This window comes from Spermophilus citellus (assembly GCF_964194105.1).
Source record: "Spermophilus citellus genome assembly, contig: SCAFFOLD_193, whole genome shotgun sequence".
In the NCBI taxonomy this organism is placed as follows: Eukaryota; Metazoa; Chordata; class Mammalia; order Rodentia; family Sciuridae; genus Spermophilus; species Spermophilus citellus.
The window spans coordinates 479,135-551,223 of NW_027672747.1; the positions used below are offsets into that span (position 1 = coordinate 479,135).

The window sequence follows — 72,089 nt, forward strand, 5'->3', positions numbered from 1 at the left end:
CACTCTGAAATATTCAGAAAGAAAAGGAAATGTAATTAACTTACTTCTGAGTATTCAAGGATAATAGAAATCATACAGATAATGCTAAGTTTGACTGCCATTAACTGCTTTGTTTTCACCATTTTCTAAAGGAAAAAAAAACTGAATCTGCACGCTTTGTTCAAATATGCAACTAAGACATTTGTTAAAATTATGGTCACCACTTTACTGAAATTTGAATTTATTATGTATATGTATGTGTGTGTGATCTTATATAAATGTATACTTAAATGTAAGTATATTACATGGTTTTTATAATAATAATACATAATAAATATGGCCTTTTTTACATGCAGGTCTCTGGTTACAATTCTACTTTTAGCAATATATATCTCATAAGCCAAGAAAGACTTCTGAAGGTAAACATAATACAATATCTGGTTGATCCATTGTAAAAGCAACTTTGTTTGAGAGACTATCTTAATTTATGACTTATGACATGCCAGATTTTTCAAATATAAGGAGAATGTTCACTATTGAATGTTTGTCAACACATTGTAATAATGTGAGGAAGGTGAACATTTTTGTACAACGACAAAAAAAGTTTAAAAATGTATCTCAGCATCAAATAATCTAATAAAATAACATTTGAGCAAATTCTCTAGACATAGATCAAAAAAGAACAATGATGTGAACAATAATTAATCTGAATAAAAGTCACTATTTATTAAGTTAATAAAAGCCTACCATAGATATGAAGTTTCTTTGGACCAGAGGAAATTAAATTATATTCTTATCACTATGTCTCATAAAAAGAAATCTGAAAAGCATGCTAGTGTACATGAATATATTTTAGAAGGCTCAATACTTTATCACATATATTGTTAAGGCTGAAACATGGAAGTTAAAATGGTACATAAATATGAAGTGTACATATTTAAATCACTAGAGGATGATAATAACTAACTTTTGGACAATGCATTTTTCGAAAAAAAATCATTTGAGTCTAAATATAAGAAAAGATGAAAGATGTTTTACTAAGCTTAGAAAGTAATCAAAAAATGTTTCAATATAAGGACCAGATATTAAAATGTTAATATAATAGCTTATCAAAATAGAATTGCTCTTCCACAAAGAATTAAAAAATTAAAAATATATAAAAATCAGGCATAAGCAAACAGAAATGCATATGTACACAGGTCAAGTGAATTATAAGAACTTACAAAAAATCTCCAATATAAACCATAATCTGAGATTCTATATCAAAAGAAGTAATTACATTTTCTACTTATTTTGAAGATATAATCTACATTTAAATTTTGACTTATTTCCATTATCAACTTGTACTCATTTATACTTTTTACAAAGTTTCTGGATTAAAGTAACATATTGCTTTTAATGCAAAATTCATTACTTCTGCTAGGCAAATGATGTAATTGAGAGCTGTTGGAATTCTGTAAAATCTTCAACTTGTTATGCAATCATCCCTCACTATCTATGGTGATGGATTCTGGGACCAGTGCAGATACCACAAGCCATGGTTGCCCATGTCTGTAAAATGACATAATATTTACAAATTACCATTTGCATTTTCTAGTATACTCCAAATTATATCTAGATTATTTAAAATATCTAATAAGATGTAAATAGTATGCAAACAGTTGTATGCTGTATTGTTTAAAAAATATTGAGGAAAAATAAATGTGTTTATGTCCAGTACAGATACAAATATTTTACATATAACAGCATAGTGTATGATCCATGGTTGTTTCAGTCCATGGATAGAGTGCCCCACAGAAATGGAAAATCAACTGCATATGTATATTTCTAAAATGCAAAGGGGAAATGGCAACTTTATTTTTTAATAAATAAAAGCAACAACATGAGGCTGCATTGTTGATTGTTTGGAACTTGCATACTCAAACAGTGTTTATTGCATTTGATCCTATCTTGAAACGGAAATCTTTTTAGCACTAACAATGTTAAGGTGTTGGAATTAATTTATTGTCATAAAATTACCAAATGGAAATTGGAAACAAAATAAATTGCCTGTTTCAGAGTTATAGGAAATTAACAACAAAAATAAAGTGTTTCCAATCTTCATATTCTCAAGAAAAGAGAAGTACAAATAAAATTATGAGAACACTTTCCAAAAATAACATCACTTCGTATTAATGAATGTTATTGAAGATAACATAATATTACATGAAAATTGGTTTTAACATATTTTTAGTTTGATTGTTATATTTGATTGTTATATGGAGAAGTTTAGTTTAGATAATAGGTAATTTAAACAAATCATTCTTATGAGCCCAGAGAGAAAAATTTATCAAAATATTTTTAATAGTATTTTTAGGTTCCAGAGAGCTCTTGAGTCTTTGAAGAATTGGGATTTCAAACCTTTGAAAAAGTGCTCTGGAGAAAACCAATTGAACCTGGGATATGAAGCCTGATAAGAGCATGAAAAATGAATAAGCAGATCTTTGACCATTCCCAGGAATGTAAATAATAATATTAATTTTAAAAACCTGTGGCCCATTATCTCTCAGGGATGAAGATACCTAATAAGTACTGTATTCACAGGTACTATAGCTCAGCCTGAAATAATTTCAATCATTGATTAGATCAAGATGACCTGGACCCAATAGTGCAATCAGTCCATCCAGAGTATGATAAATTATCTTTGAAAGAAGATAACATCACCCTCAGACTGAGTTAGCTTTCAAAGTTTTTCACATAATATTTTTGTACTTGTCAAAAGTATGTGGGTATACCATGACGGGGGATATTGTGACCCAAATTAAGGGGAACAGCAGACATTTGAAATAAATGCATTGAAGATTCACATGACAAGAATAACACAGAGAGAGAGAGAGAGAGAGTTAAAAAAGCCTATTGTCTATGTGTTCAAAGACATGGTTGAGAATTCCAGATACCTGAAAACCTATAAAGACAGTATTCTTAAATTAAATCATTTTCAAACTGAAAACTTTTTGCACAGTGAAAATTCTTGTTAGAAGATAAAAAGAAAAGTTAAAGATGAAGAGAAATTATTTGCAAATCACACATTAAACAAAGGACTTTTTTTAAGAATATATAAAGAACTCTCAAAACTCACTGTTATCACAGATAATTAAAAAAAAATATGTGCATAGAGAAATGTACACAGATGTTCTTGCAGTATAATTTATAGTAGCAGATTATTGAAAATCATGCAACTGGATTTCAGAAGGTGAATATTCAAATAAACTACATTTCCAGTGTATAGCCAAATACTATTCATCAATAAAAAAGAACCAAGTATTGACACATATAATAACTATCATGAAGGCATCCTACTTAGGGAAAACTCAATGTCATTCGCCCAAAAAACTGTTTATTACATCATTCTTCACAAGACAAAAATATTGAGATGATTGTCCCACGATAGAGAAAAGGGTATGTGAACATACAGGAGTAACATGAAAGAGTTCCTTAGAGGAGATAAAATAATTCTGAAGTTGATCTTGGTTGTAGAGGCATGAATTTAGGCAGGGAATAAATTGTCTATAGACATACACATTAATGTAAAAAATGTTGAAAACTAAGATCTCAATTTAATAGTATTTAGTAATGATGATTATGATATTTTCATATTAAGATTTTATCCTCAATCTTTTATTGAGGTAGGAGGTTTTTCAATAATGTGTAGCACACTTACTTTGTGCAAAACATTAAAATCTAAATTTTTACTTTGCTAAATTAAATAGATTATTTCAAAAAAAAAAACCCACAAAATGCTTAGGAGCACATTTTAATATTTTATAAATGCATATGAATGTTGTATGTTGTAAGCCATTGCTTTTGTTGTATAATTTATTTGATATAAAGTGAGTGTGATTGCAATGTAATGTGTATATTTTTAGCATTTAATAGGACTGGCTCAGTTGGTGAAAACTGATGTGTGAACCAGAGGACTGATTTAAAAATATCCAGCCTATTTCCAGAGTTCTCTTTGTCATTTAGATAACTTTCTCCTCAAATAAGATATAATTTTCTAGTACAGTTGTCATAGAATTCCTCGTTAGTGCTTTTACTATGCAGAGCTTATCCAAACGTTGCAGCTGGAAATTTTTAATGAACTCATGGTTAATGCTGCTCACCCTGACACAATTTCTGTAAACAGAATTCCCTTTTCATCATAAATGTGGGAAAAGAATCCTCGAATATTTTAACTTCAGTAGATCAAATCATCCTGTCCAGAATCCCTTTAAACCGGCTATGGAGGTGTCCTGTTTAAGTTTTAAAAACTTTGTGTACACAATGCATGCATGAATAGTTTTTTATTTTTTCCAAATATTATAATATAACTTTCAAGAATTTGGAACAATCTAAATTCAGTTTTTAGTGCAACAAATTATCATTCAAAAGCTCCACAGATTTTGTAAACTGTAACAACTATTTACAACAATAACATCAGACCTTTAAAATAGAACTGAAAAAAAAACATACAGAAAGAAAATACACCTCAAAAGCAAAGATTTTTAGAAAACTGACAGATATGATGATATTTTAATTAATAAATGTAAACTTGAATTTCTGTTTTAGAGAAATAAATAATAATGTGTGAATTAAGCTGCATTTGTAATAATTTTTAAAATTGGTTCTTTAAAGGAAAAGCTCAAAGCACTATGAATGACAATGCTGATTTTTAATGTTATCAAAAGGAAAGCCACTTTGAAAGAAAAATATAAATAATAGTGATTTTATGGCAAACACGAAATGTAATTCGAAACAAAAAGGTCCAAATTTAAAAAGTACATGTAAAAGAATGCCCTTTGTGAAAAAAATTAATTGAAAAAAATAGAATGCACTATTCTTTGTTCACGATTGTCAGATTAACATTACCTGCCTCTGTTACTAAAAATCTTATGGTATTTTCTCTTGCTGCTGAAACTTTTTCCTCAACTCATTCCATCACTTAAGAGTAGCTCAATGACTGTGAATGACCATTGAGTATTTTTACTTTTTTAGCACTTCATATTCTTTATTGTAGTCCTCATTCTTCTAATGCTATTGAAATCAACTGTGGCCATTTTGAGAGCTCCTATTGTGCCCAAAGAGAGCCAAAATAACCTTTCAAAAGCTGAAAGAAATCTTGCTTCTTCATTCTCAGAGTTTCCTAAAAGTCTTCCCTCTGCTCTCTTTTTACTGAATATTCTATCCCTCCCCTTTCCATAGTCAAAAGACAAAAGATTCTTTGATGTCCTTAGGCTCCTAGAAGGGAAAAGTAAAGAGATACCTTTCACCTGACAAAGCAGAGAAGCACAGTTGGTGCGCCAGGTCAGAAGGTGGATTGTGTGTGTGTGTGTGTGTGTGTGTGTGTGTGTGTATAAATCCATATTTCCTTTATTAAACCAGGGATTCCTTTCTCCCTCTCTTCCTTCCTTCTTTCTTTCTTTTTCCAATGGATTGAGCCGAAGGGCACTCTTTTGACACTGGGTCTCCATAAATTCCAATGACAGGCCTCCAACCTGGAATCCTCCCAGCTGAGCCACTGGGATTATGGGTGTATGCTGTAGCACCTGGCCATTAATTTCTGTTGCTCGAATTTTTCAATAGAACTTTGACTACCAATTATATTAAGAATGTAGAAATAAAAATACCATCCATCCAGCCCAATACTTGTTTCACTGTCAATTTATTTGATAGAAATAATCTGTCAATATGTGAATTAGAACAAAATATGGGACATGTATATTGCATTTCAAGTTGACACTTACTGTGGTCCAGCTGACTTGCTGACCTAGGTCTGTAAAATACAGTGTTATAATAGAGGAAGCTGCAACACTTTGAATAGTGATGTGGTCCCTCAAAAAAGGTCCACCTAAGATAAAAAGAATAAGAAAATACTATTTAAATACAATTTGAAAATAAAGATAAATATTTTCTTAATTTGAAACCAATGACTGCAAAGAAATTTGTATAGAAAGTAAAATGCATAATAATCTTTCAAACTGAAAATAATGAACAATACATTTTATAAAATAAATGTATAGCTACTTTTAAAAATCTAGAATTAGAACCTAGTCAAATAAGATACAAGATTTTTTTATACAGTTTAATTTTAGACATTAATAAACCTAAATCTCAACTACTCTCTAAATGATTTTTTTTAATAAGGAAAATTAGATGCGGGTAGATGAATTCCAATGATCACTAAAAAGCATGAAAAGAGTGGTGTGATTTATCTTTTTAAAGATCACTCAGGATCTGTGTGGAAAATGAGAAGGGGAACAAAGAAGATTATTCGAGAGTCACTGAAAACTGATCAAGCAACAGATGATGTTCATTTGGATTAAGGTGGTAACTGATGGAAATATTGATGAATTATTAATTCCTGATATATTTTGATCACAGATCATGTTAAACTTGTTGATGAAATGGTTGAGAGGAGAGGATTCAGTGAGATAAAACAGTTCTTATATTTTTGGTTGAGTACTTAAGTGTATTATTATCTTATTAACTTACATGAAGAAGACTGAGAACAGAGCAGGATTTGGGAGTGCAAATTGAGAGTTCTATAAGCATATGTTATATTTGTGATATTTGTTATTCAAGAAATAGTTGTCATGTAAGCAGCTCAATGGATATCTCAGAAGATACTTGAAAGTCATTAACATTTAAAGCCACAGAGCTTGACTGGATGGTTTAAAAATTTAGTTTGAGGGCTGGGGATGTGGCTCAAGCTGTAATAACCCACTCAACTGGCAAGCTCGAGGAGGCGCTGGGTTCGATCCTCAGCACCACATTAAAAATAAATAAATAAATAAATAATGAATAAATAAATAAATAAATATGTTGTGTCCACTGAAAACTGAAAAATAAATATTAAAAAATTCTCTCTGTCTCTTCTCTCTCTTTAAAAAAAAGACTTAAAAATTTAGTTTGAAAATAATAGAGTAAAAACAGACTGAGCTCTCCGGCTCTGCAGGTTTCAGACACAGAGAGAGGAAGATACCCTAAAAGTTACTGAGGACACTCACAAAATAGGATAGAAACCATGTCTTAGAAGAAGTAAACATTCTATTCATAAAAATTAACACCAGACAAGTCTGAAATACGTGTAATAAAGATATGTATGTAATTTTTTTAGCATTGTTTATAATAACAAAAATTGAAAAAAAAGCTTAAATATTCCTTAAAGAGGTGAGATTAATGTGTTTGTAATTCATAACAATGTATATTATGGGGGAAGAAAAAATAGTGGAGTCACATGTACTAAATGGATAAATCTTGTGGGTATAATGCTGATATTTTTGTTATTATAATTGCTATTATTTATATCATGCTTTATAGTGCAACTTGATTTGTAATATCCCTCTTATGAAAAGCTGTCATTCCATTTTTTTTTTGAAAGAAGCAGAAAAATGTTAATTTGAGTTTACCATGAGGTGATTTTCAGAATTTCAAATGCTTATTTATATTCATAATCAGGGTTATTTAAAATAAGTTAAAATATATAGTTCTTGTGTATTACACTTAAAGATGGTAATATGATACATCCAATTTTATTAGCCAGAAAAATTATTTATTTTTATTTGTTGTTTTCTATTTTTATATTTGTGAGTTATAAAATTTGTATTGATAATTTTGAACTATGACAACTTGACATATGGAGAAAAATAATATTAGTCTCAAAAATGACAATCTATTTTGAAATGATAGAGTTTTTACTTGAAAATATACTATTCCAATTTTATTAAATTTTTTATTAATATAGTTCTAAATATATTGGGGTTCCTTTTGATATAATGACACAAGCATGTTATATTAATTCAGTACCTAGTACTTCTCCTTTCTGTTTCCTCCTCCCTCCCGCTGTTCCCTTCATTCTACTCTACTGGTCTTTTTTTCTGATTTATTTATAGTTTGTTTTTTTAAATAATGCATTATAAACATACATAGAAATGGAATTCACTGTGATATGTTCATATATGTACATAAGATAGTTTGGGCAGTTTCATTCCACTGTTCTTCCCTTTCCCATGCTTCCTCCCTCTCCCTCAATCCCCTTCTTCTACTCCACTGTGTTCTCATCTATTTTTATGTGATTCTCCCTCCTCTTATTTCCCCCCTTGTTTTGCTCTAGCTTCTACATATGAAATTACACATTCCACCCTTACTTATTTCACATAGCATGACGTTCTCCAGTTCCATCCATTTACTGGCAATTTTACTCTTCTTCATGGTTGAGTAAAACTCCACCATGTTATGGACCACATTTTCTTTATCCATTCATCAATTGACAGGCACCTGGGCTTGATTCATAACTTGAATAACCCGAGAATTTAAATGGAAATAGTAATAATACTCTGGGTACTTTAATGAGAACCATTTTACAGTTACATTTCAAAAATCTGCTTTAAATGTATACACACATACACACATGCATATATACATAAAATTGGTATTACCTTGAAAATGTGAATGTAGCTCAGATTTATACTAAGAAGATATATGTGTTAGGCAGGTTTTTAATACATAACTATAAGATTCTTGTCCTCTTTCTTATCCCTGGGATTGTGACTGTGATAATGATTGCTTTTTTACTAAATTGTGTTACTTGGCTTTTAGCAAAGGCAATTATCCAGGTGGACCTGATCTAATTGTGTGAATTTTAAAATCTATATTTAGAGATCAGAAACAAGAATTCAGAGATTGAATATGTTAGAAAGATTTGTGCCACTCTTAGCTGGAAGGCAGAGATGGGCAAATGTCAAGACTACGGGTGGCCTCACAGAACAGATAAAAGCCTTACCACCTGACATCCAGTAATTAAACAGAAGCCTCAGTCACATTATTGCAAAAACAAACAAATACAAGCACAATTTAAAAACATACGAACTCTTCCAACAACATGAATGAAGATGGAAGGGTGTTTTACTGAAGGGTCTTCAGATGAGAATTCATCTCCACCAACACTTTGATTACAGGTTTAACCTATGCTGAGCAGAGACTCCGGATATAATGTAATAAAAGGGAATAGCTCTGGAATGTTAAATTTGTGGTAATTTGTAACATAAAAAGCTAACAAAATATGAATCAAGATAAATAATTTGATTACTATATGGTCAATAATACTTTGAAATTGTATTATAGGAATGAGAAAATGTTAATAGGGAAAAAATTCTGATGCTTTGTATCACTTGAAAGTGTACTGAAAATACCTTTCCAACACACATTTATTGGCACTCCTAAAAGAAGGATTAGTTTTTATTCCTCTTTCATCCTTGTTAATTTTAAGGGAGCACTGACCTTTTATTTTTAAAATGTTCCATCAATTTGACATTTTGAAAAACAACCTGACAAAATCCAGATATATCATAAATCACATCACTCTTAGATTTAGGAATCTGGACTCTGGTCCTTGGCCTTCCATGACTATGCTCCTATTCCAAGAGGGAGAAGCATGTGGAATCAAGAGAACATGTCTAGCAGGAGATACTGCTGCTCTTTCTAGATGATAATTCAGTCAGGTAAGGACTTCACATTTCCTGCACACATTAACTCAAGTATACGTTTGTCTTTGGATATTTTCTTAGGAATGGGCCAGGCTCTGGATTACATACCCCTAAACCTGGGGGTTTCTCAAGTCTGTTGTAGTTTATGCTTGTGGATATGTTTTATGTATTGGTTGCAGATAGTTATGAGAAGAGAATAAAAGCCAATTCTATCCATGTTTCAACTAATGTAGTGATCCAATAATAATAATAATTAGAAATTTAAACCAGTCTTTCCAGTTCATTATGAAGCATGTCATTAAGGTGGCAAAACAACATATTTTACTTATCAGTTTGCACGACAGATTTACTGTAATAATAACTATAATTTTAACCATCCCCATATTCATATTATTCCCAGTATAACTTTGTAGTTTCTTCATAGACAGTTGATATGTACTTCTCCACCCTCAAATATAAGCTAATGACTTGCTTTGACTAACAGAATGTGAGGCAAGAGATCGTTTACCACTTCCAAATCTGGGTCTCAAGAATTTTTGAGTTCATCTGCTTATTGTTACATTTCTGTTTCTACCATGTGAAAAAACGCAGAATTTCCTGCCAAAGGATGACAATCATATAGCACATGACCACATAATTGGAGCCATGCTACAACTGTCATTAACAGCTAAACACAGCTGCAAAAATTAATATAGTTAACTTCAGCCAAGTAGAGTCTGTTTCAGCGGAACCAGTGAGCTAAATAAATGTTTACCATTTTAACCATAAAAATCAAAGTTTGCCAATTTATAATAGCTAAGCTGTGGAACCAACCTAGGTGTCCTTCAATAGATGAATGGATAAACAAAATGTGGTACATATACACAATGGAATATTACTCAGCCATAAAGAAGAATAGACTCACAATAGGCTTTTGGGGTGGGGAGAGGGAGGAACACAGTTTCACCCAATTGGTCAAGGGGAATGTGGAAAGGGAAGGAGGATGAGAATAGTAAAGACAATAGAATATATATAACATAACTTCCCTATGTTCATATATGAATACATGACCAGTGCAACTCCACATCATGTACAACTACAAGAATGGGAAGTTATACTCCATATATATATATATATATATATAAATACATTCTCCTGTCATGTATAACCAAAAAAGAACAAACAAAATAACTGAAAAACAATCAAAGTCTGCTAAATCTTGTTGATGCTTCAGAGATGTCTCTTTATAAATATTTTGTATAAGTCTCTCATTTCATATGAAGTTATTGCCAATAAAGCAATTAATTCTGGTAAATATATTCTGTGAGCAAACATAATTAATTTTTCTGAGTCTGCTTTGTTTTATAGTAGTGTGTATTTTCTTTATAATATAATTATTTATTAATATGATTAGTGAAAAACTCATAGTATGCAAGAGTCATTGCATGCTTTATAAAGACAATTTTTAGAATACTTAAAATGATTTAAATATTTTATTAGTTTCACCTTACAAAAGAAGATCTATAGATAGGTAACTATAAAAGTCAAGGTTAAAATTCTAAAGTTACCTAAATAAACTTTTTATTTTGCAACAATACTCTAATCTTTCAGTTAATTAAGTGACTCTTTTATCAAATACATTAACATGTTCCTATCCAAGGACTTATCAAACACTTATACCATGCTCAGATCAAATCCCAGTACACTCAATCAGGTAAATAAATGTAAGAAAAAAGCAAAAAGTTGGATTAACAATTCTAATTCCCTTATACTATCCTTCACATTCAAGTTACATTTCACATTGACATCTTCAGCTGTCTTGGAAAACATTCTGTATATTAGAGTCAACTTCAGAAAACAGTATAACTGTTACATTTCATGTATTGTACTAGGATCTGTGGAGGAAGATATAAAGCAGATGATGATGTTGTTTTCATAAACTCTAGGAAGTGAGAATTTTCTTGAATATCTAAACAAGAATAATTCAGAGATTATCAAGAGTGTCACTTTTAAGAATGTCATGGATTCCTGTGTGTTTAATATACAGGTCTCATATAAAGAGATCATATTTAAAAAAATATCAATGAGAAAAAACATCTTTGAGACATACAAGGAAATCTGCATTTGTCTTTATATGACAGTAATAGCTGAGAGTAGAGAACCTGAGTGTCAGCGAAAGCCTTAGAAAAAATTCAATATATTATTTAATGGAAATATTAAAAATGTAATTACTCAAATGTCTCTTGTAGATTTAATATTTTGGACTTTGTCTCCCTTACAATGTTTCCCATAAAATAAATAAATAAATAAATAAATAAATAAATAAATAAATTAAATCTTACCCCAGCTTTCATTAAAATTCAAAATTCTTAATTTAAAAACAAGTTGATTCAAAGTCAATAATGATGATCCTTAAGTAGGACCCATTTTTAAATGTATTTATTGAAAAATCTCCTGAGAAAAACAGTTTAAAATTCTGAGAAATTTTAATACTGAATATAATATTTCTCCTCCTAGTTCACTAATTTTGCCTCTCATTACTTTGCTTTTCCTACTTTATGATTCCAAAAAGAAAAACAAACAAACAAAAATATTCAAGGAGTTAAGCATTATCTCCAAGAATACTTCAAAGAACAATAAAATGAGAGCGTAGAGCTGTTAACACTTTGGAGACAGAAAATAATTTAATTTAGATCCTGTTTCTAATACTCAGAAACGGTGAATATGTGAGAAACATCTTTTCGAGACTAATATTCCTCATCTATAAAAGTGAAGCACTTGGTGAAAATATGTAATATTTCCATATACACACTAAGTAATAAATATGAGACACTGATGGTAGAAAACTGATTCTAAATTAAATAAATGGATCAGTGAAAATTCTTACCACATTCTAGCTGTAGTCCAACTTGAGAAGGGCACCACTTGGGACCTATAAAATGAAAATTAACAAGTAATTATCAAAAAAATAAATAAAGAAAACAAAACATAGATTAAAAATCTAACAGCTTCCATTGAAGCACAGATTCATCTTGGAAGTTGAATAAAATGGTTACACTATGTGAAAAATGAAAATAGTAGCTACCTTTGACAGAGCGCTGACCAGCAGTGGTGGTGAGTGAGTAGAAAAAATTATGAGGAGAGCTTTCAGTTGGCAATTTTCTACTTTTTAATCTTGGTACTGGTTACATAGGTGTGCTTAGGCTACAGACATGTGCCAATATGTGTGGCCTAAGATTGATGCACTTTATGTAATAACAGAAGCCATCTAGAGCCACGCTAAGGGGGTCCTTCTTCCTGCCACAGAACATGTAACCCACTGTACAAAAATTAAAGTCTAGAATGATTAGTGAGGAACAAAAGACAAAAAGTCAGAAAAGATAGTTTTAAAGGGAACTTGAGCTTCTGACAGGTCCAGCCCATATAGATGCAGGAGCTGAACAACTAGAAAATAGCTCCCATGTTTTATCTAAGGGGTACAACAAAGGCAGCCGTAAGGTTTCAGGGATGGAGTCTTGCTTCATTGTGTCTTGCAGTCAGCAGTTTTATTGGCATCTTGGCAGGTCACAGCCATCTCTGAGAGGCTGTGTGGCTATAGCAGGTCACCCCGTCTCCTATGCTGTGGGACCAGGAAGAACTTGAATAGGGTCATATGTGTTTGGGTGGTCTTAGCCAGAGGAAATTTCCAGTGGAAGTTCCCAGACACGAGATTCTCCTATTCACTAGGCTGTGATGCCAATGTAATCCACACACAGCCCAAGGATGGCTCTTGACAATGTAAATTGTTATTCAATAAAGAACTTAAACATGTTTATTTAAACTTGGAGACCTTTAGTCTCATTTAAAATTTGTCTAATTTAGTACTTGAAAATGGGTTATTTTCTCTATAGGACTAGGACTCTCTATCAGAATATGTATTAACAACTTCTAATATCATGATTGTATTGATCACAAAAGAAATATCATTTTAATATGCTATCTTTATTCCAACATAAAGAATAAATACAATAATGCTATCTGTACAGAATCATCAAAACAACTTTCTTATACACAGCCATATTGAAAAGTTGATTCACAATTAGTATTTGATTTTCTTAACATAAATTCTATAACATTATTTTAAAATCTCTATTGAAAATTCACTTGACTTTGAGATCCAATGTTAAACAAATTTTTCCATTGTATAATAAATTAAAAAGAAGTATTTCTTCAAAGGAATGTTCCACAATTATAATATTTATTTTCAAAACATTACCTTTTAAGTGTCAGCAAGAGTGATGATAATAGATTATAAGAATCAATTCTCCCTGAATTTACAACTTATACATGGAAGTTGTCATGAAAAAGTAACCCATATGGCAAAAATTAAACCACAAGTTTTATGCTACTTAGAATTATTTCTAAAAAAATTTTGGAATAACATGACAAATAGTAAGGCATATTTAACTTTGTCATTTTATTGTTTAGAAAATATTTAGAAAAAGACACTTTGTTTTTGCTTTCTGTGTGTGTTTACTAATATAATGCTAATATTTGTTGTTTTGTAATATATATTAGTATCATTGGATCAAAAATAATTAAAAATAAATTTGTTATAGTGCAAATCTGCTGTTAAAGAAAATATGATACCTATTAATGCAACAAATAACAGTTTTAATTGAGTTTGTTAGCAAACTATGGGTATTGAACAAAAAGTAAACTTTTGATATTTCATTTATATTTGACGATCACTAATTGAATACTTATAATGGGTATATACAAGTTGTCAAGTTTTATCTATTTTAATAATATCCATTTAAGACATCATTTTCCATAGCATTATAAGACACATTTTATGGTGAAAATACCAAACAAAACTATCATTGTAGACAAATAAAACTGTCTATGAACTAGATGAATGGCTACTTGGGTTTCTTGTTGGGATGAGATGTATTAGACTGAAGAAAGTGAAGGAGAAAAGATAAATTTATAAAACATAAAAGACATATATTACATAAGGGTTCTGGTATGACTGAATAGTTTAAAAGGTTATTGTAGTGCTGTTTACATTGAAGTTGGACAACTGGCTCACAGATAAATGATAACTATACCAAGTACTTCCAATGATATGGCAGGTTCTTATATCATTGTAGGTATTAAACTTGATTTGTATAATTTCTACCATATTGTAACTTTAGAGTTCTTTTAATGATAATTGGAAGATAATTGATCTTTAGTTATTAAATTAACTAAGTAATGAAATAAGTAATGTCTTGCTATAATTCACATATATTTATTTTAATAAGGTTGTTATATCCAATAAGCCATTCATAGGCAATTAATATTTGTAAAAGGAAATATAGTACCTATAGCATTGTATGTTTTTTAAAAGATAAAGAATGTGAAAAAATACATGTAGATGGATATATAATTAGAAATTTACACAAAAGAAATATTTATATTTTAGTATCATATCAGGAATAAAATAGAAAGTAAAAACAAGTATGTACAGAAAGACTTAGAATCTGTGTCAGTGTCTTAATGACATTCACTGTATAAAAATGAACAAAGGATAATAGTTGATGAGCAAGTGCTGATGATAAATACTGGAGCCACCATAGTGCATCTCAATTTTAATGAATCCTTTATCTCACAAAAAGAAATGTCATTAATAACATTTTAAATAAAAATAGATAGGAGACTTTTAAAATTATACAAGAGATATTTTTAAAAAATATCTTTAGTTATTAAATGAACTTCATTTAACCTAACTTCAAAAATTGACCCAAAGTAAGTGGATGTGTAACTGAAAACCAGATATGAGCCTGATAGCTGTCAAGGGCATTTCAAATGATACCCTGATTCATAATCATCTTGCAAGGTAAAGAAATTAGTGCAAAGGATGAGCAAATTAAAGGAACTATGACCATGAGGTGAAACAAATAAATTGATTTTCCAGAAAATAAATGGTAACAGCCTTCTTTTACTTAAATATAATGAATGGAGCTCCAATTTTACACCTACTTTTTGACTCAATATTTTAAAGGAAAGATAGCAGGCAAGAAAACATCAATAGAAAATGCCAAACATGATGACTGGGCTTGAAATGTGCCTTTTCATGTGATGATTCTGAAGTATTCCATATGGTGTATCTAAAGAAGAAGAGATTTGCAAGAAAATCAAGATAATTTTTTAAAAGCAAAAAATTGTTAAATGAAATGAAGATAGTCTTATTCAAAAGAATAGCATTAGGGTTATCTGGAAGAAAGAAAGTTTTTGTGTAAGGTAAGAATTTCCTAAAAGATACAAATAGTTAACATTGGTTTTCTCTCACAGATATGTGTAATATATGTATTTAAAGGATAGCATAGCATATATTCCTACATTTGGTGGGAAATGAAATGAAGAACTTTTAAAATGGATATCACTTTTAAAAAAATCTTATTACATATTATTTAAAAATAATACTGTGAGTTTTTTTTTTCATTTTTTAGTCAGTAGGACATTAATATGTTAGTGATAGAGTCTGTGTTTCTGAAAAAAGGATCTGTTTTCTCTCTCATCTTCAAAAAAAAAACTAAAAAAGTTAAATGCAAACCAGCACCAATAAAACATGTATTATTTTGCTGACCTTAGAAAGAAAAAAGCATCTGCTAGAAAGTTTGCTATTACAAACTGCTCAACTAAGAAAGACAAGGTGCTATAACACTGTATAATCAGCAATTGCAGAACAGGATTTCTGTGGAAGTATAAAGAAATTGGCTTTAAAAAACGCAAAATTTTAAAGCGACATAAACAAATACTCATAATTATGAAATTACAAGGTGATGAAAAGAGATATAAAACAAATTCATATCTCAGAACAATTCAAGGCACTAAATAAGAATTGTGTGGGAGGAAAAGAAGAACATAGAGTGAAACTGAACCATTTATCTTCACTAAAGTTTATAGCCAATTTATTCATCTAATTACTCACTATCATCTAAAGAAATATCAAGACTGATTGCTATGCCTATATGTCGTTTCCTTTGGACATCATCAGCTATTCAAGTCTCCCAGAGAATGCATTAGCACAATGGCACTTTTCCTAATTTTTTTTTTTTTTTGCACAACCGCACTGATCAGACCTGATTGTCCACTTCTCCAGGCCTTTTCAGACTTTTTCAATGCACTTTAAAGCACTCCTGGTCCAACATCTGTTATAAACTTCTAAATATCAAATTAGACTCAATATTTTTTTCTGTAATATAAAAGTTCTTTTAATATTCTTCAACCAGTTTTTATTACTCATGAAAAACCCACTCAATTGTGTATTAGAACGTGTTTTAGGACTCTTCTTGCTATCAAATCTTGCCCCAAATATCTGCTTTCCATTCTCCCTGTGGAATGCACATCATTAGAACTTGATGTCTAATATCATTCTTGTTGCTATCTCTTATGTTCTTTTACATCAAATGGTTGATGACTTAAATTCAGAACATCCTTTTTGCCACTACTTATATATCAATGTTTGTAATTTCAGCATCTTTTTCAATTTCTGTCCTTTAGATCTAGATACTCAAATCCAGTCTTTGGTCTGCCATTCTTTCCCAGAGTCTTACACTAACAAGTCCAACCACTCCAAATACACATTTTGAACATCTTTCTCCTCATTATTATCATCCTTCCTTCCTATTTACTTATGCTGATATTTTTGTCTCAAATATTCTTCAATTATTCAAGGAATGTGCAGAAATTATTACACTATGACAAACTCTTCAGTTCTTTAAAGTTTCACACTATTCAAGGTTAAATTCTAGAATTGTTACCTAAAATCACACCCTGACAAAAAGGGTTTTCTATTTTGCCTTACTTTCCTTCTGTCTTACTAACTGGCAACCCTGACTCTGGTTAAGCTCAACTGTTCCATCTCTGAATTAATGAACAACTTCCACATGGAAGGCATTTCCCTGACACTACAAGACAGCAAATCCCAGGTTATCATGCAGTTATATTTCCTCTCCTGTAATTTTTTATCTTTCTCTCTGAAATTATTTTATATTCCATTAAGATATTTAAAGTCCATTTCTCATTATTGTGCAAGCTCTGTGAGAACAGGCACTGTTGAACATTTTGATCACCAGCATATGGTGGTTAGAAGATTGACATAGAAATGGGTGATTTTATGAGATTTCAATAAACATCCAGGCTTCTTTTAAAGAACTGGAAAAAGTTATATACATACCATAATTTTACTTTAATTTGATATTAGTTATTTGTAGTAAATAATTTCCCTATCTCTTCAGAAAATGATTTGCCAGTTGTCATATATATATCATAGGGAAATAACTTTTGTGATTCTTACTTTAGTCACCTATTTACCAAAGTAAAAGTAAATATGATGGATAGCAGAGTTATCTCACTATTTGGGATATTGTGAGATTAAATGAGATAAAGTGCAAATTATCAATACATAGTAGGAGCTCATTAAAGTATATCAACAACAGTAAAAATTTATTATTTGTACTTTTTATATTTTTGTTTGCATTTCTACTAAGACATTATACATATAATTTGAAATTTCTTTTTGAAAAATCATACTGTGAAAATAACAGGGGTAATAAATAGAATTAAGAGAAAATAACTTAAAATCTTCACAACTCTGAATTATGATCACTAAAAATAATAGTAATAGTCATAATAAAAATACCAGCACCATTTAAAAGATTCAAAATAAAATAATACTTCAAAAACATAAATATTTATCTTTAAAAAAAGAGTGAATAGGTAAAGGAAATATATGTAAAAGTAGTTTCCACTGCTAAAATTAACAAACAAGTGTAAAATAGATAAAAAACATTTTAAAGCCAGAGGAAATGTTGGAATGAAATCTGGTAAGAAACATATTGCATAATACAGCGTTTGTTATTAGTTTATATCTTCATCTGTTTGTGTTGCTTAGTTGGTGTTCAGTTACTGTTAGTTCATGTAAAAAAAATGATACCATGCTAGAAAATATGGGTATCAACATTATAAATTCCACATTATATTGGTTCTGTAATCCTATTTATCAATTAAATGCAAGCTACTTACTGTTATAGGAAATAAAAATAAACACTATAAACAGTCCCAATCAGGTGTACATCAGGAAATAAATCAAAGAACCATCTCTTACCCAACTCTAAATTATCTGTTAAGTGTTTTTTTTTTTTTGGACTGCCACCAATATATGTATGTGTGGACATGTGCTCAGGGACACACACACACACACACACACACACACACACACACACACACAAAGTTTACTTAACATATACTTTCCAAGCAAAGTCAGCGTTTTACTGAGGGCCCACACAGAACAAAAAAGCTTAGAAATTTTATTCAGGTAATTAGCTAAATGTTGTTAAATGGAAAATAATTAAAATAATTCCATGTCACAAATTATTTAATAGCTGTTTCAGGTCACAAAAGTATGTTTTGTTTACAGAATGTTCCGGAAGATTTTTGATAAAAAAATATTTCAGGATATTACTATCAAATATGAATTATCAATTATCCTTAACAGCCATAGATTTTAAAAAGTAAGGAGTAAACAAAATGTCATGGTTTGTGGAGAGAAAATTATCCTTCCCAGCTGCAGAAAAATATCTTTCCCAAAGCCTGGGAATATAAATCTTGGAAGAAAATACATCTCCCTTAATTCTAGTAGATAAAAAGACATACTCTATCCCTAAATACAATGCTCCATGCATAAGTATTTCTGGAATGTATGAGTGAATGCATTGTAAACCAATTACCATTAACAACTGGTATGGAAAAAATGTAGCAAAATCATAGGGAAACATCCAGGTGTATAACATTATAACAACAATATCACCAATATATGTGTATGTATATATATAACCCATATATGTGTATATATACACATATATTTATATATAATCTGTACTACACTTTTATTTAAGTTTCTCTATCTCTATATACCTATAACAGTACAGTTTGGGAGATTATATATATATATATATATATATATATATATATATATATATATATACTTTTTAAACAATTTTTGATATAATAATTTGAAATTTGAGATTGTAAGTGTGGTATGAGACATTGTGTCCTAATAGAAGAGAATCAAATGTAGAGCATTTTATATAAATAATGTGAAAAAGGAAGTATCTTTAGTTCAATTGATTCAGATTGGAAATTAGACTGAGGTGAAAGACTTGATAATTGTCTACTATTTAATTTGCAAACATTTGTGGTGTATTTTGGAAATGGTGCATGCAGTTTCAGGTGTAATTTAAAACATAACTCTTAGTTAAAAAGTTATGGATTTAAGGTTTTGAATAAAACTACAAAGCAAACGCACAAGAACAATCATGGTGTTCAATAACAAGTAACTGGTGGGCTGGGGATATACCTCAGCTGGTAAAGTGCTTGCCTTGCATGCAAAAGGCCCTGGGTTTGATTCCCAGCACCATAAAAAAAAGAATAACTGGTAAAAGAAAATAGGGATTACAATCTCAAAATACCCAAGAAGTTCTATTTTCCACATCGTTTGTTTTTATTGTCCTAAAATAATGACATTTATTATTTTACACACCAAGACTGAGATAGTTCTTAAAGAAGACAAAGATTTTCTAAGTCACAAACAGATTCCAGTTAAAGTCCTCTTGAGGGGGCCTCAGTCAGTGTCCTAACAGCCAGTGAGAAGGAGTGAGGCCCACCGATGAATTCAGAATCCTCATGATGCCAACAGGCACTAGAACAAACATCGAAAACTGTCTCCCCAGCTTCTTGGGGGAGCAGGGGCTGAGGTTTACAGTAATGGTTAATTTGATGTGTATGTGTTAAGAACTGCCCAGTTCACTCCTAAATATCACTACAGGGTATGTCTTTGAAAATGACATACACTCATCTCTGTTTAATGTTAATCTTTTCCTCATGCTCTTCTTCCCTGTTCTGTTCTTAGTTGCTCTCTGTATATCAAAGAAGACATTTGGCATTTGTTTTTTAAGGATTGGCTAGCTTCACTTAGCATAATCTGCTCTAATGCCATCCATTTCCCTGCAAAATCCATGATTTTGTCCTTTTTTAGTGCTTCGTAATACTCCATTGTGTATAAATGCCATTCATCTAGACCAGTGGAGGGAGAGAAAGGGAGAGAGAAGGGAAACTGTACGGAAATGGAAGGAGACCCTCATTTTTACACAAAATTACATATAAGAGTTTGTGAGGGGAAAGGGGAAAAAAACAAGGGAGAGAATTGAATAACAGCAGATGGGGTAGAGAGGGAAGATGAGAGGGAAGGGGAGGGGTGATAGTAGGGGATAGGAAAGGTAGCAGAATACAACAGTCACTAATATGGTATTATGTAAAAATGTGGTTGTGTAACCAATGTGATTCTGCAACTTGTATTTGGGGTAAAAATGGGAGTTCATAACCCACTTGAATCAAATGTATGAAAGATGATATGTCATGAGCTTTGTAATGTTTTGAACAACCAATTAAAAAAAAGAAAGAAAGGGCTGGGGATGTGGCTCAGCGGTAGCGCGCTCGCCTGGCATGCGTGCGGCCCGGGTTCGATCCTCAGCACCACATACCAAAAAAGATGTTGTGTCCGCCGAGAACTAAATAAATAAATAAATAAATAAATATTAAATATTCTCTCTCTCTCTCTCTCTCTCTCTCTCTCTCTTAAAAAAAAGAAAGAAAATGACATACAGAACAGACTATCATTTGAATCAGTAGACTGAGTAAAGAACAGATCATCACCAGCATGCTTAGGCATCATCCAATCTTCTAAGGGCCCACACAGAACAAAAAAGCTTTGAAAAGGCAAATTTGTTCTCAACTTGAGGAGGGCATACATCTCTCCTGCACTCAAACCCTGACACTTCTAGTTCTTGAACATTTATATTTGTAGCTGAATTACACCATTTTTTTGGCCCTACCAATTCTTAAGACAGGGTTTGTACTAGAACTAGTCTTCTTGCTTTCCTACATCTCCAGATCATTGATGGAAGACAGCAGATCACAGGACTTCTTCTAAAATCACATGAGCCAACCTTTCATGATAATGTCCCTCTACATTCATTTCTCTATATCTATATCCTAGTAGTGCTATTTCTATGGAAAAATCACAAATGATGTAGATGCTATATAGGGACCCTGTGAGCTAGTAGGTGTGAAATACCTTTTTCCATAGGCCCTGGCATTGACATAATTCTGACAAGGCCCTGGGACTATGATAAAGTATAACACAGCTCCTGAAATTTTCTCACACAGCTGACACTGATTGGGAAAACTGCCAGTGCAGATCAAGTTCAAATTCCAGCTGAGTGCCTCTCAAAGTCACTCTCAAGAGATCTCTAGTTTGAGCCCTTTTCTTGAATAATAAGACAGTACATTCCTGCCCTTCTAAAGCCTATACATCCTGTGTGAATTTTCTGATTTTTTGAGCTTAGCAATGTAGCACAGACATTTCCAACATGGGCTTTACACCTGATGACTTTCTCATATATAGACTTGTCATTGAAGAAAAATGTGCAGCTGCAGCTGATTGTTTTTATTTTCACTGCATTTTTAGTCCTTTTCCCCCAATATAAAAGTTATCCCTGCACACCCCTCTGCACTAGATGTTTCTATGTGGATTTCACATAATGAGGTGCATAGTGCTGAAGTACTGTCTGCAAGTTCCTCCCAGTCTCCTGCTCATGAAAGGCTTATCTCACATATAGTCTCTGAATTCTTTCCAAACTGGAGACCTTGCCCCTATTCTTGCTGAAGTATTTCTCTTCTCTCCACTTTGTTGTTTACCATGCTGGTGAAAATTTTGTTGATCTTTAAACTCTACAATGTACCAACTCCTGCAGTTTCTGTGTAGGGGGATAAAAAAATCTTCTAAAGCAGAACATGTGTCTCACAAGAATGAGCCTTTGGAACCATGTACCTTCCTAGATAATACTGTCTGGAGACACACAAAAAATTCCAGATCAGAAAGAAGCCTCCTCATCCTCCACTTTGTGTCAGCAATGCAAGAAAGCTACAATGCAACATTGTCCAGATCTTTGAGACACATTAAAGATCTCCCATTTCTTCTGAAAATAGTACATGGCCACATCATCTAAAGGCACGTTTTATATCCCATTGTCTCCTTTGCATTTCTACTCTTATATGTTTTAGTTATTAATAAGTCAAATAAGGGTTATCCAAATACAAGAACTGTGATAACACAAGACCTATGATACTGTAAGAAATGACCTGATAAATGAGGTAACTAACAAGAGGGTAGTATACACAGTGTGGAGACATTGGCCAAAAGAGTGACTCATGTGCCAGAGAAAGAGAAGGATTGAAATTTTATCACACTACTGTAGATCGTTTGCAAATTAAAACTTATGAATTATTAATTTCTAGAATTTTCCACTTAATATTTTCACACAGAACTAACTAAAACTGTAGAAAGTGAAACCACAGATACAATAGATCCTAAAAGTTATATCATATTGTGATGGTGAATTTGAAGAGACATAATAATAGTGGGTCTAATAAGACAGAATTCTAACATTTCTGGAAGGCCAATTTTATTCCACAAACAAACCCCTTTACTGAAGATAGATGGAGATAAATAATAACATTTATATGTAAACAATTATAGCATAGTTGAAAGCAAAACGACTATTTAGAAAACTAAGTAGAAGCTAATTCTTAAAAATTATTTTTCTGATATGAGTTCTAAAATAACTAAGGCACTACTTATAAGAAATTTTGAAATGTGTAGCATTATTTAATGATTAGTGTTTAAAGAATACATAGTATCTTTTTAAAAATTTTAATACAAAAAGAGATAAAGGTTCTACCTTCTGCATAGAAACAGGATTTGCTTTAAGTTATTGTATATTACCTATATTGCAGAAAATTATAACTTAAGGAAAGACAAACTGGATCAGAATACAACTTTAATTTTAAGTTATTGCAGAAAATATATTGAAATAGTTTTGTTTTCTCGCCATGAAGAATGATGACAGAAGAGCAGAGTTTTTCCATTTGAATTCGCTTACTGTCTAATTTTGCCTTATAATATTTTCAAAAAAGCTTCCTGTAGATGCCAACTATGGATAAGGTACATAGAATAAGCAATCATATTCCTTTTAATAAGAGATCAAATTATATAGCTAATGTGTCCAAACAATTTCACAGATATTTCTGTGAAGATACTTTTTTGGATGAGAATAATTCACAAATAGGTAAATTTTGAATAAATCAGATTGCACTTTATAAAGTGGGTACGACTCATCTGGTCATTCAAAGATTATAATTGATAATTCTGCCAGCAGACAGCCTTTGAATTCAAATTGCAATTCTTTCCTGAGTTTCCAGTCTGGTGGCCTATTCCATCAATTTGGATTCTCCAAAACTCTACAATCCGGTGAACCAATTCCTTTTAACCCTTTTAATATCTCTCTCTCTCTCTCTCTCTCTCTCTCTCTCTCTCTCTCTCTCTCTCTCCCTCACACACACACTCACTCACACTGTCATTTTGTTTCTTTTGGGAACCCTAACTATTGTAGTAAGTATAGATAGTTGGGATATTTGTAAAATCTCCTGTGAATTGGTCATTTTAAAAGTAAGTTTTAACAGAAATTTTAACTGGTAATTCATATAAGATTAGATAACCAACACAGATTTTAAAACTCTTAAGCTAAAGTAAAATTACCATATAGTTCTTAAGCTATAATAAAATTAAAGATGCTTAGAAAACTATGTACATACACTTACTTAATCCATTCCAAAATTGTGAGATTTGACTTTGGACTACCAATGACAAAAGCAGTGCTAGGCAGCATTCACTTTATATTTGAAATGAAATGCATGGTGGATTCTAGATGATTTTAAGGATAAAGAGTAAATTGTCATACTGCTATGTTCCTATCCAAAATCTATTTTGTTCTTGGTCTCAGACTAATGATTAACCAAATATTGATAGAATGATTATTACTGGTGTTTAAAACTGGTATTTTTCTAGTTGAAGAATGATGAAAGGAAATACATATTCCATCACTTCAAGGAACTCACAGTGTAACAACAGAGACACAAGCAATTCAAATATGGTATGAGTGCATCATTGAAAAGGTTATATAGACAACAAGGGAGATGATACTATCTCTACTGGAGAAATTAGTGAAATAAGCTGTTTTTAAGCAGAATCCTGATTCATCAGCAAAAAGGCATCATGGAATGCAAAGTCTATTGCAGGAGGGACAGATGGATATATAAATTAAGGTAGGCAAATATAAGTAGTATATAAATCTTGGGGGAGCCATGCAGCTTTGATCATAATGTTGCCCATCTCAGATAAAGATGCTTGAACTTAGAAGTTTTCAGTGATTTTTCAATCAAGGAAATATTATTTATGTTGATATATAGCTTGAGCAGATATTAACTTTTCACATAAACTTCAGCCAAATAAATCACCCTGTCTTCCAAAATATCTCTATTTGAAATAAATATTCTCCTATAGTAAAATTAATGTTTCTTGGAAAACAGTGTATGTAGTTAACTTGACTCATTTCAAAATTGTGACATTTGACTCTGAGATAGCAATGACAAAAGCAATGCTAAGTATGTTTCCATTTTATAATTGAAATTAAATGCACAATTGGAATCTAGATGATTCTAAGGATAGTCATTTTACTATGTTCCTATCCAAAAGTTGATATAGACATGTAGAAATATTACAGTGTAATGAACTGAATGTTAGGATATTTAAAAGACATAAAAATACTTAAGATATGTAGTAAGCAGAATAATGGCCCTTAAAAGATGTTCACTCTATATAATTATCAGACTTAAAATTTGATACATGTCATGCTAAAAATGATATTGAAAATGTAATAAAAACATAGAGTATTCTGCATTTGTTTTGTGGGTCCAGTCTACATGAGACACCGATTGGAGTCAGAAGAGATGTGACAGAAGTTAGATTGAAAGCGTGACAGACTGGATGCAAGGCTATTGATTTGAAGATGGTGAGGCAACACTAAAAGAAATATAGGAAGCCTGTCATAGTTCAGAATGGCTTCTGACAAGTTACTCAATGAGACACTGAAAGCAGATTGTTCTAGAACCTTTAGAAAAATGCCAGAAACTTACTTTTAGCCTTTTGAGACTGGGGCAAAGAATCTGAGACACCCATTCAGACCCAAGTCTAATACAACTGACAAATAAGAAATTTCTGTTGTTTTAAGAAGCTAAACATTACACAGCCAAAGAAAACTATTTCAACAAAGTACAAAGATAGCACATATTTCAATAAACTCTATTATAGTTAATTTAAACTGTCTGCCATATTAACCAATTTTAAAGATAAAATATATTTAACAAAAATATAATTTTAAAAAACATTCTTAATGTCAAAAATTTTCTGTCAACATTATGTCTTTAATTTTAAATATTGAAATTTTTTTAATGGAAATTGCATTTGTCTTTAAGAAAGTAAATGAAACCTGGTCAAATATTACCTTAAAAAAGAAATAAAACCAATATCATCAACAACAACAAATCCCCTTCAGTTTGACATACTTCCAAATGATTGGCCTAAATGATTAGAGAAATTTCCTCTGTATAAATTGGCCAATTTTTTTTATTCTTACTAACTACACCTTGAGACAAAAATTCTAGGAAGAAGAATATTATGTAGTAAAATCTTTAAAAAATGAAAGAAAGAAAAAAGGAATTATTGATGTGTTTTATTTTATTTTTTGACATTGTTTTTATGAGCTGTTCAGTTATGGAGAATGTTGATGCTTTTAAAGATGTCTGTGCAATTAAATCTCTAAGGACATAATTGGACACTCTTCCTCATGCTTTTACAGTAATGTAAGTCTGAAAGTCATCTAAAGCTGTGTGTTGAATTATAAAAACAAAAATGGAATTATAATTTTAGGGAATTTTATAAGAAAATCTAAAAAGAATGGAACTTAAAGAATTCTGAGAATATACTATCATTACAGTCACTTAACTTTTTATTTCCTTTCCCGTTGTCATAGCTCTGTAGAGATCAGTACCTTAAACGGGTGACTGTTCCCGGTTAGCTGACGAGATTTTTTCCTTTAGTTTCTTAGACACCAGTGAAATGTGTGGAAAGATATAGATGACTCATGAATCACTATTTTCAGTAAAAAGAAAGAAGGCTATTAAAAAAAGAAATCTATCTTCAATGTGTTTGTATTAAGCTCTGTGAAAGAAGAATTTAAAACTTAGTAAAAAATATTTTAATTTTTATTCTAGAAAAGTTAATTTTTATTCTAGCAAGTTAACATTTCTTGCTTACAAATACATATGTGTGTGTGTGTGTGTGTGTGTGTGTGTGTGTGTGTTTGAAAATATAGGTGTGGTGGTGTATTCCTGTAATCCCAGTGGCTCAGGAGGCTGAAACTGTAGGATTGCGAGTTTGCGGCCATTTCATGTAATTTAGCAAGACCCTGTCACAAAATTAAAACAAAATATAAAAGGGATGGGAATGTAGTTTAATAGTAAAGTGTCCCTGAGTTAATATTCAGTACACCAAAACAAACAAACAAAACAATTATAAGAAAAACAAAAAAGTATGTATCCAAAATGAAAATGAAATTGAACCCCTATGTCTCACCCTGCACAAAACTCAACTCAAAGTGTATCAAGGACTTAGGCATTAGACCAGGTACACTGTACCTACTAGAAGAAAATTTAGTTCAAACTTTCCATCATGTCAGCTTGGGGACTGACTTCCTCAAGACTCCTAAAGTACAAGTAAAACCAAGGATAAATAATGGGATGGCCTTAAAAAAATAAAAATAAAAAAGCTTCTTCACACCAAAGGAAGAAATCAAGAACGTGAAAGGAGAGATTAGAGAATGGGAGAAAATCTTTGCCATCAGTATCTCAGATAGAGCTTTGATGTCTAGAATATGCAAAGAACTCAAAAACTTAAAACCAAAAAAACAAATAACCCAATCAACAAATGGGCAGAGAAGTTGTGTTTTTTAAACAAATATCCCTTATTATGTAGCAATAAAGATGAATAATATATTCCTCAGGAAAATTAAGAGTAACAGTGATGAAAGCTGACTAATGAAGGTGTCACCATAGAATAATGTGAGAAATTCTTGGAGAATGATAAACACTATATTAATAGTAGGTGGGTAATATTTTATTCTTTTTAAGAATTTGTTTTTCTTTTTCCCCATATTTTTGTTGGTTCATTATAATGGTGCAATTCATTGTTATATCTATTATACACATTATTTTATTATAGTAAGAATGTAAACTATTAATATCTCACAAAATAATCAGCATTGTATTAAATAGGATGCTTTGCTAAGACAGTATATGCAAATGGTCTTTAAAAATCACTCATGAAAATCAGATATTGATATACTGTTAACTTTTGGGATAACTGCAAATACTGTTACAGTTTACCACATCTGAATTTAACAGTGAGATCAACTGTATTTTCATAACATTTTAAATGTTAGCATCTATACAACTTTAAATATGACCTATTTTAGGAACTGTAAATAATTACAAAATTTTTTAACCAACCATGTTAGTAAAATATATATAAGAAGAAATAGCATAATTTACCTTTCCTTGAAATAAAAATGTATTATTAAAAAATTTCTCAAGAGTCTAAGTGCTTGTGTTTATTTTATTATATTGAAATCCATACCAATGCATTCCATTTCTTTCTGAAAATTTTCTTAAGCAGAAAAATCTCAGGAGGGAATGAAAAGAGGGGCCTTTTTCAAGCTTCAAGCCATGCCTCTAGTATCCCCTTCTTTTTTATACTGTTCATAATACATAAAATATTCTTATAACCCTAATAAAAATGCAATTAAATTTAGAAACTGTAGCTGCCAAAAGCAAAAAATAAAATAAAAAATAAAAAACAAACATATTTATTAAAGCTTGAGGCACTGCCTTTAACTTTTTTAACAATGCTTTTAGTACTGCATCTGCTTCAAGATTCTTATTATTGAGAGCATTCCTTTTAGAAATAGGATAAACCATTTTTATCACTATCCAGATATCTACTTCCCATTGAGTTTAAAATGTCATCATATTGTTGAATATTCAAAAATACATATGAAAGAAATGACTTTGCTATAAATATAATATTTCTTTTTATATTTGGGGGCATTTATAATGTTAAATGCTTGCTCCAATTCAAAGATTGCTAACTCAACAATCTAGAGTATGGGAATTATAAAACATTATTCTGTAATAGCAGGCTTGGGAAACATCAGCATATTATAAAGGATGAATCAAAATAAACCTGACATTGTACAGCAGCATGCAGCTTTAATGTTGTAGCATAATGAGAAACAACCATATATAGACAGGCTCGCCCTTCATGCAGTTTAAGAATTATTATTAGTTATGACAGTTTTATTACATGAACCTTGACAGGCAAATGGCCATCCCTTCCTAATAGTTTATTCTCTTATGATTTAGCAAACAATCATATATCAGATAGGTAAATAGAATTTTCAACACTTATATGAACATTCAATGACAGTAAGCAATATAAATTTGGCCAGTATTTTAAAGTAGGCACAGAGAGAAGAGTCCATTTTAAATGCCAAATGTAGTTTGGAAATCAAACATGTTCCAGGGGTTTATATTGTAGTTTATATTGAAGCCACAAAGAAAATATAGGTTTAAGAAATTTAAGGGATGTACTAACAGCAAGGACCTTTTAGTGGAAATAATCAAGTAGGCTTATAGATAAGATTATTTTATTATGCTTCTATGTCATTATGCAAATTTCAAAATACAAAACATTAGTGATGTATCACAAGAAAATACGTTCTGAATAATGTATTTTTACGTATCATTATTAGCATTATATAATAACTAGTAAAGTGGAATAGATTTGAAATGTGGTCTTGTCTCAAGGATATTTTTCACCAAATTTACAGACCTTGATATTATACTGGTGGATGTTACACATTTTAGACATTTTTTAGTGTAACTTGGAACTATAGAAGTAAATAAATCATTGATTTCCCTGAAATTTGTAAGTTAGGAAACTACTTTCCTCAAAATTTCTTGTTTTAAATTTATACATTTTTAATTAACGTAAAAGAATTGTTACTTTGAAATATGCTTAAGCAATGATAAATTTGAAATATTCTGACAAATGCCTACAAGATTCAAGAGAAAACCTGTGACTATATGACTACACAGAGTAACATTAATAATACTAATATAAAATGAAAATTTCATAATTTTGACAAAGTCTTTAGTAATATATTCTAGAACATTATTGTTTGTGCAAAAAAGGAAAAATATAAGCAAATACACAATAATCAGATACTAGAATTCTTCACATTTGAGTACCAATTTATATTGCAATATAATATAAAAAATATGTACATGAATATGAATATACAACAAAATTTTATAGTAATATAAACATGATCAGTATTTTAAATTAGATCCAATAAGGCAAGGTCCAGTTGCAATAAAAATAATATAAAATAAAATTTGGTAAATTACAGTTACTGAGTGACAAAATTATGATACTCCTCTTTTATGAAATTGAAGAAAAATTAACAGTATGTTATATAAGTTATATAAAGAACTTATAAAGTATGCCAAATAAAGAATAGAATATCTGTTTAATTTTAAATTGATAAAATGCAATTCCTGAAAACATTTTTTTCTGAAAAAGTTTCATGTTCACTGAGGATGCAACTACCTAATTAGGATTTCTTTTGCTGTGACCAGCTGGGGAAGAGAAAAAAGAAGATTGGAATTTGTTTTCTTTGTGTTCAGTAGGCACACTTGTTTAGATTTCTTTACTGACCAGAGCATCAATGCTAAATTTTTTGTTAATTTATTGCAATCTTCAAATTTATATACAGTATCAAAAGAATTGTTATTACTACCAACTAGCTAAAAGGTATTAATGAACCTTTTATGTTCCTAGAAAGTTCCTAGAATAATCATTTTCCCCATAGTTTTCCCAAAATGTAATCATAACAGTTACAAAGAATAAATATAAATAACTTGCTAACTTATCCTCTTTTTCCATATAAATTTTTGACGAGGGTAATCATTTCTCTTACTGAATAAACAATGAGATAAAATATTAGCTACAATTTGATTTAATAGTATTCAAATTGTTTTGTCACTTCTTTCTTTGGTTGCATAAACCAGTTTTCTAACTTCTTTTTGGTGAGAAATCAAGAGATTCTTGTGTAAAAGTCTCCTCCAGTGTGGAAGAACACTAGAGAACACCCATTATTCCATACTATTTGTGATAAATCTTTCTGTTCTGTTATCTTTGTCCTGAATTACTAGTCTTTAAACTTTCAAAGTTTGGTATTTTTTTATATCCCCTAGCCCTTGGCAAAGATTTATACGCTTCTCAACTGCCATAATAAATTATATATCCCTTTGTGTGGTTAAAATTAATTTCATTGTTTTTTCCCTTGCTTTTCTTCCCATGGTTCTTTACAGGAACTGCAGAGACAAGTAATCCAATAGATAATAAATGTTGAAACTTTTATGGTGTTGTCAACCAATACATAACAAAGAATTCATGGGAGAAATGATTTTGCTTTTTCTTTCAGAAACTTCTTTTTTTTGACACAGAGTCAGTGTACAAATTACATTGCAATTGCTCATCATCCATTGACTTTTTACATTGGCTCATATGCCACTAGTCTCACAGGAAAAGATTACATTAGCAAGTTCGAGGCATATTTGCATTGTTCCTTATTTCTACTGACAGCTGTTTTTACGAATTTCTAGCATAACTGTGCTCTTTACGTAGTAGTAACGAATAACTCATTGTGAACTGTGATTAGATTTACATTATTCTTATGCATTACACAATTTCTAAAATGAACTTTCTAGTTCCCTATTTAAATATGAGAACTAATGATAGCCTTTCCCTCCAAAAAATAACCAGTATTGTTTGGTCATCTAAAATTGATGACAAATAGAAAATAGTAAAAGAGGTTAATAGAGTTGGTTTTAGGACAGGTACAGAGACATATTGCCTCTGTGTAAATCACAGCTCTGACTTTTATTAGCTATGTGATCTTGAGCAAGCTTTATAAATTTGTTTAAAGAATTTCATTCATTAAATGAAAATTATTATTGTACTTAAGTGATTATAGGGTTGTCATGATATTTTAGAAATTTGCTACATGGAAATGTATTAGGAGGTTCATGGCAATGAGTAAGCATTTTATAAAATTTAATAAAACTTGCTCTTATTTAAAATGTTAATGCAAAATAGCTAAACTATAACATGCAGTATTGTAAGCACAGTACTTGATGGCAACGCTCAGATTTGATGTTAGCAATCATTCTAAAATGTAAAAACACATGAGAGTATAAATTAGGATACTCCGGGCAATTCTCATATAGGAAGAAAGTATGTAAGTCTTGATAACTGTTTTTTTAAATAAAGAAATCTTATTAATTGGTATAAAAAGACATGAGCAAGCATGAAAAAATTAATAAGAGTACTCTGCCTAAGAGAAAATTTAAATTTAATAAACAATTTTCTAAAGGCAATTCACCTGTCTAAAAAACCAAGAAACAATAATGTTTTAATCATTTGTGGAAAATAAGAAAATTAACAAAGAGAAACTTGCTTGAATAAGAAATGTTGATTTTGAAGTATTGAGGGACAGTCTTGTAAAGATTAAACCTGTCAATTTTGGAACTAAATTGTCCTATGAAAACACATTTTATCAATCCCAGAAGATGACAAAAATTGAGAGTTGTGTAAATATCTGAGTGATAATGTTTGAGGAGCACAAGGATACTAATAATTTATAGGTCTGAGGACATCAAAATAAATAGTAACAAGACTAACATCAAAAGACAAAAGCTCACTTTATTCCTAACACTTCACAGTTTCCTTTTGTTATCTTAAACACACATTTTTTCTAAATTAACTTTGACAAATGTATGTCAAGTTCACACAAAATTTGGGAGCAGAATATATGTAAAGTACTCTTCTACATAGTGGTTTTATTTATAATGACTTTCTTTCTTTACTCTTTATTTATCCGAAATGATTTTGATAATTTTAAAAGAAACATGATCTGAAAACACTATAAAACATAGATTACTTAATAATTGATAAAAAGAATATCGCAATTTTAATCTCAAGAAACTTTCCATAGTATTTACCACTATCTACAAAGAAAACTAGTATTTCTTTGGTACATATACTCACTTGAATCAAAATCTCACATGGTTCATCCTGCTAGTTCTGTGTAAATTTTAATGTTTTCAAAATATAATTATTCACATAATTGAAAGAATCATATTAAAAGGTATATGACTTGCCAATTCAGAAAGTTTGAATTGTAATATTCTTCAAATACTGATTGCTTTTTATATTTCACCTAACTTCAAAAACATGGTTTAAATTACACTATGTTTTTATCCCCACTAAACAATCACTGACGTGATCATACATTACTAATAAAAGCCAAATGGATCTATAAATTCATTATTTTTTTTTATTTTAAACATATTCACCTAAAGACATATTGTATGTTAAGATAAATTACAGTTAAAATAGAAAATAAATGAGATAATAGTTGACTTGAATAACCTGAAACAATAATATGACAGCTCTAGAATATGTAATTAAAAATAAATATGAAGTTTTTAAATCCTTATTGAAATTTTAGAATATAGTCACATATTTTGTGTCACAGTGTCACCTGGACTCACATAATCCTTTATAGAAATATCCAGGGGAATAATTGGTAATGAAAAATACAACATAGCATGGTTAATTTCAATAGCTTTAAGATCCAAGAATTTATTGAGCACTCATATTAATGTCTTTTATGAGCACAGTTTTAATCTTTAAGAGACTTATTTATACTGTGACCTTTTCTACTTTTTCAAAATCTTCTCTGCTCTGACACTATTTTAATCATACAAAATATATAAATAGCATGGTGCAGTGTCCCATGCCTATAATGCCAGATACTCAGGAGGCTGAGGCAGGAGGATCACTCAGTTTTTATAATAATGTTTATTCTGTGCAACTTTTATGAGAAGATGAGAATTAATAGGGACATACAGGGACATTGTGTGAAGATTGCCAAAGATCTCCAAGAGACATTTGAAGATACAAGGAGAGTAGTGATAATTACAAGTGTTAAGGGGCACCTGTGTAGAGATAAAAAAAGACTAACAGAGTAGTCCCAGTAGAGGTAACTTCATTCATTTTTTGAAGCACTGAGTGAGGACAAAAAAAGAAATAGGTGAAGTTACATGTTTGCATGTGTAAGCACAACATAAGATGAATTTCACAGCTGTTTCTCTTTCATGGAAGCCATTGCTCTTTCCTTCTTATCAACATACACATTGAGTGTGGTTTCCTCATTTCTGTTTCTTTAGAGTCATCTAAATGGTGATTCTTACAAAAACAAAGAACTAAAAATTATTAACCTTGGAAGAGCATTGAGATAATCATTGTAAAGTGGTAGAAAAAATAACAGCCAAATAAACTCTAAAATAAAATGTAAAGCTTATGTTGGAGAAGTTGTAGAGAGACAAAATATCAAGATCACTATCACTTAGGAAAAACTAAGGGAACAAAGGTTAGAGATAAAAGATAGGAAACACAGTGTTTGAAAGCACAGGGTTATGATAAGAGTTGTTTATTTATTCATTTACTTATAAGATTAGTCCTGAAAATGAAGAGTGTCAGAAAAAACAAAAGAAAAAAAATCTCTTAGGTGTTAAAAACTCTAGGAGTAAGTTTGTAAATATTTGATATTGCAGTTTTGTATATGTATGATTATTCTTTTTATATATGCTTTAGAATTCAATGTTATCTTGTTTTAAAATATGCTAAGTATATAAGATCTGAAAACAATGAACACACAATTTTTAAAAAGTTACCATTGTCCAAATCATCCCAGATTATAATGTTAGCAGTATTTTTAAATGTATTTTATGCTTTGGCAAGCATATTAAGTATAATATATAAAACTGAATTGATTTTTAAATATTTTTGTAATGTAGTACAGCAAAATATGCTTTTGTGTTTCTTTCATTTATGACAACTAAAGAACTGTAAGATTTTGAAAGATAGGATAATAAATGCAAAAAATGCTGAAAATTATTTCTCTTTTTCTAGTTTATTTTATGATTTATTTTTTCTGGTATAGGGGGATTGAACCCAGTAGTGTTCTACCACTAAGCCAAATATTCAACAATTTTTAATTTTTAAGATAGGATCTCCTTAATTTGCATATGCTAATTTTGGGACTTGGGGCCCTCCTGCCTCAGCCTCCCAGTAGCTGGAATTACATATCTGTACCACCATGCCTGAGTATTTATAGCCTTTAAATAAATTTGTATAACTGTCAAAGTTAAGAGAGTTTTTTAAAAAGTATAAAGGTCAGAGTTTAAATAAGCGTCTTAACGTCTCAAACTATGCCTGCAAAAGAAAATGATCATGGTCAACCAATCCTTAAGTCTAACTATAGCTACTGCAACTAACCATGTTATTGCTAATTTTTAATTAGCAAGTTTATGCATTAAGATATTTCTAAGATTTTCTAAACGTTGCTTGGCTTCATTTTTTTTTTCTAATTAATAGAAATGGGCCCCAATCACATAAACACCAAAATTCTCAATCTAGTATTTAAGGTTTTACATAACTGTAATGTGTGTATACCATCATAAAATAAGCCATAGTTTTCTTTTAAGGTGATTGTTTATACACATAATGTTTTTAGTCCCCCTTTTTGACCCTGTGACCAAAATAACTAAGAAGAACAATTTTATAGGAGGAAAAGTTTATTCCAGGTTCACAGTTTCAGAGGTTTTAGTCTGCAGACAGCTGTTTCCATTGCTCTTGGTTCAAGAAAAGCATTTCAGGACATGGCCATGAGAAAGCCAAGTAAGAGCTCCATTACTCTTCCTCCAGCCAGACCCTACCTGCCTACAGTAACCACCCAGCTAATTCCTATTAGGGGATAAATGCACTGATTAGCTTAAAACTCTCATAACCTAATAAACTTTCATAAATTTCTCCTGTAAACTTTCATAAATTGTTTCACAAGAGCTTTTGGGGGACACCTAATACTTAAACCATAAAAAGTAGATTAAACTTAGATGTCATTTTTAGACAATAAATATACTTATTACCTTGACATAATTTTTACAGTGCAATCATTTTATAATATATTTTGATCTTTCAGTTTAAAAAGAAGTCATTTTCAAATGTCTTCTCATTTCTACAATCCAAGATCAATTTATTTTTTAATGTCTTTTTATTTTATTTTAAAAATATTTTGTTAGTTAATTATAGTTGTGCATAATAGTAGGTTTTATTTTGACATGCTCCTTCATGCACGGAATACAATTTATTCCATTTCAGTCTCCAGGACTTTCTCTTTTCCTTCTCTTCTTTCTTTCTCTATCCCCCTTCATCTAATCTATTGGTCTTCCTTATATTTATTGATTGATTTTAAGTTGGTGCTTTAGAATATACATAATAGTGAAATTCACTGTGGTAAATTCATATATGTACATAGCGTAATTTGGTTAATGTTATTCCTCAGTTTCTCCTTTTTTTTGCAATCTTCACCCCTACCCCCTTCTTCTACTCCATGGATCTCCCTTCTATTGTCTTATTTTGCTTCCATATTTTATTATGGTTTCCAAACATGGAAGAAAACATTTAACTCTTGAGTTTCTGACTTGGGTTTGCTTCACTTAACATGATGTTCTCCAGTTACATCCATTTACCAGCAAATGCCATAATTCCATTCTTTTTTATTGCTAAGTAAAATTCCATTCTGTATATATGCCACATTTTCTTTTACCCATTCTTCTGTTGATGGGCACCTGGGCTGAATTCATAAGTTTACTATTGTGAATTGTGCTCCCATGAACATTCATGTGTCTCTAACACTCTATACTCTGATTTTATTTATTTTGGGTAAAAACCAAGGAGTGGGATGACTGGGTCAAAAGAAGAAGAGTTCCATTCCTCATTTGTCAAGGAATTCTAATACTGCTTTTCAAAGTGGTACTAATTTGTAGTCCTATCTATCAACAATGTCACAGCGTACCTTTACTCCACTATTTCTTATTATTTGTGTTCCTTATGATTGCCATTGTAATTGAGTGAGATGAAATCTCAGTATAGTTTTGATTTGCATTTCCATGATTGCTACAGGTAGTGAACATTTTTTTTCATATATTTGTTGGCCATAGGTAATTCTTCTTTAAAAAAAAAATGTTTAGTTCTTTTGCCCATTTATTGATCGAGTTACTTGTTTTTGCCTGTTGGAGCCTATGTTTACCACAGAGCTACAAATGTATGAAAAAACAGTCTTGTGATTCTGATCTTGTGGAATTTCCGTGTATGTGGCAAATTGAAATGAGGAAATGATTTACACATACGTGCCTGAATGGTCCCAAGATATGGCTTCCGCAAACACAAAGAATAAATCCCCAGCAACAGGGCCGCACATATCTCTGATTGGCTCCTGCCTTTGCCCACCCCTTCTCTTCTTTCTTCCACTATATAAGTCCTCCCCCTCTGCAATTAAAGTGCAGTTGCTGCATCATCTCGGCTGACTCAACTCCCAACTCGGTGTGATTTTTGCCAGGCTGGGTGGCGGGCCGGGTCCTGGACACTTACCCTCTGGCTCCGCCTGGAGACATTAGCTGGTCTAGCAATTCTCCCCAACCCCTGTCCGAGGGCAGTTCCCATATTTGCCATTAAGATTTTTGAGTTATCTATATATTCTGGAAAATAATCCCCCATTGGAGGAGTAGCTGACAATGATTTCTGGCATAATTCGTAGGTCATTGATCCACTTTGAATAGACTTCTGTGGAGGGTGAAAGATAGGGATATAGTTTCATTTTCCTAGAACATATAGATATCTTCTTTTCCTATCATCATTTGATAACAAGGGTATCTTTTCTCCAATATATGATTTGGGCACCTTTGTCAAGTATCAGATGACTGTATTTATGTGGTTCTGTCCATTTTTCTTCTATTCTATTCTATTGGTATTCAGTTTTAATCTCATTACAATGCTGTGCTATTTTCTTTTTTTTTAAATTTTTGTCTCTTTTTTAAATTATCAGTACTTGCCTCCTCAAGAATTTAAAATTATGTAAGAATTTTTTAAAGAATTCTATTTCTTCCCATATATGTTTCCCATATATTATTTCAATTCTAAATTCTAAACAGTTGTTCCCCAAAATGTTTACAATTTTTTGTTACATTGGTTATATGAGCCTTTTTTTGAAGGCTAATGACAATCTTCTACCTTCTCTGAAGTAGTCATTATTCCTGAGATAATGCTATAATTACAGAAAGTATTCCGTATGTATTCTATATTTTTCTTAAAAGAAAATAATGAAATGTCATTTTTTCTCTTCAATATTATTAAATGGCTTAATACATTTAATCGTCAACTTCAAGATTATTTTTACAAAAGAAGCATTGTTCAAGAAAGTCCTAATTTTTTTAAATGCTCTCTAGCAAAACTAATATGAAATAAACACCATAAGTTAACCCCAGTGATTTTTGTCATTATGATTGAAATTATAATCAATGATAGTAAATACACCATTTTTTTTGGGGGGGGATACTTAAAACAGGAGAAAGTAGGCATGTGTTGGGTCATCAGTAGTTGTAAAATGTCTGTATTTTCCACTTAATTTTTTTCTGTACAAAATAAAAGTGCTCAAAAAATAAAGTGAGTAAAAAACATGGTTCCCAGTAATTACAGACATTTTACAATGTTTAATGATTACAATAAATTTCATTAAAAAGATATAAAAACAAAAATCTACAAAAAGTATACCAAATATAAATATTTTAAGTAAATTGTAATGAACCCTGTTCAGAAAGTAATCATAGTTATTACTCACAGGTAAATGGATGGCATTGGAGAAGATAATGCTAAGTGGAGTTAGCCAATACCCAAAAAACAAATGCTGAATATTTTCTCTGATATAAGAAGGCTGATTTGGGCTGGGGATGTGGCTCAAGTGGTAGCGCGCTCGCCTGGCATGCGTGCGGCCCGGGTTTGATCCTCAGCACCACATATCAACAAAGATATTGTGTCCGCCAAGAACTAAAAATAAATATTAAAATTCTCTCTCTCTCTCTCTCTCCTCTCACTCACTCTTTAAAAAAAAAAAAGAAGGCTGATTCATAACGGGGTAGGCAGGGGAAGCAAGGGAGGAATAGACAACTCTAGATAGGGCGGGCAGGAGGAAAAGGAGTGGGCATGGGGTTAGCAAGGATGGTGGAATGTGATGGACATCATTATCCAAAGTACATGCATGAAGACATGAATTGGTGTAAACATATTTTATATACAACCAGAGATATGGAAAATTGTGCTGTATATGTGTAATAAGACAATAGACACTTGTATTGCTATACATATATATATATATATATATATATATATATATATATATCCATATAACCAATGTGATCCTGCAACCTGTACATGTGGAAAAATGAGAATTCATACCCCATTTGAATCAAATGTATGATCATTGTATTGTCAAGAGCAACTAATAAAATATTTTTTAAAAAGAATTGTAATGCATTCTGCTGTCATTTATTTTTTAAAAAATTAATTTAAAAAATACCTCTAATACACAAGTTAAAGAATAACAAATACAAAAATAAAATAAGTAATAAAATATGCATGTTTCTATTAAGAATTTCTATGTGGAAAAAAATTTGACCAGTATAAATAATGGGATAAAATATTTGCTTATATAAATACTTTACGTCAATTAATGAGTTTTATTCTTTTAGGATAAAATAAATTTAAATGATGAAAAGAAATAATTTATGATAAAGTAAAATGGGTGAAATAAATAAAAATAATACTAATAAACAAAAATATATTGCTAAAGAATAAAGCACAAATTTGTGTTAAACGTGAAAATATTTACAGTGAAGAATTAACTCTTAGTTCCTTGCAAAAATATGATTTCTATAACTCTTGCTATCACAATATTTAACTTATTCTTATACATAAATTAGAGCTATTTTGAAAAAAATAATACATATTCTAAATTATATGTAGAACTTACATATTTTATGAAACTTTTGTTTAACATCATGAATAGTAGCTGTTTGTGTCACCTGAAAAAGGAAAAGAGAAAACATAAGAAAAAGTGTAATTTTTTTCTATACATTTAAGAAGGAAATATATTTTAATATGAATAGGGAATAATATTTTATAAAGTAAGCATATTTAGTTTGTTTAGCTTTTAATTACTGCTAATTTGCCATCTTGATACATTACAAATAATAACATATCTTTTAAAAATTCTATTTATGGATGTCAGTAATTATGTTATTTTATGAGTTTAGTCAAAGATTTATCTCTAAAACATATTTTGCAATTTTCTCTGTCCTAAACATCCAGTTTCTGTCTTCAAAACTCATGAAATTAGCAATTAAAAATATGACATAATACACAAGGAAGTATAAGAACATGAAATTGATTTATGTAGCATAGAAGGAAATGTTTATGTCAGATTTAGCATGTGAAAAATCACCTTTAGAAGCCCCATGTTTATGTTACTAAAATCTCCAGCTAAATATTTGAAAGGTCCATTAAAATACATTCAAGGTATGGTATTTGGATCCTTTAACTGAATAATGGTTTGACCAAATTTTTTGTCTTAATTTACTAAAACTACCTCTTTAAAGTATAAAAATGAATAAAAGAAAATTTTACTCATCTAAATTATAAAGTTCTTGAAGATGATATTACCATCAAACGGATGAAGACGGATGAAGCCATCATAGTGGTTTTTGACTTTTTGGCTTTATTCTTATCAAACTCTCAAATTGGAATTCACATCCTCCAGTTCTGATTATTTTCATTTGATCATTTAATAAAATATATATCTTTTCTCTGAATATGAATAGAAGCTTGATGAAATATACGATAATTATACAAGCATGCATTTTACTTATTTGTGCTACATTAAGATCACCTTAACTCTATTATGGAAGAGTTAAGTGAAAAATGCATAGTCAAGCACATAATAATTGACCAGGCAATTTTTATTAATATTATTAATTTTATTCTAATAATGAATAAATAAATAAAAATTATATTCTTTGGCTTAATAAGACTATAAAGATTCAGTAAATTGTGAGAATTATTTTTATTTATTTAACTATGTGGTTAATTTATAAGAAAATTATAAGAAAATTTATAAGAAAATTGTAAGATTTAAGTCTTAGGCAATGATATTAATTCTCACTTATGTGAGGAATTCTGTAAATATAAAAGTTTTTGATATTTTATATCATTACTCTTCTCTAAAACATTTTAGGAAATATTAGAAAACTGGTTTATAGAGAATGTAATATACATTTATATTTTTTGCACTTTGTATTTAATTGCAATTTTTATGATTGACATCTAATACTTATTTTTTAAAAACATGACGTATTTTAATAGACTCCATTGTTTTATCTCAGTTATTTATTCACTCATCACTTTTATGTTACTTCCTCTAAGAGGGTAGCCTAAAGCCTGTGCTATTCCTAGAGTAACAAATATTTGTCCATCAGTTTTTTCAAGGGCTCCCAGATTTTGAAAACATTTGATGAGCAACAACCTCTCAATAAGGATTTAGTGTGTGTTCCTTTGGCACCTTATGAGGGTAACTTATTTTATATTTGTTCAACCTATAAGGATCTTGAGGACAATGACCTGCTGTGACTATAAATTGTGTGGCAACAGTTAGTATTCTGCAAAGCACATAATGAAATTTTAGCTTTTGTAAAAGTAAACAATGAATTTATGTAAATTCATGTGAAAACAGTATAAAAATTCACATTCATTAATCAGATTAGCAATATCTTTCTTAAATGGAATACTATGCTATTTTTTTACATCATAATAATTTGAATGACAATCTTCTAATTCTATATAGGACTTTTTTTCCCCCTCAAAGCTGCACTCCTTTAAGCTAAGATTATGTTTTCCTGAAAGAAACTACTTGTTGAATGGGATTGTATTAAAACTTCTAACAAAATTTTTCTCAAATTTCATCTCAGAAAAGTTCTGATCTGAATGAGTTTTTGAGATCTTCCCTTTCTACAGCGCTTTTAGACAAAAACTTAAGAAAAAAATTAACCACTAATTGATTCATACATCTACTCAATTAGCCACAAGACTGTGCTTATCTGCCCTTTCAGTCCTTTAGTTGTACTCAGAACACAAAGAGACGATGATAATTAACAGAGCACATAAGACCTTTTGATTGTTAAATTGATGTTCCAGTGGCTTCATCAGGGAGTTTATTCATAATAACTTCTATTTTGTAGCCAGTTTTTAGCATCGTAAAAAGGACAAATTATCATCACAGTAATTTATTCATTTTCATAAATCACAACTAATTGCACAAATGGGAAAAATAAGTATTTCTGCATTGGCCACCCCAAAACTCTCTTTATTAATGTTAATTTTTCATCAGAGGAAATTGAAACATAAAATAGTAAATAGAAAGCTAAATGGTACTTGTTAGTTGACCCCAAAATTCACTTTTAAATTTTAACTGATTATAGTTGACATTTGGTGCATTATTACTTTATATCATATTTCATTTCATGGACACGAAAAAGCTTTTTCACATTCAAAATAAAGTTCTGTTTTAGAGAAAAATTGTCTTGTATTTAGAGCAGGACCCTCTTCCCAAGGTTTCCCACCTAATAACACTGAATAAAAGCTGCTTTCAAAAAAAAGAAAAAGAAAAAAAGAAAAGAAAAAATGTTTCCACCAATGACCAGATCCAGGAGCTCCTGATTCTTCCTCAATGCTGTCCTGCAACTCCTGCCAGGATACGACTAAGATATAATTTCCTGGATTGGCAGCAGTGAGTGTCTTGACCATCTTTTGTGAGTCAAGAGTCTAGTTCAGACTGAATTGATGCATGTGTGCAAATCACCACTTCAAGTGAAAACCCTGGTGCCAGATCAAATAGCTGACAAAATGTGTGCAAAAATCCTGAGATTATACACAGCAAGTGACTGTCAGTCTGCATGAGCCCACTTCTTTGGCTTTATAATCTTTACTCCTTGTGCATTGGGAAAGCCAGTCAGGAACACTTGACCTGGGCATTATTTCCCTTATGCTCAAGCATAAACTCCAATAAAATTTCATTTGGTTGCTATTTGCTTGTCTCTCCTTGATTTTTATCTCAAAATTGATCAAATTAATCAAATACTTTGCTGGTAACAGTAAGAGTGGTACTGTTAAGAGCTAAGATTCCACAATGCTCAGGGCTGGCAATGGTGCTAACCACTTCTTTGTAAAAGTTTGGACCACTTTCTTAAACTTCTAAAATTAAGTGATAACTCCAAAATGTTATTGATTCTGCTTAGAGGAATGACAATTAAGTAATATAAAAAACAATAACTATTAGAAATTCATTTGGAAGAGTAATTATAATATGTAAACCAGAAACTGACAGTAAACACAGTGAAGAAAAATGTCTACAAAATCACAGAAAGAACAGATGGAAAGATAAATTACATATAAATTATTACATACAGGGCTATGAAAATATAACCAAAAATACTTAGTGCAGGGTAGAAAAGACACTGTACAAATTTTATACACACACAAAAAAATATGTGAAATCATAAAATGTGTCATCAATTTCCCTAATGATTCAGGAACCCCAATTTTAACATACACAGCATCATTTGGGAAAAGACATCAGTTTTCTAAAAAGCAGAACATACCTACTTCTTTAAACATCAAATATTTTCAATTCACCCAATCTGAAAACTCTTCTCATTCTAATATATTTCTTATTTTACTTTGTGGATAAAGGTAATTTAAGTGGTTTGGGGGAAATTGAAGAACTGTTGCAAATTGATGAATTTTAGTAAATATTTGTTCTAATCCTCATCCCATTTCTTCAGGAAGAGATGCTTGCTGTTGCTGGACTTGTCATTTTGACTTACTTTGACTAGTGGAATGTGGACAGTAGAGACAGTATTTCCATTTTAAGTTTTAGTACTTGAAGGGCATTGTATGTTTTTACATACATATCTGGAAGCAATTCACTTCTACCAAGATGAGTACTTACTCTCAAAGTTGCTGGTTCTTATTTCTTGAACTTGTTCCTGCACTTATCTACTATGGATCTCACATCTTTCTTAGAAACCAGATTATTAAAAACTAAGCAAATAACTTAATAGATTTTGAATGAAGAATCAGGATGTCTTATATGGTTATAGTGAATTAATTTTAGCACATTAATTTTTGAATAAATATGTTTTTCCAGAGAGCCCTAGCTTACTTTTACAGATTTATAATTATTGAAATATTTGTTATCCCTATCTAGACATGCCTCCTAGATGGAATACTTTTTATCTTTACTGTGTTGAACTCAAGCATAGTCATGTGACTTGATTGTCCTGTGAAATGTGACAGGAAGTTACACATTATCATCTAGGTGGAAACTTCTAGAGGCAGCATGGAAGTTTGCTACCACTCCGCTCATTTGTTTGGAAAGTTACAAGAACTGCTTAATGAATTTGATTCTAAAACAAAGAGAGCTCAGCACAAGGCCATAGTTCATCCAGATTGGGCATATCACTTAAGACAGCATTAAACATTGGTTGTAAAACATTATTGATTATTTGAAATCATTACTGAGAGTAAGCTTGTTTATTATATATTTATATATCATAAATTGCTAAGATTTTTTTAGATATATGCAAACTCAGATCCTACAACCCTGAGAAATACAGATTTAAAATAAATTTTGAAACCAAATTTTAAAAGGTCACTTCAAACTTTGAAGTTATAGTCTTGTGTTTTTTACCTACCTCAAGATTTATGTTACAATTTTTAAAGTACAGACAATGTGAAAGGAGCTCCTGGAAAAAAATAATTAGAGAGGAAAATAAACTTTGGAGAGTTCATATTATTAATGGACTGCTTGACATCAAACCACAAAGACACAGGCTACAATTATTTCTGCCTCTTTGACTCAGTGTTCTCATAAATGCTATTATACATTGTCAGCCACTGAAAGTGATCATGTAACTTTCCAAATTTAACTGTGCTTATTGCATGTTCACAAAATAATTCATTCTGAACACTTAAATTCAGAGTATTTTTCATCTTAAAGAACAATGAACATTTAGCTTTAAGTGTGTTTGAAATTTTGAAAAATGCTTGAAGATTAACTGATATATGAAGTTCTATCACATTCATTATATCACCTTTGTTATCCTGTGTAAAAATAAGTTATTTATGTAGAAGGAGGATATTATTAGTGCCATATCCTTAATATCATATTACAAAATGTATACTCTTAATGCCAAGTTGTTTTTATACCTGCAAACTTATTTCTACAGTTGGATATTTAACATGTCTGCATGGATATCTCAACTAAACTCAAATTAAACAGAACTAAATGCAATATGCGTTTGTCCAAGATCTGCTTCCACTCTATTAATGACATCAATAGTCACAAAATTTTTCAAGCCAGAATCATCATCATAGCTGAACTTCATTTTCTGAGAAATTTCATAATTCTATTGATTCAACTTCATATATCTAAAATCAGATCTCTTATGCTGTTTGTTTGTTTTTTACACTGAATGTTACCTGCTAGATCCAGAAATGGTTGCACATGCCTCTTATTCCAGCAATTCTGTAGGCTGAAGTAAACTGATCATAAGTTTGAGGCTAGCATCAGCAACTTAGTGAAGCCCTCCACAGCTTCTTATCTCAAAAAAAAGGGCTAAGGATGTAGTTCAGTGTTAAAGTGGATTAAATCTCTAATACACACACACACATACACATTACTTGCTAAAAATCTTAGTATATATTAGTCACTCACTAAATATTCATTAAAGAGTTAAAAATCCCATGGTTAGATTATTTAATATAATCAATTTGTAATGCCCTACATGAACAATAACATTGTAATTCTGACATAGAGTTTTATATGATGTTTGACATTGACATGTATACAAAGAATTAAGCAGAAGTATTTGACAATGACATAGAGAAACTTTTCTTAATCCTTTTTCTTTGTTATGGATGGTTCTGATGCTTAAACAATCTTTAATGATGAACTGACAAAATCTTGAAAGCAATTTTAATTTCAGTTTAATTTTGTGTACCTGTTAGAATAGTCAAGATTGTGCTGCAAACCTCAGTGGTTTAAAATAGCCAGTGGTTGTTTTCCATACACATAAGACATGTACTCCCAGGATTAGTTAGTAGTATATCCTTCTGCATTTATTTCACCCTGGCATCTGACAAAGCAGTTATCATCTACAACATTGTTTCGAGGGCAGACACTTTTAGAAAGGTGTTGAATAAGTTTAATTGTTAATGCTTCCCTGTGTTAATAAATGTATGTCTTCAACTGTATTTCACAGCACAAAAAAAAAATTACTTCATGAGGTAGGCAAGTTTACTCCTAACATGCTCCTATATGACAACCAATCAAAAAACACCTTAATACGACTATTAATATTTACAGAGTTCTCTCTTCTGATCATCAAATATTTGGTACAATATTCTCTATATTTTTAAAATACATTTTCCATATTCTTGTGGAAGTATTGTAAACTTCCTTCTGATCATGGAATCAAGCTCAAATTTCAGAGTCTTTGAATTATCTGATCTGGAGTTCTCTTCCTACTCTTTCATGTTTAGGATTCAACAATTATTTGAGTATTTAAAAAGTCACAGCTCTTTTTAGTCCAGACTGATATATATATATATATATATATATATATATATATTTTTTTTTTTTTTTTGAAAGTAGGCTCAAACTCTTTTTGTTTGTTTGACAGCACTTGTGCTACTATGTGAACTCATTTCTTCTACAACCCATTGCTAAAGGGATACAATAGCAAACCACTGGCAGTGTTAATTTATCCCTACCAATTTTTCTATATCAGCAAATTTACTAGTTTTGTACTATAATCCATAAGTTAATTTAGGCAATACTTTTAGCAATTATTTTATAATTATACCACCAGGGTTTTTATATTTGCAGTTTCTGATTATTCCCTCACTCTGTTAAAAAATGATTAAGCTATTGTTGCATTATTTAAATATTACCCCATCACACCATTCTTTGTATGAAGTGGTGCACGTGTCAGCATCATATAGGTTATACTTGACTGACAGACAAACCAAGATATATTAGAATCTCAAAATAATAAAATTTGATTTGTTGATCATGATAGATATTCAATACAAGATTATTATTTTCCTAGTATCTAAATTTAGGACTTTAACTACAAATATGACCATGACCTATGAGACCACTTACATTAAAAATAGAAGAAAAATCATTCCAATTTTGGTTTAACTCAAATTTGTGGCAAAAAAAATAATAAATCTTATTACAGAAATTTTCAGTGATAAAAATTTTAAATATAATTATATATAATTTTTTAATTCCTCTAGTAAGAGAGATTGTTATCTATTTATGCCAACTTTATGAGGATATTAAAAATAGAAAAAGGGATGAGATTATTTCAGTTTTTTTGAGAAATATTGGCTATTGGTTTTCTACTTTTTCTGTGTTTTTTACTTCCAACATCGTACAGAAATTTCCTATAAATATAATAAAGTTAGCATATGTATTGTTAGAGTATCAAACACCATTTGTATCTGTAAGTCACAAATTAAAATATGAATTATTAAAATTATTCACTGAAATATTTTAATTATAATAAGTTTGACTTACATTTTAATTGTTTTTCAAATGTAACTGTGTACAAATTCTTTAAGCTTTTCTTTGACTAAGTTTAATCCCAAAATTAGTAGATAAAGCCATGAAAGACTGCTAAAAAGTCCTGGAATTTTATTTTATTTTTATCTTATAAGGAATTCCTGGCTCAGTAAAATATGATAAAATAATAATGTTTCAGTGATTTTTGTAAAAAAAAAAACACAGTAGTGTTGCATTAACAAATGTTGGGCTCCTTTTCTTGTGGGAAGCAAATATAAGTGACAAATATTATGATGTGAAAGTAGATTTTTTATCATTATGTAGAATAGGTAATATCATATGCAATTCCAAATTCTATTATTATGCATCAAAATGTTCAAAAAATTTTTTAAAAAGTTGTATTTGGACACAATACCTTTGTTTTTATTTATTTATTTTTATTTTTTTAAACGTGGTGCTGAGGATCGAACCCAGCGCCTCACACATGCTAGGCGAGCACTCTACCACTGAGCCAAAACCTCAGCCCCCAAAATAATTTTAAATGCAAAAGAAGTAAAAGTGTTATCGATTAATACATCAGAAAACAGAGACAAAAAGAATTATACTCATAAGGGATTTTACTTCTGCTCCCCTAGTCATAGGTAGAAAAACAATAGACTTTTAAAGAAACTGAGTGTTTTTGAATGTTATAAGTTAGACAACTTCAATGCTATATATATATATATATATATATATATATATATATATATATATATATAGTTATTTTCTGTCACTTCAATAGAAATTAGAATTTTTAATTACAGAAGTAAATTTGCTAGCTAGTTTTGTGTTATATATAAATGCTTATTTCATTCTTGTTACATTTTTTAAAATTACTATGTGGTGACATAACATTGGGGAATCATTAATAAAATTGCTAACAGTAATGATTAACATCATTGAATATTTAATAAGTCCTGTACTATTTCAAGACCTTTACCTTTATTAAATAATTTAATTCACACACCAAATTTATGGCTTAATATATATTATTTCCATTTTATGGATGAGAAAATTGTGATTCAACATGATTAAATAATTTATCAAAATCACATAATTAAACTACAGAGTTGGAATTTGAATATAAATAGCTGGGTTCCAAACCTTCTTCTTATCCACTACACTACACTCTTTAGCAGGAGAGGATAAAGTGAGAATGGAAGATATAGAAAAATATACTGAGCACTTATTGTTGGCAGGCATTATATTAGGATCTATACAGATAAACAACATAAACAACCTTATGAAGTATGTGATAGGAAGTTTTTTTAAAAGATGAAAAATAACTTCCTAAAAATCTAAAAATCCTAGGAAATTAGATATTTTAGCCAAAATATATTTATATACTAAAATTATGATATAAATGGACTATTAATTCAAATTGTAGAAATTTTTTTAAATGAAGTTCTTAAAAAGAAATCAGGTTTATAGAATGCCAGGCATGCTGATTAAAATATAAATAAATAAATACTCTATTTTATAATTACAAAAAAAACTATTTAACTTTTATTTCCAGTTTGAAATGAACCATTTTATTTTAGCAATGAACAATTCAGATCTGTGACTGTTTTGGATGTTTACATTCTTACTATCTCAAGAGTTAAAGGAATTCTACATTAAAAAAATAGCTTTTAAGATAAAGGCAGTTTATTAAGAATTTTACTGGGAGATTTCTGAAAGGCAGTAATATAAAATCTGAATCATTTCTTCAGGTTTTATATTAAAGTCCTGATTAAATTAAGATTGTAACTGGATTTTATTAAATGAAGTTTCTGAGGAACACATAATAAATCCATATTCAGTGGTGTATAAGACAGTATTGACAAACACAAGATTCATTTAGACAGACAGTAATTCATCAAATGTTTTGCTAAAAGAAATTACTAATTACATTAGATTATAATTTTTAACAAGTCAAATAACCAATAACTGAAAAGTTATACACTTCCAAACTTGAAAAAATATTAAGGGTCTGTTTTAGAGGCATTAAAAATGCATAATGGGAAAACTCAAAAAGAAATAAGAAAAAAGGACAGGTAATAATTCCTTTTGTTTTCACAAAAACATATTAGAATGATGAATTTACAAGAAAGAAGAGGTAGAACATTCCTTGAAGGAATGATTAATTCTCAAATATAGTAAGTTATCTAGATGTAGTGCGCAATTCAAAACAAATCTTTTACAAACAGAACCAATTTCTGGTAGAAAACTAAGCGGGTTCCATATTGATAGGCTTAATGTGGGGACACAGGGTTCACTCAGGTTACTCAGTGAAATCCCAGAGGATCAACATGAATTGAAGATTATTTGATGATTGTCAGTTTAAAAATCCACCAATAAAATATTATATACTAATGGTGTTCAACCTGAGGGATTTGCACATATAAAACCTTAAGTGGGAAATAAATTCATCCTGGCATTCATTTCTGAACTCTTCAGAAGTGTCTCTATTGTACTGTGCTTTCAGTTAAAGCTGAAAGGCCAAGGATCTAAGGCACTTAGAGGAGGTAATTTCTACTGTAAAAGACTGCCCTTTACTGTTAGAGACATCCCAATGATAATCTTTCCATGTGCTGAAACTGTTAAAACTGGAAGAGATTTCTAGTTACTCTCAAATTACTTCAGTAGAAAAGTATCATTTGGGCTCAATCTGCACCTTATTCCTACTTGTATTATAGTTTGTGTTATATTTTCCCTAGATTAATTATAACACAGGATACAATTTAAATGTTATGTAAGTAGTTGCTACACTGTAGTGTTGGGGGAACAATGATACAAATAAACAGTTGATAGATACTCAGTTCAGTTACAATTTTTTTCAGCATATTAAATTTAGACATAAAAATCTGTGGATGTGGAACACCACATCCACAGAAGGGAAAGAAGGAAATAAATATTCTAGGTTTATGACTGTGCAACATATTTTTTCGCTACTTCATAATAATCAATTGAATGAACTTCAGGTGTAATATCATATTCAAATGAAGCTTTTCATTCAAATGTTTGCGCTCTTGTCATGTGGTTATGTGCATAGCATAATTTTCAAGGCATAAAGTAAGATACTACATAAATAAAGGTAAATTTGAGATTAATCACAATTATATATAATTTAGTACTATGCAGATCTTAGGCGTTTCTTTAAACAAATTATAACAAAAAAATACATTTAATCACTCATAGGCTTCTTATAACATAAGCTTAAACCTTTAGGGAGTACAAATTTGTGTCCAGAAATATGGGGTGTGAGAACTTCAAGTCATAATGTGCTATAATTATCAGTGTTGTCCTGATACAGACTTGCCCTTTCAGACCTTTCTATGGCTTTGGATAATTTAATATATATGGTAATGGAATGTTCTTTCTCAATATTTTTTAGATTAGTGCTCATTTTGTTAAATGCTAATTTTAATGAGGAATAAGTTAAAGAAAGTTTGTAAGTAACTTAGAGCACAAAAGTTGATGATATGCATACAATAAGAAAAATAACAAGGATTCATGAAGCCCTCATGAATGGAATTAGTTCAGTTTTAGAAGAGACCTGAAAGTTTGCTAGACCATTTTGCTATATGAACACATAGGAAGAAGGTGGCCATTCATTTTTACACAAGGAATACCTTACCAGATACTCTGTTGGCTCCTTGACCTTGGATTCCTAACTGGCAATATCTTATGAAATAAATTTCTGTTTTTATAAGCCATTTAATCTATGATAATTTTGCTATAGCAGCCCGAACTGATTAAGACAGATTACTGATGTGCAGTAAAGACAGAAGTAGAATATGTATCTGTGTACATCTTAAAAGCTCAAGCACATCTTAAAGATGCACTAAAAGATTTTTACTTACTTTCAAAAAATTTGTACTTACTTTGAAAAAGTAAGATTATGCACATATACAGGGGGAAAATGTATTTACATTAGTGTTTTTAGTAGAATGTGAAATTTTTATTGAATTTTCTTTATATGTTAATTCCCTAAATATATAATGGATGTGAGAATTTAGTTTTATTATTAAATTTATAAATGTCAATTTGTTAACTATAGCCTAAGTTTTTGAAGGCTGTATGTTATAACAATTTGAGGAAATTCTTTATGGAAGGTGGTAATTTGGGATACCTCCAACAGGATATCACATATCAATATAAGGGGAATGAAAATAATAAGAGCCTTGCCTAATGTCATGAGCTGTGTAAGTATAAGAGGTGTTTGAGTATCTGCAAAGCCTAAGCAAATCCCAAGAGATCATGTTGCCTCCCAAATATGGAACTCCTGAGCAGGCTCCCAAAAGATCTGCTTCTCAGTTTTACTGAACGATCTTCAAACTCTTATATTTGTTCTATCTTCCACATAGTTGTCAGATTTAATCTTCTGAAACAGAGCTCTGAAAAAGCACTCCCCTAAATTGTGATGTAATGTCTGAATGCCTTAACAAGGCATCTAGGTCCTCTATCATCAGCCATGCCATACCATTTTATTCTGTTTGTTTCATTCTACAACAAAATTCATACACATAATAACATTAGGCCAGGAGTCTTACTTGCTACCTACCTGCTCTTTGCCTGTAATATGCTAATTATTCTTTCTTGGAATGCTCTTTCCACATCACCCAGGCTAACATATTGTTTTGTATGATTTTTAAGATTTTTAAATGCATCCTTTAATGAAATACTTCTTTTACTCTGATCTTCACACCTAAACTTCATAGACAAATAATTATTTCCATAGCCATTTCAGTATGGTTTTGAGGTAAATTTGTGTTTGCCATGTGCTATATTACAATTTATTTTAAAATGTGTATTCTTTCTTTCCAGGAAGGCTCCTATATTGTAAAGAAAGAAAAATATTTAATTTTCAACCCATGTAATCTGTAGTAGCCACTTATAAATAGCTCCTTCTGCAATATGAATAACAAAATAGGCATACACCTCTCACCTTTATTTATCTGTCTTGGTCATAGTCATTACTCTATTTCCTCATACAGAAATGTTATCAAAGTCTATGTACTTTTTGAACAGGTGTTTTTAACTATTAACTTTTTACATTCAATCTCAATTTAATAAGAAAAAAGACTCTCTTTTAATTGTACAATATGTCCACTTATTTTTCTTTCCCTGATGGTTAGCATTTCTTTTCTATCCCATCTTTCTTGATTTTATTTAAAGGAAAAATTTAACAAAAAAAAATTTTAACAAAAATAGGTCTAAAAGTTTTTTTTTATTTTTTTATTTTTAAAGAGAGAGAGAGAGAGGGAGAGAGAGAGAGAATTTTTTAATATTTATTTTTTTAGTTTTCAGCAGATACAACATCTTTGTTTGTATGTGGTGCTGAGGATCGAACCCGGGCCGCACGTACGCCAGGCGAGTGCACTACCCCTTGAGCCACATCCCCAGCCCAAGGTCTAAAAGTTTAAGTCATTTAAGCTATTACCTATTTTCTATATTTATAACACATACCATTGAGAGTTATTAGTTTTACCTTGCCTGTCAACAGAATGCTATCTTTAGAATAGAGTGCAAGAGGAGCCTGGATGTGACATGTTCTAATTTTATATCCAATATGTATTCCTTGTACAAAAACATTTAGGTGACATGATTTGTTTGTTTCATGTCAATTTTAAGAAGTACATTTTCATGCCCTCTAACTCAGTGATTCTCAAACCATGTAACACAAAGTTGCATTTTTATTTCTATTTTTCATGAACTGATACATTGAAAATACAATGGAAATAAATTACTAATAATTAAATACTAGTTTAGCAATGAGAAGTCCCACTTCATTATTATTATCAGAGTGAAAAAGCACCGTTATTATTTCATTTTTCCGTGATAGCTTACAAAATCACATTACCAACTATTAGATAAAAGATATAATGGATGTTTGAAGCAAGTGTTATTGGCACGAAGAACACATCTGCATATAGGATCTCGTATGTGCCACACAAAGGACTTATCAGCTCCATTGGACCTTGTGAAATGGACAGATTGTGGTAGAAAATACCCCAAGCAAAGGAATCAAGGGAATCAAGTTTGCTCAAAATTCAAAAAATAGAAATTGCAAAATATGGTCTAGGAATGGTGAGCAGGTTAGAATGATGAAACATGCAGTAGTAATAGAGAACAGATTAAAGCAATTCCAAGAAGAGGAATCACAAGAACTTATCATAAGACAGAGTGCAGAGCTGAAAATAAACTGGTTACAAAAGAAATATCTGCCAACAAAGTCAAATTTTTTATCCTCTACTGATTGTCATAACCTGTTCCATATTGCACTTCCCCTCAAATCCCTTTACTTAAGGTAGCCTATTAAATACGACAATAAACACCATGACATTCAATGCCAGGAATGCTTACAATATTTATCTATGGTTCTTAACAATCTTTGACACTACCAATGTCTCCCTTATCATCGAAATTATCTTGCTTGGACTTCTGAATAAAAAAATGCATTTTCTAAACTTATTTATGTAGAATTTCTAAATAAAGTATCATTACATTTCCTACATTAGAGGACAATAAGGATATCTTTATAGTTTACAGCCATGAAATTAACAAAACCCAATTTAGCCTAAGGGCACTCATTAATGCTTCTCAGGGTAGAATATTAAGACCCCTTGTTATGAACAATTTTATTCATAGCTATCTATCACTATCTCTGTGTTACAATGTCTTCCTCTATAAAGGGATAGAAAAATAATGTTAAATTCATTTGCAGAAAAGGATAATAATGGACAGAGATATTGGAAAAATTCCAAGAAAAAAGAAAATGCACCTTGAAGTTTGTATCAAAATTCTCTTGCATCTGAATTCAAAGCTTATAAGGTTTTAATTATGTCATGCTCTATCAGAAGCAGTAGGAGCAAGTGGACTGAGAAGGAGAAGAAAAACGGGCAGAAATGAGAGGAAGGGGTAAAGAGAAGTAGAGAAAGAGAAAAAGGAAGAAAAGGGAAGAAACATGAGGTTCTGAAACTTCCAGAAGACATTCTAAGGTACATCTCATTTTCAAAACAAGGAAAAGTATCAGGTGCAAAGTAAAACATTAAAAGTGACCATCTTGACAATTGTCAATCAAGAATTCTCTAAATTTCTAAGAGTTAAATGCCCAATTTTTATGCAGTCTTCCAATTCCATAATGCTGCCTACTATTCTATGTTATTTTGGCCACTAGAAAGATTAGAAAATCATTAAGCACTTTGTTTTATTTGTAAGAAATCAAGAAAGTTTTTCAGAATTTCGATATAATGAAAAAAAATCACCAGAAAAAGTGATCTTTTGAGGTCAATTTCCTTGGAAAAAAGATCAAAGAATGACTGGGAAGATACTGGAAACATTTTTCAGTCCTAGCTTTTAGCGTTCTTGTCATGCTCTCAATTCAGTGACTTATCACAAGATAAGCTTCTGACATTTACCAAAATAGAAGCAAGGCAAAAATAGGCAACAACTGGAAATAATTCATTGTTAAAGTTTTAAAATTTAGGGGCTGGGGTTTTAGCTCCAGTGGTAGAGTACTTGCCTCGCATGTGTGAGGCCCTGGGTTCAATCCTCAGCACCACATAAAAAAATAAACAAATAAAAATAAAGATATTGTGTCCATCTACAACTAAAAAAAAATTTAAAAAGAAAAGTTTTAAAATTTATTTTTGATATTTCAGTTTGAATCATCCTTAATTGGTTATATTATGCTAAGCACTCATGGGAAATAACTAAATTAATTAAATCAATATCTCCATCTGATATTGCTAAAATGTGCTGACTTTTGTCATCAGAGCATGACTATCTATTAATGAATTATTCACAAATACAAAGTTACATTATCTGCATCTGTGTTTGGGGCAGGCTATGAGGAATTTGGGATTTGGTGAAATGATTTTAGAAAATGCCTTTTTAATTTAATGTATTTGCATTTATTCCAATAATAATTTGATTCATAAAATAGATGTATTTTCAATATTATATTTGTCCACCTTAAAACTCTCACTACTAGACATGTGCACTTTCAAATCCACATACTTCTCAAACAGCTGTCCATTTATTCATTACATACTGGTTGAACACTTTGTGCCAAACACTACTATAAACCCAGAAAATACTGGAGTGAAAAACAAGTAGCCAACAAAATCTTTGCTTTGTGAAGCTGACATATTAAGGTAAGCCAAATACTAAACTAATTTAAAAAATGTATGTTAGATGGTAATAAATTCAATAAAGAATTAAAACAGGAAAAGTAATAGTGTTTAAATAGCAGTTTTAAATAGTCAATAGGTTTGCAGGAATACCTAACTGTTAAGATATAAAGGAGGCTTTGACTAGTTTTGCGAAGAGCATGGTATTATCTGACATAATTCAACAGGCTGGTTCTGGTTTCTATGTAGGGAATATATTGAGAGTGCTAATGACAAAGGCAGGGTAAAGATTTAGGAGTTCTGGCATTAGAGGTGGTGGAAGTTTGTCAAAGTCTGGAGATATTTTGGAGGTAATGCCAAGAAGATGGATTTCATGTGGGGTGAGATTAAGAGATGATGAATAAGGACTCCTCTAGTCTTTGCCTTGAGCTATTTGAAGAATGTAGTTCCCACTTATTTATTTGGAGAACAATGTTGAATATTATTGGGAAAAGACAAAGTGATGTTTTAGATATACTAAGTTTGAAATACCTAGAAAGATCCAGATGGATTGTACATAAGTAAATAGATTAGATATATGATAGATAACTAGATAGCTAGATATACAGATGAACAAAAAGAAAATTCAGGAAGGGAAATAGATTGCAGTTATAAACTTTAAAGTCATCAATAGGGAGATGATAGTTGTAACTATAGAACTAAATATGGCAATTGCTGAAGATGGAAAGAAGTTCCTATGCCTGAGCTGAGCATCCACACCCAATACACCAGATAATGAATCAGCAGAAAGGAAAGGGAGTAACCAACAAAGTACTACAGGTTAAACTACCTATACTCAACAAAATTCAACAAAATATTTTATAGAAGAGGCTCTGATTACATTCCTATAATGTCAGCAACTCAGAAAGCTGAGGGAGGAGGATCATAAGTTTGAGGGTAGTCTTGGCAAATTAGCAAAATATTGTCCCAAAATAAGAGAGAGAGAGAGAGAGAGAGAGAGAGAGAGAGAGAGAGAGAGAGAGAGAGAGAGAGAAGAAGAAGAAGAAGAAGAAGAAGAAGAAGAAGGAGGAGGAGGAGGAGGAGGAGGAGGAGGAGGAGGAGGAGGAGGAGGAGGAAGAGGAAGAGGAGTAGATAGAGATCTGGGAATGCAACTCTGTAGTAAAACACTCCTGGATTCAATCCCCTATACCACAAAGAAAAAAAAAGAAAGAAAAAATGAGTTTATTAACAGTGGAAAATGTTGTCAACATAGCATGAGAATGGCCTTTTAAATTTAGCAAAAGTTTTTGCAACTGCCTCACTGGTGAGGTCAGCAAGCTCTGATTCTGAGCAGTAATAGAAGAGGCTTACATAGAATGAGAAAAGCCAAATGAGGTAGACAATTACAACACTTGAAAGCAAGGACAATAAAAGGCTGAAGCTGTAGAAATTAGTAGAAGGAGAGAAGGTTTACTGTCATGTCATTGGATAATCAAATATCAAAAAACATATTTAAAATTTTAAGCCAGATATAAAAGTTTTCTTTTTTTTAGATTTTAGGTATAAACCACATTGTCTTTCAAAATTATTATTAAAATTAAAAGAAATTGTTACTGTCATGTTTAAGACATTATTCTTCTCTTTAATATAAGCTCACAAAACAGATTTTATTAACCTATATTCTAAATAAAAGCCCTGGGAGAAGCAACTGATTGGCTTTTTTTTAGTCTTCATACCTAGACATGATGTAGCAAGGATTCAATTCAGGCATGTTTAGTTCCAAAGTACATCATACTTAACTTGTACTAACTTGTAACATGACAAGTATTGAAAGACAGGGACCAAGTGATAAGCAACATTTCTTTTGTATGTTGAGTAAAAGCCAAGTGCAAAAAAACAGGGTTTAATGTGATCTTACTAAATAGCTTACTAACCTGTCTAAGAAAAACAGTGTCATGAATAAGAAACAAAATTTGTCTTTCTGATATTTATAAATGCAAACTGCTAGGAATCTTGAATCAAAAAAAAATAGTCATCCACTTTTTTTGTCTCAAGTGTGCCATAAGCATTATGAAACAATTTACCAAATTACAAAATAAAAATAAGAAAACAATCCAATTCAATTCTACTGTGAAGTCAAAGGTTTGAATACAGTATGTTGTATGTCCTATAAATTGATTGTGCAGTACAGGAAGGTGAGGAATCCAAAGTTAATCTCCTATTTAGCCTACTGGACTTCTATAAAGTTTTTCCACTTGAGGTGAAAATACCAGGACTCTAACAGTTCACATATGAGATTAATAAGAAAAAATATTTAAGAATGGTGACTTTCTGAATGTTTTCTTTTTTTTTCAAACTAAGTGATATCCAGAAACACAAAAATTTCTCTTACCTTCAAATAAAATCTCAGTCATACATATTTTACATGTACGAAGGAACTAATTAGACACTGATTACTTCCTATCACTTCAAGGTAGAAATCTGACTTACTTTCTTTCAATTCCATTAGTTGCCTAATCTCCCCTGATTTAATGGTATCCTTGTTATACAATTTTGATTATTGATAATGAGATATTGCCAACAGTAGCAAATTCTGGTTGATAATTTTATTTTCTAAGTTTATGATATTCTTGTATGCTTCTTAAAATCCAAACCTTTATTGAGATAGTAAAAAGAAATTATATCATGTATGAAGTCCATATATCAAAATTCTATTTTATATAATATATTAATCACATATATGCCCCAGTAGAAATATTAAAAAGCATATTATTCAAAATTGTAGAAAAAGAAAGTTTTTTGATCTATTAAATACAATCTATGATCTGTATGTCATTGTAAAAGTCCTTAATCTTTTTTTCATCACAAATAATATTGCACAATTAATAGATTGGTTATGTTATTATGATTAGTAAACATGAAACTACAGATGATCTTGGGAATTAAAAGCAGTAAATAATTTATTCTCTTTTCCTCTTATCTAAAAGCCCATCTAGAGAATGATTAAATGGAATGTATAATTGAATTTTATTTTTAAGTTGACATCAAACACTCTTGCAGCATGTTTTTAAAGCAAAATAAATTAGGAAATGTTGTATTAAAAACATCAGCCTTTCTCTTCATAAACTAGTTACTTTTCAACTTTATGAGAAATAAATTATTTTGTATTATTTTACATGTATATGTATATCTAAAATGTGCACATATATTCACACTTAAATTTTCTCACTTGAGATGTATGTATTTTATCATTTCTTAATGACCCATCTGTGAATATGAATATAAATTGGATGAATGTGAAAAGACATTCTTTTCAGGAATTTGAACTCGGGTTTTTTAAAAAAACAAAAGTGAACTTGTGATTTTAAACAAACAAAAGTTATTTTTTAAGCCAAATAACACCTTAACATCAAATTTTAAAATGGCTAGATTTTATGATAAATACTTTGTATTGCTACTGGTAACTTCCATGACATTTTGCTTATTGTTTTCTACAAACACTTGAAATTCTATACTAATTTGCACATGCAATAAAGTGCCTGATGAGAAAATCTAGAAATAGTTTTATCATAGGCTGAGAAATTGAGCATTAGAAATTCACTTGGGCATAATGGTCAACAGAAAGCTGGAAAACCAAATCCTAATTATTATTTACCATTTAATTTATTTAAATAGAATATGAAAACACAGCAAATATCTTCCCCTGAAACAATTCATAAAGTTTCTGTCCTGTTCAATTTAAAATTAAGTTTAAAAGTTAGGAATGTTTTCTTAACACAGTCCTGTCAGCAATTAATCAAGGGAGTAATAATCTTTGTTTGAGGTATAATTAAACCAATTAAGTAAATAAAACTCACCTTATCTACGATGCATATCTGTTTCCTGGTTTGAGCATCAATGATTTCTATCTCAAAGTGAGTAGTTTTTGAGTGCTTGACTGCTGGAGTTGCTTTTAGAGGACCTGCTGAGAGTACAAGTTGCGACAAAGAGTGGACATTTCTTATATCATTCTTCATTATGGACTGTGAAACTCTTTGGAAGAATAATTCTCACTTGCGATCTGAGGCAAGGGACTTGTGTCTTTTGAACATTGTGTGAACTAGCAGGAGAAACTGTCATGAAAACAGGAGACACTTGCAAGTGAGTCCCCTTTACACCAGTTAAATACCTCTGGCGAACTCCTGAGAGGTCAAGTGGCATGCCATTCCGAGAGTTCAGTTTTATTTAGCAGGCTTGAAAACAATGACTGATCTTATTTCTATATATAACACACATTAAGAATTGCTGCAGTGTTGATAGGGTATTACTTTACCAGCATTTGAATTATTTCTTGCTGTCTCTTTTTATCTCTGCTTCTTAATATGACCAGTCTTATCTGAGATTCCAAAGCATGAAAATAGATAGTTTTTATTATTTCTGAATTCTGGATGCACTTATCTTCAAAAACATGCATACTGTTGCATGCACATTCACATTAAGCTATATTTAACTTTAGTTAAATATAGTTAAACCATTTCATAGTTCCAATTATGAAAAATTGCATTATGTAACACATTTTAAAATTTATCTTAAGAAAGACTAATGTCATATATATATACACATTAATATATATGCACATTTACATTTACAACATTCTGAGAGATTTATTTTCATCAGCACTATTATACATTTCAAAAAACTCAAGATAACACATCAAAAAATGGTGAAGTTTTCACTCAATACATGGAATGAAAAGATGGTAAACAATGAGATTAGAATATGTAGATGACAATTTTATAACTTAGGGAGAAGAACCTAATCTTATTTTAGCATTTCTACACATTCTGTGTCTTAGGAAAATTATTGAATTGATATAGAAAATTAGTACTAAACATCACACTTCCCACAACATCAAATTGGGGCAAATTTAAATAATCTCAGAATAAACAATGAAATGTGATAAACAACCTGGAAAGAGAGATTTTCATAAAGAGACTGCAACTATTCTTAGATTTTATATGTGGTGAAGAAAAATTAGCAAGAAAAAATACTCTAAAATATATTGTCAGTGATTCAAAGGGATATTAAAGGAGAACATTCTAGAATGTTATTTTAAATAAAAACATTTAAAGGAAAATGGCTAAAAGTATGGAGGAAAAAATTTCAGCTATGTAAATGAGGCTACCCTTTACTTTTTAAAATAAATATAAATTTTTTTCAAATGTTTACTACACAATAAGGACATCAGTTTCATTTATATATGGTTCAGTTATAATTTCATGTTGTACATCATCATTATACTCAATATAATGATGTGTGGAGATTTGCACAAGCATTTGCATACACTTCTGTGCACATGTGTTGCATAACCTTAACTCAGTTGTTCTGGGCTCCACATTTGGAGTGATTTTTTACCCATACTTAAGATCTGATTTGTCAGAAATCTAGAATGCAATCTATTCACTATCCTCATAGCTATCATAACATCATCTGCCTCACTTTTATCATTTTTCCCAATTGATCTCCCTGGGAACATTTGCCAAACTATAGTTCATTTTAACATAGCAGTTTTAGTAATCCGGTTTTATATCTGGGCAATTAATTTAGTAATCTGCTCAATACACTATAGGAGCATCTTATTTTTTCTTAAGAAAAAGCCATAATTCTATACAAAATCTACAGTGCTCTACTCCATTGTGCACCGTATTACATCACTGAGCTCATTCTCTAGACTATCTACAGTTCCTAAAACAGAGACTGGCAAATGGTGAGTACTCAAGAAACATGGAGTAAATAAAAAAAAAATGAATGTATGAGCAAGAATTACATCTTGAAAGAGTAGAAGAATGATGTATTTCTAACTATGTGTACTGTATAAAATGACATAACTATGAGCCATATAATCTTTTTATCAGAGATAATTTATATTTTAAAAAAGAATAGTCAAAAAGATAAATATAGGGCTGGGGAGGTGGCTCAAGCGGTAGCGTGCTCGCCTTGCATGCGTGCGACCTGGGTTCGATCCTCAGCACCGCATACAAACAAAGATGTTGGGTCCGCTGAAAACTAAAAAATAAATATTAAAAAATTCTCTCTCTCTCTCTTCTCTCTCTCTCCTTTCTCTCTCTTTCTCTCTCTCTCTTTCTCTCTCTCTCTCTCTCTCTCTCTCTCTCTCCCTCTCTTTAAAATAAAAAAAGATAAAAAGAAAAAAAAAACCTAAGAAAGCTCCCATAGCCAAAGTCAGAATAACTCAACAGCAATACGAGTATCAAAATAATGTATTGTAACTCAAAAAACAATAAAATACTGATAAATCCATACTGTTATTAAATACATGATAAAAAAGGAAAAAATTCTTCATAACAACTTCAAATAATATATGTAGATACCCTCTCCTTAAGTATATATTTTACTGAGTGACAGACTTACAAAAATTAAGTAATGCAGAGAGAAACATGGAAACTCTATAGATAAGAAATCTGGCAGACAGTCTGTATCTTAACAATGTGACTGAGTCTCATATTACCCCAAATAGTCACTTTTCTATCATGAACACACTATCATATGAGATCAGAATACCTCATCTATGTGTTATTGCCCGACAGCTTATTACTTGAATACAACTGTGAAGACAGAAAATATAAACAGTGGGGCATTCCAGAAAGTATTCAACAATACTCTTTGAAAGTCTAATGAGTAGGCCAGGCATAGTGGTGCACTTCTGTAATACTAGAGGCTCTTGAGACTGAGCCAGGAGCATAGCAAGTTGAAAGCCAGCCTCAGCAATGACAAAGCTCTAAGCAACTCAGTGAGTCCTTGTCTCCAAATAAAGTACAAAATAGGAGTGAGGATGTGGCTCAGTGGCTGAGTGCCTCTGAGTTAAAAACAAACAAACAAAACAAAAAACTAAGACCTCTAATGAATAGGGGAAACAAAGAAGAGACTGACAAATTGAAGAGAAAGATGCTAAATTTCAGGAAGCCCACTGAAGAGATTCAAAAAAATTCTTGATACTCTGTTTCCAAGGTTTTTATTTAAAAAATCCAAATATACAGTATAAAATAAGCCACCACCACCAAAATAATAATTATTATTCTATTAATAATAATAAAGGTATAAAGAGAAAATAGAGGGGGGATGTTTCAAGATGATGGAATAGAGAAGGTTGCTTCCCTGACTACTCTGTGGTATGAGAGCAAGACTGCAGAAAAGCAGCTTTACATCATGGTGAGTGGAAAAAAGAAAAAAAAGAGGGACTTTGATGAAAACTAATACTGGACATTTAAAGCAGATTGGTGACTCAGTAGCTTGGATATAATAAAATAAGAAGAAAACCCCAGTGGCACTGCTGCCACTGGAGGTCCCAGTCTGAGCTATCCTTCTTCAAGCAAAGTGAAGGGATAAAGGAATTAAGGAAACCTTCATTTTTAGGTGGCCTGAGGCATGGAGAGTTCAGAGATCAAAGACACTGCCCAACTAAACTGAAAGGTGGTCTGCACAATATTCTTGTGCTCAGAGAAGCCACATCTCTCCTGACAGTGTGCAGAGAACAAAGGAAGGACCCAATTTGCAGCTGCAGTGAAGGGTACAGCAGCTGGGGAATTTGATTCCTGGAAAATCTGAATTTGGCCTGAAACACAAGCTTGGAAAACCCACACTGCATGACATAGAGTGTTCCTAGGTGCCACTAGGGGAAAATCAAACTTGGAGAGGAGTTTACACAGGAGAATAGTTACTGTAGAAACCCATCCAGCTCTTCTCCTCACATTCCAATTCCAGTTGCTCAAAAGATGGGCTAAGAGAAATGTGCCTGGCTCAAAATTCAAAAGGGCAGGGGCAGGAGATGTTGAGTTAGGAGACTTGAACCCAGAGCAGAAAATGTAGGGTCCACAGGTGACAGAGGGGACTGAATTTTCTCCTTCACTGAATAAGTGAAACCCTGGGGAGATTCCTAGGGTGCAGTCTTCCATCACGGCCTGACAATTGCTGGGCCCTGGAGATGTATTGATTTAAAATCTCCAAATTGCAATTCAACAAAAAAAATCTGGAGATCAGCTATGCCTAAAACCCACCTCCAGAAGGTCGACCCGCAGGATTTCCTCTCTCACTCCAGCAAACCCACCCTGAGGGAAGAGCAGGCATCACAGTCCAGGCGACACCACCTAGCACTGCTGAGAAGAGAGGATGAGAATCTTTTGAACTTTATTGAACAAAAATTCTTTAACTTTTAATGGAGATCTTTCTTCTTTTTTATTCTGTTTAATTGTGACCCTAATATTTCATGAACATTTATTCATATTCATATTTGTGCTTTTATGCATTTCTAGCATTTTTGAAGCCGACATTTTTATGGATTTTTTTTTATGACTAGGATGTTTGTTTAATAATTTCAATTTTGGTTTGTATTATTTTATTTTTAATTTTATTAACTTTTAAAATTTCTATCATATATATATGTATTTCTCTCACTTATCTGTTTCCCTTGATTCTCTTTCTCTCTTGCCTTCCACTAACAGTCAAACTCTATTGTTCTCTTTCACTGTTTCTTTAAATTTTTACTTCTATTTTCTCTCCTCCTCCTTCATAATCATCACTTCCTACATCACTTTTGTTCTCTCCCTGTCTACCATTTGTAATTGTAAGCCTTTTTTTTCAAATTTAATGCTTTTACTGTGGGCAATAACTGATCATATCATTTTTGTTTATTGTGACAATTAATGTTGAATGTTGTACATGTCATAGCAGGAACTATTTGGGTTACTGTCTTATATTGTTCACCTTGTTTGTTGCTATTATTTGTCTCCCCCTAAACTTTGAGGTACTGGAAACCTTCAGTGATACCATAAGTCTACAGGGTAGAAACTCTACTGCCTCAGATAAATACTGTTAGATGGGTAGACACAAAAATAACATGAAAAAGTAAGGAAACCAATCACCCTAAGCAAATCAAGATACTTCAGTAAAATAATCCATCAACACCACAGTGAAAGAAATGTCACTGAAAGACTTTAGAATGTACAGAAATAAATTGATGAAAAAAGCATTTGACAAAATACAGTACTCCTTCGTGTTCAAAACATGAGAAAAGCTAGGGATTGTAGGAACGTCCCTCAACATTGTAAATGCTATATATGCTAAACCCAAGGCCAACATCATTCTGAATGGAGAAAAACTGAAAGCATTCTCTCTAAAAACTTAATAAGACAGGGCTGCCCTCTTTCACTACTTCTATTCAACATAGCCCTTGAAACTCTAGCCAGAGCAATTAAGCAGAAAATACAATGTGGTATGAATAAGAAAAGAACAACTCAAAGTATTCCTATTTGCCAATGACATGATTTTATATTTAGAAGATCAAAAAACTTTACCAAAAAACTTTCAGAACTCATAAATGAATTCAGCAATATAGCAGTGTATAAAAATTGAAACTCATAAATAAATGGAATTCCTATATATTAATGGTGAATCAACTGAAAGAGAAATTAGGAAAACTATCCCATTCACAATAGCCTCAAAAAAATTAGTTTTGAGTCAGTCTATAAAAATAAGAGTCTCTACAATGAAAACTATAGAATTCTAAAGAAAGAAATTAAAGAAGACATTAGAAGATGAAAAGATCTCTTATATTTTTAGATAGGCAGAATTAATATTGTCAAAATGGCCATACTACTAAAAGCATTATACAGATTTAATGCACTTCCTATTAAAATTCCCATGGCTTTCTTCATAAAAATAGGAAAAACAGTCATGAAATTAATTTGGAAAGTTAAGAGGCCCAGAACAGCCAAAGAAATCCTTAGCAAGAAAAATGAGAAGGGGCATCACAATAATCAGACCTTAAATTATAGTACAAACTATAGTTAAAAAAACTGCTTGATATTGGCAACAAAGCAGACATGAAGACCAATGGAATAGAATGGAAGGCAAAGAGACAAACCCATGTAAATACAGTATCTCATACATGACAAAGTCATAGTAAACATATTTGGAGTAGCTTCTTCAATTGTACTGGGAAAACTGGAACTTTTCACCATGCACAAAATTCAACTCAAAGTGAATTAAGGATCTAGGTACTAGACCATAGACCCTGTTTCTACTAGAAGAAAATTTAGAACCAACTTTCCATCATGTTGGCTTATTAAAAGACTTCCTCAACAGCACTCCAAAAGTGCAAGTAGTAAAATCAGGAGTCAATAAATAGGATGGTATCAAACTAAAAACTACTTCACAGCAAAGGAAACAATCAAAAACATGAAGAGAGAGACTACAGACTGAGAAAAAATTTTGCCAGCTGCACCTGAGATGGAGCACTAATGTTCAAAATATATAAAGTACTCAAAAACCTGCCAGACTCAGTGACACACAACGGTAATCCCAGCAACTTAAGGCTAAAACAGGAGGGTCTGGAGTTCAAAGCCAGCCTCAGCACCTGGAGAAGAGCCAAGCAACTCAGTGAGACCCTGTCTCTAATTAAAATGCAAAATAGGGCTGGTTGAGTGCCCCTGAGTTCAATCCCCAGTACTAAAAAAAAAAAAAAACACCTTAACACAAAAACACAAATAACCCAATTAATTAATAAATGGACAAAGAAACTAGACACTTTACAGAAGACAGTCAACAAATACATGAAAAAATGTTCAACATCTTTAGCGATTAGCAAAATGCAAATTAAAACTATATCTAGATTTCATCTCACTCCAGTCATAATGGCAATTATCAAGAATGCAAGTAACTATTCTGGGTCTTTTATTTTTTCAAACCAACAAGCCAAAAGTTGAATGTTTTCTCTGATATGCAGCCACTAATTCACAATGGGGTGTGGGGTAGGGAAGAATATAGTTATGTTAGATTAAGTAGGGGTCAGTGAAGGGAGGGGAAAGTGGTACCAGAGTAGAAAAGACAGTAGAATGAACAGACATTATTATCCTATGTACATGTATACTATTTGTTGGGAATCTACATCATTTATAATCAGAAGAATGATAAATTATACTCTATTATATATGATGTATCAAAGTACATTCCACTGTTATGTATAACTAATTAAAACAAATTTTTAAAAAATTCAAAAAAAAATGCAAGCAACAATAAATGTTGGCATGGATGTGAGGGGAAAAGTACACTCATACACTGATGGTGGGACTGTAAACTGGTGCAACCACTCTGGGAAGCAGTTTGGAGATCCCTCAGAAAATTTGGACTGGAATTACTATTTGACCCAGTTACCCCACTCCTTGGTATATACCCAAAGGACGTAAAATTATAATACTATAGTGATGCAGCCACATCAATGTTTATAGCAGCTCATTTCACCATAGGTAAGTTATGCAAGCAACCTGCATGCTGTTCAATAGATGAATGGATAAAGAGATCATAGTATGTATACACAGTGGATTATTAGCCATACAATGAAATTATGCCATTTGCTGTAAATGAATGAAACTGGAGACTATTATGCTGAGTGAAATAAGCCAATCCCCCAAACCCAAAGGCCAAATGTTCTCTCTCATATACGGATTTTAACACATGATAAGCAGGTAGAGAGTAGAAATTTCACTGGATTAGACAAAGGGTAATGAAGGGAAGGGAAAGAATGGGAGTAGGAAAGACAATAGAATGAAACTAGAAATTAACTGTCCTATGTTCATAAAAGAATACATGTCCAGTGTAACTCCATATCATGTAGTATAACATCAAGAATTGGAAGTAATAATCCACGTATGTATAATATGTTAAAATGCACTTTAGTAAAAAAAAATACCCTCTACTGTCATGTATTTCTAAAAAGAACAAATAAAGGACATTTTTTTTTTAAAAATAGAAAAATGAAAGGGAATGACATAAAAAAACAGAAATCTGTATATATTTATCTGATATATTTATTCATTTACTTACATCAAAAAGTGAGGATGAAAACTTTCAGACACTATAATTACTATTTCATTTTGTGAATACAAAGTAGTTTGAAAAATAAAATATTTGTCTTTATGAAGGTGTTATAAACATTGGTATGCAAATCATTAAGAAAATAACACCTAAGTTGATATTTGTTTGACAGCAGAAAATTTATGCCAATTTATATGCTATACTGCAATTTAAAACATTAAGATCAGGAAAGTATTGTAAAAAAAATTCAGTGACAATCTTCTTCCTAAAGCATTTAAATACTATAAAATATAAATAAGGGGGAAAAGTAGCACATCATTGCTTTTACCTTGATATCTTTCATATTTGTTTTGACAAAAAATATTCCATTTCCATTTATTCCCTATTTGAAGTGCTATTCCTTCTCTGTTGATTTTTAAAAAATTAATCATCATTTTATGAACAGTTTTAGTTAACAAAAAAATTGAACATACAAACCTAAATTTTCATATATTTCTATGGGCCACTATACCACACATTTTAGTTAATTTAGTTAATTTAGTTAATTTCATGTTCTACAGTGACAATATTATACAGATAGTTTTAATGATCTAAAAATGTCCTGTACTCCACTTACTCATCATTCTTTATCACCTGATCCACTAAAAATTTCTGATTTTTTTTTACTATCTTCATACCTTTAGCTTTTTCAGAATGTCATTAGTTGGAATTATTTAGCACATAGTGTTTTTGGACAGTTTTCAGTTTGTAATCTCATTTAAGTCTCTGTTTTTTCAGAGACTGAAGGCTTATTATTTTTTTAATTGCTGATAATATACTATTGTTTAGGTGAATCATACTTTATTCATTTATCTATTGAAATACATCTTGGTCATAATAAATGTAAATATTTAAACAAATCCGTAAAACTAAATATATAAAACAATAAATTCAGATTATCATAAAATATAATAATGCAACGTTAAATTGTTAAATCACATGAGAGTATATTAAACTTACAAAAGGACTCTCCATGATTAATATAGAAAGAGTATGGAGTAGGTTGACAATAGTCTCAGAGTACTACTTTTCTTAATGATTTTAGTGTTTCCACATCAGAGTCTACATTATGATGGAAAGGAATAACCTAGCAGGCCTGGGTTGCTCAAACTGTACATTCCCAAGACTGTTTTGTCAGGACTGACCCTTGGCTGACTTCTGAGAGCTAAGCTTTGGAAGGTTTTGCCTGACAAATGTTTTTGTATGCCTGCCTGCTTGGGCCATGTTGTGCCATTTTGACCAGATAGTTTATGCTAATGATATGATTTATAGTGGACACCTGCTTTTTCAAAACTGTAGGACTCTGGAATTTCTGAGTAGCAGAGTAGCTGAAGACACAAGTCATATTCAATGCTCGACTGATCACCAATAAAAACTCTGGCACCAATGCTCTGGTCAAGTTTCTAGTTAGCAATACCTCACACATGTTTTCACACATCATTGCTAGAAAAATTCAGTTTCTCCTATGAGCCTGCACTGGGAGAGGCACCCAGACCTTCCAATGTATCTTTTCCCTTTTCTGTATCCTTTTATTGTCATGAGCTATAACCCTGGACATAAGAGCTTCTGAATGCTGTGGGTTCACCAGGGAACCACTGAGTCTGAGGGTGGTCTTGGAAATATTACTGTCAACGTGAAATTTGACACTACTAAAGCATGCATGTTTTTCTGGTGCCAGAAAATTAGGTTTCTAGGACTCCTTTCTTCAGTTGAAGTTGCCAGTTATTGGTACTCTCATTTACCATGAATTTCTTTTAACTTTGGATATTATGCTTTGTTATTTTAGATAATTCCTAGCCCGCTTGAAGTTTAAAACTTTACCATTTGTAGAATCAAGCAATGAGTAACTGCCATCCTGATGTTGTCTAAACAGATCTATCACATCATTAGTTTTTTAGTTGAAACTTAATTCTGAGTTTTGCTGTGATTCCCATAGAGGAGTCTATATCATCATCAAAGACTATCCTATTAAAATGAGACAGAGTCTGGGAGAAACTGTTAATCCTTCTAGCTCACTTCAAGGTGGCCAACCAAGCACATTTATGCAAAAGGTAATGTAAAATTGATAGCACCCAGTACCAAGAACAAATACACATTGCTTATTATCTAATTTATAGAACTGTAGCGCAGACTAACTAAAATAAGGCATATGAAAAGGGCTTTATTAACACAGTGGTGCTAGTCATTGGCATTACTAAGAAATTATAGATTTAAGCAATTAATAACTTGATCAATTTGTTTCTTTTACTCAAGTCTGACTCTCTTCAGCTTCACCCTTGGAAAGAGGAACCTTCTGAGATTGCCCCTGTCTGGATGGAATCCCAGTGAGAAAGGAAAGGAATTTTAGAGTAATATCCTGCTTAACAAGCTAGAAATAAGGCTTCCCCAAAGTCAGGCTCCATAAATTCCTCTTGAATTTTATGTTACCAGATAGTTGTAATAGACCACATACCCAAAGGAGCTTCTAATTTGAAGAATAATTAGAGAAGATTCTTTCTGACTATTGAGACTATGTTTTCAAGGTTGAGCACAAAGTGTGGGGAGACTAAATTTTTTTGTATGTAAACAAAGAAGCATCTGCCAGGATCATTAACTGAACCCTCTTCTCTAATACATCACTGTTTTATTTGTTCTGTCTTTGAGCAGTTGCTTCTGCCAAGCATGCCCTGCCCCTTGCTGTGCTGTCTGGTCCTTCTGCCTCTAGTTATAGGAACAAGAAGCAATCCTGCAGGGACAGCATCAAATCTTTTCCATCCTGCTGTGTTTTCAAAAATCCGTTTTTATGAAAATGAATGTCAACTGTACAAAAAAATGAGTGTGACCATAAAGAGAATACCTGGAAAATAACTTTCTAAATAAACATGTTCTATTTTCCTAGTAAGAAGTGATACATTGTAGTTTGTAAAGGAAAGAAACAATCTCTGGCCTTTACAAATCTCCTACTCCTTTTTTGTTTATCTTAGGTCTCACTTGCAGAAGCCTCCTGGCACTAAGAAGAGGGGAATTCAGCCTTCTTTCCTCAGTGGGGAATCTGCAGATAACCTTTTTATATGTTCTTATTTTTAGTACTGGGGATTGAACCCATAGGCATTTTACTGCTGAGCTACATCTCCAGTCTTTTAAATTTCTTTTTTAATTTTGAGACAATCTGGCTACATTGCTTAGGGTCTCTCTTAGGTGCCCATCCTGGGCCTCAAAACTGCAATCCTTCTGCCTTAGTCTCCCAAGGTGCTGAGATTACAGATGTGTGCCCTGGTGCTTGGCTAAATCTACCCTTTTAAAGAGAGAAGAAGATGATGCATGACTCAAATTATAGAATGTAACAACATATTAATCTGCATTTTCTTATCTTTGTATTTTCTCTTTAACTTTTCTATTTTGCATCCCTCAGGATTTAATAAAAAATGAAGGTACATTTTTGAAGAGACACAAAGACTGTTATCAAGGAAAATTTAGTAAATAAATATGATCATAAATTAATTGCATTCTCAAGGATCATCTTATTAAAATGGAGAATAGCTTAAGAAAAAAGCAAAATCGTATATCTTAATATGTTCATACGAAAGTATAAGACAAATATTACATAACTTCAGTGATTTTATTTATTTTCCTATTCCAGTATTCTATAATAAATTGAAAATCTCATTTTCAAAACAAATTCTCATGATTTCATTATATTTATTCACTGAGCAATTTTTTTTAGTATTGTATTCACTATGAACTAGAGTCTCTTCTAGGTTCTTACAACACAGCACTAAATAAAATAGACAAAAGTTTCTAATGTTGACATTTATGTTCTAATGGAGCTAAGACAACATGTGTACTAATGAACACAATAGATAAATTCCTTAAATCTACCTAGTGCTTGGGAAAGAAAGAAAGCAGGTTGGTGTGGTTTTGAGACCAGAATGAAAGGACAGTCCCTGTAGATAATGAATGCTTAGGTCAGGAAGATGGGGGCTGATGCAAAAGAATTCAAAATGCTAATACCTCCAGTGCACTTTGGGTCCAGGGAATTATTCCTTCCAGTAAGGAGTTGCTAATGAATACCTCCTGGGCAGCTCCCTTCCTGACGACACCCCAGGATGGCTCCTTTCCCTGTCCTTGGTTTCTCCACCTTTTGGTCTAGTAGGCAAGATAAGAGGAAGAGGGGACTTGAGAAGAAAGGAAATCTGAAATCTATAAAAGGGGAAGGATACTACCACCCCCTCAGGCACCAGCTTTGGGCCCCATCCTCTATGGAGCTCCCCCCACACACACACACTCTGTTCTACCCTTTAAATAAAACTTTTTGTGCTTGCCTCAATGTTTCTCAGGTGTTCAGTCTTCAACATACGGGGGTTTGGTGGGCATGGGGTGCAGATGGCACACAGGAACCTGATCCTGATTTATTTTCAATATGGTATCATCTCTGGTTTCAGTTGGACAGAGTGAGCTGAAGAACAACAGGGTTTGGAGACAAAAATGCAATAGGGCTGGACTCATGGATGGGCTTTGCAGGCCATCATAAAGGCTCTGGCTTTAGTCTGAATGAAATGAGGAGATACTGCGCTGTTAAGGCAGATGAGCAACAATGTCTCAAGTAAATATTCTTATAAGATTACTATAACATGAGATCGCAGAACTAAAGAAAATTATTTGTAACCTTGATTTTTCTTCCCTTTAGACACCTGAAGAATTACATAATTTGTTTGGTTAAGTGGAAAGTTCTGAAACTTACAATACTGTTAGGTAAAGAATGGATTCAAATATGTAAAACGAAAAGGTATGCAAATCATATAAAAATGTGCCAGGATATCAAGAAATTGCTTAAGAAAATAAAATATAGGTGGACCGACTCC

The 72,089-nt window shown here is 31.3% G+C and overlaps 1 long non-coding RNA gene across 1 annotated transcript; it reads right to left on the reverse strand.

The window, feature by feature from the left end:
- Nucleotides 1–4,599: 4,599 nt before the first annotated feature.
- On the reverse strand, nucleotides 4,600–59,337 carry LOC308640668. The gene is made up of 5 exons (XR_014020330.1): nucleotides 59,202–59,337; nucleotides 39,557–39,608; nucleotides 12,349–12,393; nucleotides 5,742–5,845; nucleotides 4,600–5,235 (listed from the first exon to the last, which is right to left on the reverse strand). It is a non-coding gene; the product is annotated as an uncharacterized lncRNA (long non-coding RNA).
- Between the last annotated feature and the right edge of the window lie 12,752 nt (nucleotides 59,338–72,089).